We start from the raw sequence: 72,089 nt of genomic DNA on the forward strand, positions 1-72,089 counted from the left end.
CTTCCTCCTTCTTTTGCTTCTTCTGCTTCTTCTTCTGCTTCTGCTTCTTCTTTTGCTTCTGCTTCTTCTTTTGCTTCTACTTCTTCTTCTTCTCCTTCTTCTTCTTCTTCTCCTTCTTCTTCTTTTTCTTCTTTTTTTTCTTCTTTTTCTTCTTTCTCTTCTTCTTCTTCTCCTTCTTCTTCTTCTTCTTCTTCTTCTTCTTCTTCTTCTTCTTCTTCTTCTTCTTCTTCTTCTTTTTTGGAGGAGGAGGAGGAGGAGGAGGAAAGAAAAGATATGGACTATTTCATTGACAAAAAGAAATGATAAGGACGTTTTAATAGATGTGAGAAAAGATAGGGACTATTTCGTTGACAAAAAGAAACGATAAGGATGTTTTAATAGATTTTTAAAAATATAGCGAGGGACGATTTCGTTGACGGAAAGAAACGATGAAGAGGGACTATTTCGTTGACGGGAAGAAACGATAAGGACGTTTTAATAGATATGAGAAAAGATAGGGACTATTTCATTGACGGAAAGAAACGATAAGGACGTTTTAATAGATATGGAAAAAGATAAAAATGTTTTAATAGATTTTTGAAAATGTAAGGACTAACTTGTTAATAATAACAATATCTAAGGACTAAATAAAGGGTTTTATTTGAGGGTAAAATTCGATTTTAAAAATTTTCTCTCTCCTCCTTTATCTAATTTTAACGGAAAAGAGGACGGAATGACTATTTCATTGACGGAGAGAAAACATAAGGACATTTTAATAGGTTTCTAAAAATACAGAGACTGACTTGTTAATAATGAGAATATTAAGGGACTAAATTATAAATCTCCCTTAATCTAAACATCAAATTTTTGGTGGAAAATAGGTTAATTAAGTGGGAACCCTCTCCAAATATCTAGGTTAAAACTAACGGTGATGGAGTTATTAAAGGGAATGATAATTGAATTTATGATGGAAGAATTTTAAGAAATGAGCTTGATGCTTTGTTGGGAGATTTTTTTATAAATTTAAAAACTAATACAATTACCAAAATGCAAAGTTAAGAGTGATATTGAAAGGTTAAAACTTGTTCAGTCTTTAGGTTTGAGGAAAATCAAATTTAAATATGATAATATTGTTGATGAGAACATCATGTTGAACACCGAAGCTTCACAAACTCAAATGAGCTATCACAAGATCTAGAGATAAAGCATTACAAATAATGGTGATGGAGCATCCAACAATAGGTGATGTGGCATGTCGGGCAGGAGGTGATGTGGTAGCCAAGGTGGAGGGGACTTGGATACATCTTTGGTAGCCTTGGAGGTCCTCACCAACCATTTAGTGTGCACCTATTGTCCGAGAGACAAAAGCTTAAAGATGAATGCTATGGATCACTTTTTATGGCAGATTTAGAAAAGACATTCATTCCATATTTGGCCAATCCACTTTTCAGAGATTGACACTTTACCTGTTGGAATTGACTATTTCTTTTTAGAGTTAGTTATTCAAACTTTTTTGGTATGTAACCTTTAAGTATCCAATCAAAGCATGAACCAATAGTTTAAAATGCCTTAGTAGAATCCCTTATAATCACTTCTTCTCTCTAGTAGTTTTAGATTTTCAGAACAGAAAAGTTGAGATAAAAACTCCATTGAAGGAGGTCTTATAAAGCTTAAACCATTTTACTCATTGTGAGGTTATCTTTTTTGCTAAGTTCCACCTAGAACTTGGATTTATTACAAGTTTGTTACTTGTAATATCTTAGACTTATACTTGAAAAACTACAACACAGATTGCTTTTGTGTTTCAAGTTCCATTAACTCTATTGAATCTTTGTTTTCAGACTCATAATGTTAATGAAAATATTTTCATTTTCAAGTGTTATTCTTATTTTTATTGTTGAGTTATTGTGAATATTATTCAATTGTGTTTGAGCTTGATTGATGGACAGTCTTCCCATAACCGAATAATTTGAGTTTTACTTCAAGTTGGTTTCGGTTAAGGCTCCTTTGAATTTCCTTTTTATGGCTATCCATCATATGCTTTGCCACGAAATATATATATGAATATACCGGTTGAGTAGCAACTTACCCAAGGGACATTCATTAATTTGCAATCCCTTGAAATGGACTAGATGTATGGCTCTTTCGTAATTAATTAGGGATTGGTTATCCCATATCTATTTGCCCTAATTTCCTTTGAAACTTCCCTTGTCATTCAAAAAATTAAAAATAACAACATATAAATATGTTATCAACTTTGTCAAGTCAAAAATTATTGTAAATAAATTTATCCACGTAGTTTTCTGTGTAATTTCCAATATGTTTGATAAAACTCAGCAAGATACTTTGAATAATGAGTTTTCATGCCATAATGATTAAATTCATTTTCCATGTTGTTTCTATTATGTTCACTTTTATTTTTATTTTTAATCATCTCATTTTTTGCTAAATTATAATAATTTATGAAATTAATTCAAATTATTTCATAAAACCCTTTTGAATGTATTGTTGTTGCAGTATTTTTCTTTAGCAGGAAAAAATTAGATAATATTTTCTTTAACATATCTCATCATTATTTTTACATAATTATTATTTTTTATAATTATTATTTCTTCTAAACTCTTGCAGAGTTCAAGTGGTTTTTTTATCATTAGATATTCAACTTTACACAGATAATAAGAAAATAAAAATCATGTGATTTAAATGAATATGAACATAAACGATCTATAAAAAGATATTTTTCTCATATTCTCAAGCGTCAGAAATTGAACAAGGAATACAATTAGAAAATAATAGAAAATAATCATCATGTTCAAAGTAAGTTTATAGATAATATGGAATATAAGAAATTATATTTTTATTTACTAAATTTTTAAATGATTAATGAAGAAAATAAAAAGTTTTAAATAAAAATAACATATAAAATAAATATCTATGTTCTATCAAAAGAAAGCTAACTATAAAAACAAATATATTATATTTCTAGTAAAAATTATAAAAAAATATGATAAAAGATTATAATAAAATAAAATATTTCAAAACAAAAATAAATATAAAAGAAAGAAAAATATTTTTTCAAGGGTTAATTATCACTTCATAAAAGAATGTATCAATAACCATTAATTTTTTTTGTTAATTAATATCAAAATATAGATAAAAATATAATTATATATATAAATACATGGGAGTTATGAAATTAAATTGTATAATAATTAAGAATTGTAGACACCCATATAATTATATTATTCGTAATAGATTTCTATTTTAAAAATATATTTATAAAATTTAAATTGGATATAGGAATGAAAGAATAAATAAAATAAAAATGTGTGGAAATTAATTAAATGTATTTTTTAAAATATTGTGATTAAAGTAATAAAGAGATTAAATAATAATTTTCAAAATAAAAATTAAATGAAAAAACACACTTTTGGTGGTTGGAGTTTCCCACTAATGCAATTTAACCCACAAACTCCGGAGACTTTAACGACTTGTGTTGTAACGTATAGTTTGAGAATGAGACCGAGAGTTTGGGCCATGTTTGGATTGAAAAAGAAAAAAAGAAAAAATCTAAATTTAAAAGAAAATTAAATTGAAGAAAAATCGAAAATAAAAGAAAATAATAATAAAAATTGCCATTCATTTTCCTCTAATTTAGAGAGAAAGTGGGTAAAAAATAGATAAAATTATAATAAAAATTTTTATAATGAAAATGTTTAATTATAAGTAAAAGGCAAAATAATTCTCTCATTTTTAAATTACTTTTCTTTTTTATATTTCCCTCACTATTATCCAAATGAAAAAGAAACAAAAAAAATTTCTATCCTTTTCTCTTTTTTTCTCTCTTTTATTTTGCTTCTCCATTAAGAAGGTTTCCAAACAACGTCTAACGAGTTGGGGAAGTGGAACTCATGTAATGATCTAACGAGTTTCCACTTACTGGCGGTAACAAACGAACGCATTGCAAGGCTTTCCATTTGAAAATATTTTATTGACGCCGACGTGGCCGGAGACCAATGGATAATGAAATTACCGCACGTAGCTGGAACCTTCAATTCAAAACAGTACGGATATCAATGGGACCCACTCTGAAACCCCGCACTTAAATTCCTCTGCTGCAAATTGGGACCCCCTCTTCCGACTCACTTTCTTTTCCCGTTTTACACACTCTCACATTCTCAGTCTCCTCGCGCGTGTGCTTAACACACTCAAAACAAGTTAAAGAAGAAGGGCGTGAGCTGTGTAATAAGGGACCCACCACCCATGTGCCCTCCTTCCTGTCTCCACCAGCTCCTGCCGCTCAATTATTAGCTTTCTGTTTCCCTTCTCTCCCTCTCTTCTCTTCCCTTCTCCTCTCTGTGTCTAACCCCAACCCAAAACCCTTGTTTTCTACCTTCCTTCTCTGTTTGTAGTTGCTTCTCTCTGCTTCGACGTCGTTTTTTTTTTGGGTTAATTTTGTAGTTCTCTCTTGGGGATGTCGAATTCTGACACTGGAGCAAACAACGGTGGCGGCGTCACCAACGGCGCTTTAATTGACCCTCAGAGGCAGCAGCCGTCGGGGACCAATGGAGCTTTGGTTGTGAAAAAGCCGCCTTCTAAGGACCGTCACAGTAAGGTCGATGGACGTGGGCGGAGAATCCGCATGCCGATCATCTGTGCCGCACGTGTCTTTCAGTTGACTCGTGAGCTCGGTCATAAATCCGACGGCCAGACAATCGAGTGGCTCCTTCGTCAAGCAGAGCCTTCAATTATTGCGGCTACTGGGACGGGAACTACTCCGGCTAGCTTCTCTACTGTTTCTGTGTCGGTAAGGGCGGGAGGAAACTCCAATTCGCTATCGTCGATTTCCTCGTCTACGAATTCATCAGTAATGGACCACAAACCACTGTTGGGGCCCACACCATTTATTCTAGGAAAACGGGTGAGGTCGGAGGATGACAACAATGGAGGTAAGGACGACGGTGGGGTTTCAGTTGGCCCCACGGTTGGGTCTTTGGTGGGGTCAGCTGGTGCTGGTGCTGCGCCTGGGGGCTTCTGGGCGGTGCCTGCAAGACCTGATTTCTGGGGGTTCGCTGCTGCAGCACCGCCGGATATGGTTGTGCAGCAGGCCGCGGTGGCAGCGCAGCAGCCCTCACTCTTCGTTCAGCAGCATGCAGCAGCAGCGGCGGCGGCGGCGGCTATGGGAGAGGCATCCGCAGCAAGAGTGGGAAATTACCTACCTGGACATCTCAATTTATTGGCTTCTTTGTCTGGTGGGCCGGGAAGTTCAGGGCGAAGAGAAGAAGATCCTCGTTGAAATTGAGCATGAGAATGTGATGAAGACGGTGGTTTCTGTGGCGGTTGTGTTGTATGGTATATATATTAATAGCATGAGTATGTGAATTTGTTGCATTTTGTTTGTGTGTGAAGAGGAATGGTGAGCATGTTACTGAAATTAGGGTTAACGTCTTTAGGGTTTCTCTTTGTTTTTGGGGAAAATTCAAGTATGATTGAATGTATGGATTCAATTAGTGAGTAGTTCCGTTTGAAAATTAATTAGGTTTTCCTTTTCTAGGGGTTGAAATTGCTTAGCTTCTTTTCTTTTTTTTTTTTTCCTTTTTGGGAGGGAAAGAGGGAGAAAAAATTGATTGAATTTTCTTATTATGGGAAGGAGTTATGGAGTTGGGTTGAGAAGTTACAGTGCTCAAAAGCAAAGAATTTGGTTGGTGAAGCAATTACTTACTGGGGAAAACTTACAAGGTATCTTTCCCATGTTGTGGAATGCTTGAAAATTCAGGGTTTGAAGCATCATTTGAGTGCAAGGACTTGGCATATGATTCTTCCGGGTTGTTGGTCTTGTTGATGATTATAAACGAAACAAACAAAAAACTGGCTAATTTGCTGTGCTGCAATCTGGGTTCTTGTAATCTGATGATGAAGATGATTATTTGATGATTCATTCCATTTGTGATTCTCCACTGTGGCTACAGATTGTTTTCTCCTTCTCTCCCAATTTCAGAGTTTGTGTTGGTGTGTGCTGATCTCAAAGGAGACTGGTGTGTGGGATAAAGCTCTGGAGCCTCTCTGTAAGACCTCTGTTTTGAAATTTTTCTTTTTTTCTTTTTTTACTGGAATTCTTAGCAATTTCTGTTGGAACTTTTACCCGTATTATTCTTAGTCATTTCTTAGATTAATTAGCGTGGAAAAAGAAATAATGTGTGTTCAATGTACCTACATAACTGGATTGTTTCTTGGTTTTTTTTTGGGTTGCTTGCTGTGTGAATAAGAAACCCATTTGTTTGCTCAGTCTCTCTTCTCTTCCCTTTGTGCTTGCCATGGCTTTTTTTGCTTAATGTATATACGTCAACTTGTTCTGCTATTGATAATCTCACTTGGGTATTTATTGATTCTATCTACTTTTGTGCTTGGCTTGCCTTTGTGGAATTCCCTCAAGCTGTTTGATTGAGAGATGATGTAATCAAAGATAATATGTTACCTACATTTCCTTGACTGCGACTTGGGAAACAAATTGGCTATTGGATTCAATGCAGGACAGGTTCTTTCCTCAATGAAACCCAACACTTGGTAGTAGTTGAAAAAAAAAAAGAAAAATTGATTAAGTGCCAATTTTTTTTAGTAGGGAGTGAGGGAGTGGAACTCAGATTGGTTTCCAAGTGAGTTATACAAAGATGGATATTTAATTTCAAAAGGACCAATTATATATAAATTAACAGCATTTGAAACTCAAAAGGATGTTACAATCCCCACCAGTTTGATTGAACTGTTGGGATATAGCCAATTTAGACTTCCAACTAGAGAGCACTGTTTGAAAATTACCTTTCCAACAAAAAATATATTTTAGATGGATTAATTTTCACTTTATATTTTTTTATTTTAGTAAAAAATTATGTAATAATTTTAATTTTTTAAAATAATAATTTTTTAATTTAAAACAAATTAAATACTTAATTAAAAAATAAATGAATTTAATTTAATTTTTCAAAAATTCTTTGATTCCAAATTCCAAATGAAGACTTGGTACCAACAAATAATTGCAGGTTTTCAATTATTTTTTTATTTTCTTTCTTTTCATATATTTTTTATTATAATTATTAAATTTTTTTTTTTACCTTAAGGGGTGTTAATTTTTTTGTTTATGGTATTCATCTCTATTAAAAAGAAATAAAATAAATATCAAAGATTAAGTAAATGGTAATAATTCATAATCTTTAGAAATATTTAGTAAATAGTATTAGTTCTAGTTATATTTTATAAAATATTATTATTGATTTTAATATAATTAATTATTATAAGTCACTATTATGAAAAGTAACTTAAAAATAATTAAATAAATTGGATACTTTGCAAATTCTTTGCTTTTCATTTTTTTTAGAAAGGGAAAAATAAGGTTTTTTATTAATTATAATAATCTGTAAATTCGTCATATCTTATGATTAAAATTTTAATGATATTTAAATTGAAGTAGAAGGAATTATTAAAAAAAGAGAATTTGGGCTCTTAAAATCAAAGGTCTTTAGGTGAAAAAAAAAGATTTAAATTTTGCTAAAAGTATAGTTGAAAAAAAAAATCTGTTTTCTTATTGCTAAAAAAATGCTATTTAATTATTTAGATTTTGTATAATTAAAAATATATTTTAATAAGAAAGTGAAAGATTAGTTATTGACTGTTGAGAACAATTGTGGAACAATGATGAATATGCGTACCACCATCATTTCTTAATTCCAAGGAATGAAGATGGTAGTGAGCGAGTGTGAGTCTGCTTCTACTTGAGCTTTCTGTCAAATCAGCACTGTGGATGGGGTGGCCAAACTATTCAAACACGAACCGTGTTGAGCGTTATTTCCTGGAAAACAGATGAGACCGAGATTTGATAATCTTGGTACACGTGTGTAATCTTATAAAAAAGCAAGGATTAATTAGCGACAAGACCAAATTAATTAGGAGAAAAATGACTATCTCAATCTCTTCCGTATTCTGGATTTACTTGCTAATACACAGAGTTTGGCTAAATCTGAAATAATTTAAAATTTGAGGTAGGGGCTTTCTAATCGTAATCCAATTACTAAAAACAATACAGAACTATTTAGATTCCGTCAGGAATTTCAATCAATATTGTTTGGTTAAGACGAAATAAAAGAAAAAATAGGTTAAAAAATAAAAAATATTATTGAAATTTCTTAAAAATTAGAAAGTGTGTTCCTAATAGCCAAGAGAGACTATTTATAATAGAAATAAAATCCTAATATGCAAAAATAATCATAATCTTAATAGGAGTCTAAAATCTTAATAGCCAAGAGAGGCTATTTACGATAGAAATATAATCATAATATGCAAAATTATAAAAATACCCAAAATATCTAAAAATAATAATTAAAATATAAAAATTAGTCCCGGTCCAAATCTGCCGTAAAATCCAAAGCTAGTTACCCGTATCAAATACATTATTGACTTTTTAATTCAGTTGCAATAAATATGTATATATACAATAAATATGTATATATAGACTTTTTTTCTATGATTAAATCTCTGTTTATTTATCAGAAAATAATTTATATTTAAAAAATTTATATATAAAAATTTTAATAAAAGAGGAAGTTATTTTTTTTATAGATAAATATTATGAATGTTCCTAACTCTATAAAATATAAAAAGATATATTTTTTAAAAAAATATTTTCTATAAAATAAATGGAGTTGAAATTATATTTTTATTTTTTTATAAATAAATGTTTTAACATTCATTGTTGCAGAACAAAATTTACCCAAACTGTATATACATAAATCCAGGTCATAAATTTACAGTGGAGTTCATATGCCAATTACAAAATCCATGTATTCACTCGCTTTATTCTAATAAAAAAATCTCTTGCAGGAGAGCTGCAACTTAAATAGGAAAAAAAAGGAGAGAGAAATCATGGAGCAACTTAGCACTTTTACTTAGGGCTGTAAATGACTAAAATTAGTAGTAAGTTATTCGAATTTAAATCGATAAAAATTCGATCAAATTCAATTTTTAAAATTATTTATTAAATGAGTTAAATTTGAATTTAGTAATATTCGGCTCATTAAAATTCGCGAGCTGATTCGTTAAGAGATCGCGAGTTGACTCGTCAAGCAAGTTTGTTAAGATACTCGTGAACGAACTCGTGAATAAACTCATTAAACATTTTACGAGTAGCTCATTAAAAACCTCATAAACTAAACTAATTTATAAGGTTTATAAATAAATTTAATAATACTCACGTTTATTAACTCATTAAATATAAATATTATAAAAATATATATTTATAAAATATATAATATAATTTATTTTAAATTTATAATAAAAAAATAAGTTAATATTATCGCTATATGTAGGAATAAATTTAATATATTAAATAAAAATACATTCTTAATATAAAATAATAAATACTACTTATAAATGTTAAGTAATATTATAAATACTTTTTCATATGAAAAATTATAAATGTTCTATTTTTAATATTTATTTATATTATTTATATTTCTCCTTTAATTTTTAAACTTTTAAATAAATAAATAAAATTAAACTATGTAACCGTATATATTGTTCATCTGTGTATTTATATTTTCTGATTGTATAATTTTGGAGAAAACCCGCCTCCAGATGAGTCTCCATGCAAATAAAAAAAATAAGTTAATATTATCGCTATATAAGGAAATAAATTTAATATATCAAATAAAAATACATTCTTAATATAAAATAATAAATACTACTAATAAATGTTAAGTAATATTATAAATATTTTTAATATGAAAATTTATAAACATTTTATTTTTAATATTTATTTATATTATTTATATTTCTCCATTAATTTTTAAATTTTTAAAGGAATAAATAAAAGTAAACTATGTAACCATATATATTGTTGATCTATATATTAATATCTTTTGGTTGTGTAATTTTGGAGAAAATCCGCCTCCAAACAAGTCTCGGTGCAAAGTCACTATTGTTAAACACAGCATAACATATATCCACTGTGCCTGTGATCGTGGGATATAGCCACATTATCACCGGATTATAAGAAACATGTCATATTCATCTCTATCTCTTACTGTGTAAAGGTAGAAGAATTATAGAGATCAAGGTACGTTATTCTTAAATACTAAAGCATTAATAATTTATTATACTTTCTCTACTCGTCTAAGATACTAAATTGAATGTCAAAGTGGTTGTCGTGGGTACCCACCACCACCTCATATCTATTTCCCTTGCGGATTCTGGCCAATCACAGCACAGTTCCATTCCGGTCACATCATTCATTTAATCTAAGCAACATTATTTGGTTCCATTGTCGGGATATGCTTGATAATGGTAACTTTATACTAAAACTTATCTTGGGCGAGTCTTCTGGCAATGGCTCGAGGGTTAAGGCATCCGGGTATTCTCTTCATGCTAGTTTACATTTTCTACGTGTCTGATCCTTGCCCCATGTCCGTACTCAGTAGCGACAGCTTATGCCTTACATTGGGTGGATGCTATATAATATTAGAGGTCCCGTGCTAGTCTTTGTTTCTTTAGATTCGAATGAGATATCTTTTATCGAGGTCTGGAGCATGTGGCCCCTTAAGATTGGTTTCTTGCTACTCTATGTCATTTTGCCTACCTAGCCTTTCGATGATAACTACAATGTTTATCATGTCGCATTTAAAGTTTGCCGTCAAAACCGTCCTATAAAAGCCCTTTATCTTCCTCGACCCTTACTTTTGTTTTCTTCTGCAACTTTTTTAGAGAAACTTGCTCCACAAATCCCTTCCCATTTTCATTTCTTATAGTCTTACTTTTCTCATGGTAACTTCATTTTCCTTCTTTCAACATGGACAAGAACATCTCTTCTTTCTCTAACGGGGTCTCTGTCTACAGCTCCTCCTCTGATGGCCTCATTCAAGTGTCAGCCCTTATTGTACCATTGAAGGAGGCCCTAGAGAATGAGGGCGGTCTTCTCTGTGATATCCCATCTACCTTCTCGAAGTGCGATGTAGATTGTTTGCACGATACTTAGCACATTCCTTAGGAGTCTTTTTGAATTTTTGCTCCCTCGCCCTGCGTTCACGCTAATGACTCAATCCCTGCTGGGGACACGTAAACACAATCATTTCTTTCAACACCTAAGGAATTGACATATTACCCAGGCAGTGAGGAACGCTATTTTGTCCTGGCACAGATTTATCTGTCGGCCAATTAAACTTGCGATCCTCACTCGCCCATCTTTCCTGAAAGCACACTCCTGTCTCGGATCAAGGTACTTCTCTTTTCATCTTCTTTATTTTTTAAACTGTCTTTCTTACTTACTTTTTCCTCTTGTTCGCAGATATGGCTGGGTCATGTAGGTTTGCCGAGGAGGTACGTGTTGCTCGTAAGAGTAAGGCTGTTGCTGTTGGGGTTGCTAATCCCCCTGCTAAGTGTGCTCGCCTTTCAAAAGCAATGATTGTGCTTCCTTCTCTCCCTACCCAACCCGCAACTGAGGAGACGACACCCTTTCCGTTCGAATCTTCAGCCTCAAGTGCTTCTGCTTTTGCCCCAACTCCTGTGCTCCCCGCTAATGTCCTTTCCCCTTCTGTTCCTACTCCTACGAGCATGGGGGTTGAGTCTTTTTGGCCTGCAGGATTTAGCACTTAGCCTTGGCACTAAACCGAGCGCCTTCGCTACTTGATGATCCCTCCCTAGGCCTCCTGCTAATCAAAAGCGCCCTAAAGTCCGTGGATCGCCATCACTTGAATGAAGTTGAGATGGACAAGTTGTTCATTAATGCCATCCATTTTGCACTTGAGGGCGCCCTTTGCACTTATGTAGCCCAGGAGCGATTTAAAGCCTTGAGGCGAGAGTTTAGGGTAAACGAGATAGACAGGGGGCTCTTGGCGTGGACAAGCTTCATGCTAATCTTAACGAGGCCCTTGCTTCTAATATGGACCTTGGGAATAGGGCAAAGTCCGCTGAGGATCAAGTAGTCTTGTTATAGCGCCAAGTTTTGGAACTGCAAGCTCGAGCTAAAAGGGCCCAAGCTGTCTCTACTAGAGTTGTTGAGCTTGAGGGGGAGCTTAAGAAGATAGTGGCTCAGAGTGGGGAGATATTTATTCAAAGCCAAGATTCAGTGAAGAAGGAGTTGATGAAGCATTTTTTTTATGAGGATTTCTCCTAGATAGACGATATTCTCCCCAAAGAGGAAGATGAGAGTGAGGGGGAGTGTGCTGAAGATACTCACGTTGATCTAGTTTCTCCTATTAATGTCATAGATGCAGAAAATATTAATGCAATGGAGACTTGGGCAAATGAGTCTGAAGACCCTGTTCCTTTGTAACTTTTATGATTTTAATGAAAACATTTTGCCCTTATTTTCGTTAAGTGTATGTTTTACAAATAATGTTATTTAAGAATTTTGTTTTAAGAGGTTAACACCTTTCTATGAACCGATTTTGATAAAAAATAAACCGAATTGAACTGGTCTGATTCGATTTGATTCAGTTCAGTTTGAACTTTTAATAAATTTTTTATTTTTTACACTTTATTTTTAGTATTTTAAATTTTAATTAGAATATTTTAACTTTCATATGATATAATTTCTGTATATTATTGAAAATAATATACTATTATCACTAATTGATTCGATTTGATTTTTTCTGATTAAAATCAAACTAAATCAAAATAACTGAAATTTTTAAAATTAAAAACTAAATCGAACTAAAATGAATAAAATATCAAACTAAAATATTAAATTAATTCAATTCAATTGATTTTTTTAATTTAAATTGAATACGGCCCACCTCTATTCCTTTTCATAAATTATTAATGATTTTTATCATTTAATATTTTAGCGATAATAATATCTATCAGAATGCAGTTATTGATGTTGTACTTTATTAGCAACAAATAAAAACATATGTTACTAAATATAGTATTATATTTCAATATAAAATTTTAATTATAGTTATTTATTTTTATAAAATTTTATTTTAAATTATAATAAAATTTAATTAAATATAAGTTAAATGTTAAAATAATTTTTCAATCAATTTTAATTTAAATATAAAAAATATAATTAACAAATCAAATTAAATATTTCAAATAAAATAAAATTATAATTATCAAAATTATGTAAAGACATTTTTAGCAATTCTAATACTCTTCATCCTCTCTCTAATTTTATATAAACTATAAATTATAAAAAAAATGTGGCATAAATTGAAAATGAAGCTACTAAATTAGTAATTAATTATAAGCTATTAAACAGAATATTGCAATGGATGACATATCTTGTACCTAATAAAAGATATTTATTAAAAATTATAATCTGCTAAAATATTTAGTAAATTTTGAAATTAAAAAGAATATTTTTAAAAATTAAAAGTTTAATTATAAAAGAAAAGAATATTGATGATCTAAATAAAATTGAATCTCATAAAATTAGAGATATATTATAAACATTTGAATTGAAAAAAAAAAGTACAATTATGATTTACGAGAAGAGATTAAAAACATTAAAAAACACATAAGTGAGTTATAAGGTACTTCAATCACAAAAATCTTCTAATTTTAGTTTAAATTAAAAAAAAAAAACTCTCCCACCCATTTTCAATGAGCTTGCTGGCTAATTGCTTACTGGGATAAGCATTTGGTTGGTTCGATTCAAAATTAAATCGAATTAAATAAATTAAAAACTAAAATTTTTAGTATTTATAAAATTAGTGAAAATAAAGTAAGAATAATAAATAGATAAAAAAATAAAAATTAATTTTTTGTTTTGTAATTTTTTTGTATATTTTATTTTTTTATATATATTAAAAAATATAATTTTTTATTAATTTTTAATTATATTCATTTTAAATATATTAAATTTTATTAAATATTAAAAAATATTTTTGAAGATTTTTTAAAAATAAAATAAAATAAAATAAAATAAAATTATAATAATAAATTTATATGTTATTATAGTTTAAAAAAAAGGATAATAATTTTAAGATAATTAAAAAAATGAATAAAAATTATAAAATGAAGAGATTACTAAGAATTAGTTTGGGGAAATGAATGATTTATGTTATTATAACAATAGTAAACATATTTACCTTCACACCTACCGCCAGTGGCGGAGCCAGAAACTTCTTTTTAGTAGGGCACCGGCTGCGCCGTTGCGGCACCACTGGCTGCGCCGCTGCGGCACCACTGGCTGCGCCGCTGCGGCACCACTGGCTGCGCCGCTGCGGCACCACTGGCTGCGCCGCTGCGGCACCACTGGCTGCGCCGCTGCGGCACCACTGGCTGCGCCGCTGCGGCACCACTGGCTGCGCCGCTGCGGCACCACTGGCTGCGCCGCTGCGGCACCTTCATTCCCCTTCAAAGTATTTTTCGATCACCGGTACGGCACGTGTCCCTTGCCGTACCTTCCCTCCGTGTCTGCCCTTCATTCCCCTTCAAAGTATTTTTCAGTCACCGGTACGGCACGTGCCCCTTGCCGTACCTTCCCTCCGCGTCTGCCTACCACTTTAGTTGATTACTATTCCCACACAATTTTATGAAGAAACTTTTAACACATTACTTATTGCTCATGGTTCAAAATAATAATAATAATAATAATAATAATAATAATAATAATAATAATAATAATAATAATAATAAATATCGTGAGATGCACAAATATGAAGCCTTAAATTGGATTTATTGGAATTTTGATTGTAAAAAAATAAATTAAAATAATAAAATGTTTAAAAATAAAAATTTGGAGGCTTTTTTTTACTATCTAGCTTTTTAGTTTAGTGAAACAAATATTTTAATCTCTTTAATTTTAAAATATATTAAATAATTTTTGTTCTGTTAGATTGTTAATTATTTAATTAATTATAAAGATTAAATTATTATTTATTTTAAAATTATAAAAATTAAATCGTTTAACTTGTAAATTTAAATTTAGTAGGTTAAATTTTATTTTTTTGATTTTATTTAAGAAAATTATTATTTTTTTATAAAATTAAATAATTGTTTTTTAAAGTTATAGAAATTAAATAATTATATTTTTAAATTATAAATATTAATTAAAAAATAAAGATATTTCGTCCGTGTCTAAATAGTTACATTTATATAAAAATAAAATAAAATAAGAACAAAAATATAGGTAGAAAGCGAAAGAGTTGTTGGCGTTTGGAAGTTAATGAAGAGAATATCAAGAGCATCATCATCTCTTTGTCTGGGTCTTCACTCGCTTACTCATAAAGGCCCTGCTCTTCGTGCTCTCATTTCCTTGGTGGCGGTTGCTGCTAGGGTTTCCCCGGGTCAGCCGCTAAACGCTTACTTCTCATCATCTTATTCGTCTTCATCGCTTAGAATTCCAGTCATGCCGGGTTTAGATCCAACGGAGCTCGAGTGGCCGGCGAAGAAAGTCAGAGACACTTTCATTAAGTTCTTTGAGGATAAAAATCACGTTCGCTGGAAATCAAGTCCTGTTGTTCCTCTCAATGACCCCACTCTCCTCTTTGTTAATGCTGGTAGAATTTCGATTTTGCCTGCCTTCCTTTTTTTTAATTTCTAATTTATGGTTCATTTAATTAGATTTTAACCTTCTATTGTTCTTCTCTGATTATGTTTCTTCTCAATTCTTTTAAACTATATATCTACTGGTATAGTGGTGTTAGATTACCTAAGAAGAAAGGAATGATACTGAATATGTGTGTATATCTATCGGGTGTTGATTTTTTACAGGCATGAATCAATACAAGCCTATTTTTTTGGGGACTGCTGACCCCAACACCGCCTTGAGTAAGCTAACACGGGCATGCAACACCCAGAAGTGCATTCGTGCAGGTGGGAAGCATAATGATCTTGATGATGTGGGGAAGGACACTTACCACCATACTTTCTTTGAGATGTTGGGAAATTGGTCCTTTGGTGATTATTTCAAGAAAGAGGCGATTGAGTGGGCCTGGGAGCTTTTAACTAAGGTATTTTGGATGCCTAACTTAAGAGTTTATGTTCGTTCACTGATTTTCTTTTTTCATTTGGGTTATGTAAATTGACTTGAAACTGCATTTTGGCAAATTTATTTTTGTTAGACTTGGTAATTGTAAAATTTTCGCAAATTATTTACAGATGCTGTTATATTCTACTCTCTAACATTCTTCCTTCTCCATTTTTTTCCACTTTTAATTATTGACTTACAGGTGTATAAGTTGCCTGCTGATCGGTTATATGCTACCTATTTTGGTGGTGATGAGAAAGCTGGTCTTGCTCCTGATACTGAAGCAAGAGATATATGGCTCCAATTTCTTCCACCTGGACGTGTGCTACCATTTGGTTGTAAAGTAAGCATTTCTTCGTCCATTTTTCCGATGCTCGTCTTCAGAAGGATACTGCCATATTTTTCCATTTTCTTATATTTATTGCAATATCTAATTAAAAGATTTTCTCTTGAAATATTAATTTATTGGACATGGTAAATTGTTAGATGCAACTAAATCTTTTCTTCTTATTGGATATATGTGCTGTTCTTAATATTTTTGTTTCTTCGTCATCTCTCTTGCCAACACCCAGTATATGGAGGTGGTGCCTCTTAAGGCATTGATGTATGTTAATATGCTCAGTTTAGTTGTGGGATTTATGTTTCTAGAAAAAAGTAAGCAAAGCTGTCAGGGGTGTTAAATTGCTGATAGTTGCGTAATATGCAATATAGTGGTGACATCAATTTATGCTGACATATTTTTGGTAACCATATTTTAGTGCATGCTTGAATCTCATATTTTCTGAACTTTGCTATTAACAGTATCTGCTTAACATGATTTTATTATTCATGTTTTGTTCATTTTTCTGTGCTGGTGGTGCAGATTTGACTTTTTCCAATCATTTCAGATATTTATTCAGAATTTTTATGTAATTGATGAATTTCTTTTTGTCCTCTGAATAGGATAATTTTTGGGAAATGGGTGATACTGGTCCATGTGGCCCTTGTACCGAAATACATTATGATAGAGTTGGTAATCGCGACGCAGAATTATTGGTTAATAATGATGATCCTACGTGCATTGAGATATGGAACCTTGTCTTTATTCAGGTATGGAAATTCAATTGCATTTTATGGCTGCTTATTAATTGGTAGTGCTGCATGTTTTAGTAAACATGGAATGTGCAATGCTTTTGAACGTGTCATGTCTTGCATTTCCTAACATTGCTTAATAATCTAAAATAATAGAGTTCTCTATTTCTGATGTTTAAATGGTCATTCAGTTCAATAGGGAAAGTGATGGTTCCTTGAAATCTCTTCCTGCCAAGCATGTTGACACAGGACTAGGTTTTGAGAGATTGACTTCTGTACTTCAGAGCAAGATGAGCAATTATGATACTGATGTGTTCATGCCCATCTTTGATGCTATCCAGCAGGTAAGTTTTTCAATTTTTATTTGCCCTTATTTTCTAGATCGGTTTTATGGGAGCCTTTTTTTTTTGGGGGGTGGTGGTGGTGGTGGCAAGAGAGCGATAGCGAATCTTGAAGATACATATTTCTCTGGATTTTTCTGGAAGTTTTATTCTTGTTATGGTGCATTTCCTTTTGTGGCTTGGGGGTGTGCGTGTGTGGCTGGCAAGTAGGGGTGTAATTGAGTTGAGTGAAGCTAACATAGCGTACTATTTGAGCTTGACTTCAACTCTGCTTGAAAAGAGGGGGTGGGGGCAGGTGGCAAGAGAGCATTATTGAATCTTGAAGATCCCATTTCTGTGGGTTTTTCTGGAAGTTTTATTATTAGGGTGCATTTCTTTTTGTGGATTGGGGGTGTGTGGAGTGTGTGTGGCTGGCGAGTAGGGGTATAATTGAGTCGGGTGAAGCTAACATGCGTATTATTTGAACTTGACTTGAACTCTGCTTGATGGAATATTTGAAATACTTGATTTCAACTCATTCATCATTAAATTCTTATATGGACTCGTTTACTAGCTCGAATAGAGTTTAGTGCAAATGTGATATATAAATTATTATTTAAATAATATATGTGATATAGAATATTCCTGAAATTATGAACATTTAAGTACTCAGTAAGGATCATGAGCACTCACATCAAGAATTATAATCATTAACCAAGTCCAATCAGTCAAGTTTGAGATCCACTTGTTTCACATGTCAATTTGAATATTCTTGAGCAATTTTGATTAACTTATGAGTAGCTTGACTCATTTAGACCCCTTGATGGGGGATAATAAAGTCTTTATCCAAATATTTTCCTATTAATTGTCCTTTTGGAGTGCTTTCTTGCCTACCTCAGGAAAAAAAAAGTTGTTGGTGATGCTTATATGTGCTTTGAAATTACATGTAGGCAACAGGGGCACGACCTTACTCTGGAAAGGTTGGTCTTGATGATGTAGACAAGGTTGATATGGCCTACAGGGTTGTTGCTGATCACATTAGGACACTCTCAGTTGCCATTGCTGATGGTGCTTGTCCAGGTAGACTAGTTGAGAATTGGGGCCAACATCATATTGTTTAATGGAGGTTGGCAGTTTTGTATTCTTATGGTTTGAGTAAAGTATATAGCTTGTTTTATGTTTGTTGAATTGTTGCTATGTAGGCAATGAGGGTCGTGAGTACGTTCTCCGACGGATTTTACGCCGAGCTGTTCGGTATGGAAGTGAGGTCTTGAATGCTCAAGCAGGATTTTTTAGTGGGTAGGGATGGAAAATACAATGTCATTGTTGTGTTTCATTACTGTTTTCAGGGCCATACCTGGTGCCATTTTGTCAATATTATCTTGTGCCTCTCTCCCCCTCCCCCACATAGAAAAAGAAAAAGAGAAAGAAAAATATGACATGGATTTATGAAATCTTCAAGTTAAACATTAAATTTATCCCAACTGGTTTGATGATTTGTGCTGTAGGCTAGTGAATGTCTTTGTGAAAGTGATGGGTGATGTTTTCCCAGAGCTAAAACAAAATGAGAAACATATTAGAGAAATAATTGCAGAAGAGGAAGCAAGTTTTGGAAAGACTTTGCTTAAGGTAAGCACCAAGTTTGTATTTCCCATGCGTCATGTCCCTTTTTTGTTTTTCAATTCAGAAATAAGTGACCATGGACCATCTTGGTTACATTGCTTACAGTTTGGCTTTTTCTCTATCTCTATCATTGATAGTATCTCTGTATATCCTATTCTGTAAGTTATAAATCAATATGGCTAATACCTAGTTGGGTTTGTTTTATTTCATATTGGGACAATCATAAAATACTCCCATGAGATTGGTCTAGCTCACACTTTTGATCCTTCCTTTTTAGACCAATCACTTTGGTCCTTAGCTTTTATAAACCAAAACAAATGTGTCCTTTCACCAAAATGATGTTATTTTTTCCCCATTTATTATCCTATAAATTATGAGCAATGGGACTGTTGACTTGTACTGATCAAGAACTAAAGTGCTTTCTTGATTTCAACATAGGAAGGACCAATGGGTGGATCAGTCCTGATCTTAGGGTTTATTACTATTATTTTTATTGTTTTGTAGAATTACTGAAATTTATGCGTGAAAAGTTGTAAAATGAATGTGTGATGTAAATGTATATAGTAGTCATGAAGTTATCGGTAGAAACTTGTAAATACATATTCTTGTTTTTGTTGTTGTCATCTTCCAAGATGCTCCCACATCACATAATTGTGTATATCACAACCTCCAGGAACAATAGGTTTGCTTTTGAACCTAGGTTTCTAAGAACCATTTAAATTTGTTGTTATGAGATATTTCAATGGTTACTACTGTATTTACATGATTCTTTCTTGACCCTCCCTTTTAAGAATAATTAAATAAATAAATATTTATCTTTCATTTTTTTCCCTGAAAAACTCACTTCTTTGGTTGCTTGTGTTGGCATCATTTACATATTTCTACAAATGGGTGTAAAAAATTTCAGAGTTTCTTAGAGCCATGTTCTTGATCTTATACTAAACCTATAGCCATTTGCAATGACACACCAATTGGCATTTTGGAAGATTGACCAATCCTACTTGTTTTCAGGGAATTGAGAAATTTAAGAAGGCTGCGCAGGAGGTTCAGGGGAAGGTATTGAGTGGACAGGCAAGTACACCTCACAATGTTCTGTACTTCTTCACCACCTAGATCGCTAATAAAAAATATTCCTTCTATAGCTTGATACATCGGATGAAAGGAGAGAATTTCTCTTGATTTTACTTCGGTTACATCTATTGTTTTTAAAATCGCAAGTAAATTCATGATTTTTGCAATTTTATGAGTTATAATCATCTAAACAAGTCAGAACATATGGAACATCAAAATAAATTAAATTGAGATAGAATCACGTTTCAAATAGTGATTAAATAAAAGAATAATTTCTATAAGTTTACAAGTTTATGGTTCTGCAATTTTGTATATTTGAAATCTCAAAAAAATACTCTCTTTTAATTTATCAAAATCACTGTCATTTTTTAACATTATTTCTGTATTTTATAAGTTTCTAAATCTAGCAATAACTGTTATTAGGAAACTACAAATATAATGCATATACATTGCAACTTTTTTGTATTAGTTTCAGAAAATTTTGTTATGTCATTGTCGTAAATATGACATATGAGCTAATTTCTATATTTTCTTCATCAAAATATATAATATTCTTTATAGTTAATATATCTCTATTATTTGTATTTACAACTTTCTGAATTGGAAGTATGCTTTCAAACATGAGTGTGCATATATATCAAATTACTGAATAAATTTAATTATTCTCATATTGATAACTTGGTGCATAAAATCTTACAATTAAAATTAAAATAATTGGATACTTAACAATGAATTAAAAAGCTTATTTATAACATTTATGAGGATGTAGATATTTTTGAAGATAATTTTATGTAGTTCCTAAAATCTTGCAATTCTACAAATCAAGTTTATAATCCTATCATCGGCGGTAGGTTTAAAAAGCTAGTTTAACAAACTTGCCTATATCTGAACATGTTCATCTTTTGGATGCAGGATGCATTTGTCTTGTGGGACACATATGGCTTCCCATTAGATTTGACACAGGTACTTAGGGTGCCTTGTTGTTCCATTATATATGTTTCTTATGTTTCAGTGCATCCTAATGATTAGTTTCCCACCAGTTGATGGCAGAAGAAAGAGGACTTCGAGTTGATGTTGAGGGTTTCAATAATGCCATGGATGAGGCAAGGGAAAGATCAAGGAATGCCCAAAATAAGGTATCTGGAGTTTGCTTTGTCTCTTCTACTTTTGTAAATTTGATATTAATATAAGTTGATAGTGTTAAGAAACTGATTGTAGACATTTGGTGCGACATCTTTCTTTGCTAATATTCTTGGCAGCAAGCTGGTGGTGATATTGTCATGGATGCTGATGCCACATCTGCATTGCATAAGAAGGGTATTTCTATAACAGAGGATTCCTCTAAATTTACATGGTTCCAGGTTAGAGATGCAATACATATAGTGCCTTTTGTTCCTTTATGTTTTTTTGGTTTTAAATTTCAATGTTACTTATGTGAGGAATTTCAGAGTTTACTAGATGCTTCGTAATAGAAGGCAACTCATGCTCTTTTCTCTTGAGCCTTTTACAATTTGATTCGGTTATTAAAGCGTGCAAGATACTTCCCATCCAACTTTTGGATTTGTCACCAACAAAGTACCTTAAATACATTTCAATTGTGCAATTCACTACTTCCTTCTGTCCATCTGATTGTGGGTGATATGTCGTGGAGAAGGCTAATTTAGTGCCACATAATCAAAATAGTTCTCTCCAAAAATGATCAGTGATTGTGAAAACCACATCCCTATAGTTAACAATGGATTCTGGTAATCATTGTATACGAAGTATAGTATAGAAAAAAAAAAGGTGCAATACTCACAATTGTATTTAGATGAGATATTTATCAAATGCGATACTTGGAGAATCTGTCGACTACCACTATCAAAATTGTTTTCCCGCCTGCTTTAGGAAGCTCTTTTGATGAGGTCCATTGAAATAGCAGCTCATATTTGACGAATTTCCCTTGAGTAAGGTCATCTAGAGTCACAAAGCTAGGTATCACCTCTTCTCTCTCATTGCTCTCTCCCTGAATCAAAATCTGCTAAAATGGTCAACAAACACAAATGCTCTAATCATCTCAACCTCTATCCCTTAAGATACTTGTTAATCTATATGTTGCTCTGATTATCCTTCTAACTTTTTCTGCTTTTGCAATTTGTTTTTCAGGATCATGAAAGTGTAATAAAAGCCATCTATAATGGTTCGGAGTTCTTGGAAACTTCTAACAATGGCAATGAAGTTGGTATAGTTTTGGAATCCACTAGTTTCTATGCTGAGCAAGGTGGTCAGGTATTGTGTCATTATAATTGGTTTGCATACTCTCATTGAGATGTGTCAAATCATAATTGATGGGCATATATGGGTTTCCGGATGTGTATATTGGAAATAGTACTTGAATTTTATAGGCATAGAGTAATATGTTAACTACTTGCCAGTATGATGCTGTAGACTGTAGTACACAATTTTTTTGCTTTAAACCCAGTTAGACTTCTTTCTAGTTTTGTAGCATTTGTGTGATTGTATCCTCTGATTCTTAGTCTTTTGGTTGTAGATTTTTGATACTGGATCACTTGAAGGAACTTTTGGGTCATTCCAAGTTTCCAATGTCCAAATTTTTGGAGGATTTATTCTTCATATTGGTTCTCTTACTGGAGAAGGCAAATTCTTTGTGGATGATAAAGTTATCTGTAAGGTATATCTTGCAACTTGCATGCTGTCTCAGTATGTAGTTCTATGATTTCTTAATGCTTACCATTTATACTCTCCTAATGACTTGTGCAGGTGGATTATGAAAGGCGTAAACTCATTGCCCCAAACCATACATGTACACACATGTTGAATTTTGCTCTCAGGGTATGCTCCATTGCAATTCACATATGTATATTCTTAATTTGTATTTCATGGCTGAAGACCATGCATTTTTGAGTTGTTTTTTGTTTGCATTCAGGAAGTGCTTGGAAATCATGTTGATCAGAAGGGATCAATTGTTCTTCCTGAAAAATTAAGATTTGATTTTTCTCATTGTAACTTCTATTCCTGAGGTGTTATATGTGCTCAATATGCTTTATGTATTCATGGGGTAGTTTTATACTTGCCTATGAAATTTGTGTAGGCAAGCCGGTGGATCCTGACCATTTGAGAAAGATTGAATCTATTGTGAACGAGCAAATCAAAGCAGAATTAGAAGTATCCGCAAAGGAAGCAACTCTTTCTGAAGCCAAGCGGATCAATGGTTTACGAGCTGTTTTTGGAGAGGTAACCTGGCACTTCAGTTGCCTTTTTTGAAATGAATTTTATTTATGTGAAGTTCGTCATCGTCTTGTCTGCTTGGATTAGGTCTATCCGGACCCAGTTAGAGTTGTGGCTATTGGTCGAAAAGTTGAGGAACTCCTAGCTGATCCAGACAATAAGGAGTGGCTGTCAATCTCAGCAGAATTGTGTGGAGGTTATTTTCTTCTCTCACATTTTAGTTCCTGCATGCTTTTAAGTTTTCCACTGACATTGCCCATAAATTCTTCACAAAATCAAAACTTTTAGGGACGCATATTTCAAATACAAGGGAAGCAAAGGCATTTGCCTTGTTATCAGAGGAGGGGATTGCAAAAGGAATTCGAAGAATAACTGCTGTGACAACTGATGGTGCTTTTAAGGCATTGGAGCTAGCATCTTCACTTGAGCAGGAAGTTGATGAGGCATCCAAGATGGATGGAAGCTTGCTGGAAAAGGTAAGTTTTTATTATTTATTTGGTCAGTAGATGTGGCTTTGTTGTCATGTTTGGCTTCCACTATGTTAAGAGAAAATAGAGAGAAGTAGAAGAGATAGAGTAAGAGAATAGAAGAGAAATGGCTGCAAAGGATTATCTGGATCTTTGATACTCTGACTCTTCATTTTGCCATCCTGCACCCATGTCAATGTGTTGCAGCATGGAACACAACATGGACTGTTTGCCGACACATATTCATACAGTCGGATACTCGAGTTACAGAGATCTGTAAGATGAATATCACAATTAATAGAACACTCTTTTCTCCCAAGATGGAGAGCATGGATAACAAAACATTGTTTTTCTTCTTAAATAGAAAATAATTATTTAGTTGTATTTTAGATGATGTATTTGATTATATTTAATGATCTATTTATGCAATATTTATCATTACATGATTTTTCATTTTTTTTTTCTATTCTATTTATATAATATAATGTACCCAAACACTCGTTAAATTACATGAATAGAACCCTCCATTTTCTCCTCGTTAAATGTTGCAATCTCTCTCGTTGATATCCTCAGCGTCTCACATCCTTCTTCACTTTTGTCCATTTCTTAATGTCATTACCTTGAAAATCTACAGCATTCTTGCTAATAAGCTCTTCACTAGTAAAAATGACAAAATTTAGAGTAAAAGAGAACCAAATTACTTGAAGGGTCAAGCTCGTCAGAGATCATTTCCTAATCCAATTCTGTTTAAGATTGTACCCATTTTGGCCTCCCCCTCTTGGATTGTGTAATCCCAATTTACCACTATTACTCCAAGGACCAAGAAGTCTCAGGTCTATGTAACTTGAGTGGTGCAGCTTGAAGTAATTTTTTGGATTCTTCTATTTTTTGATCGAGCAATGCTACATGTCTTTTAAATTCCCCCTTGATAACATCAGGCAATGCATATCTGATAGAAGCAGCGGTAATAGAGCAAAAATGTTGTTGGGCCACAGTACCCAAGCAGAATGTTTCTAGAAGTGGATAGGTGGAAGGAAATCAGAGAGGGAATAATTCTGTTTGAGAGAATCAAGTAGATACCACTGCCAGGGACACGCGAGCACAGGGACAGGTATATAGAATGATTCCTTGTAAGGGATATGTTTTTGATTTGGGAGAATTGTTTTACGGCAATAGGTAGGCTAGCTTGAGCTAGATAATTTTCTATTTCTTTTTCTTTCTTGTGGTTCTTATTTGAGAATACTGAGTATTGGGAGGAGTTGGTTTCCTTTCAGTAAAGCATTCAGTATTCTTTCCTTCTGTTTTTTGTAATCTATGTTTTGAGTCTCTGGTTAAGGATCTTGTCACGGGTCAATGAACTGCCGAATCTTCAGATGTAGCAGTCTTTCTCTTATTTTTGTTTCTTCTTCGCTTTGCTGAACCTATGATTGCTGTGATAGAGCTCGTTGGAGGGAACCCCATTACCTCAAGACTCGTTAAAGAGAGAGCCTCTAATATCGATTTGTATTTCAGAATATGCATCCTTTGTTCATAAATTTCATCTCTATAAATAGAGATTACAAGTAAATCAGAAGTCCTACTTAAAATAAAATAGTAAAATCCCTATCATAATAAAATAGCACTATGATAGCATATTCTTAGTCTAATAAAACTCATCCTTATCTGAAACTAGTCTTTTCTGGAATGGATGATTAAGTGTTTGAGTCGCGATCTACTTGCAGCTGTTGATTATAAGTCTTGCCGATAAAAGCTTCTATAACACTCTTTGTGTGTTTCCTACTCACTCTATCAATATTCCAATTTGAGAATCTTTTGTTCCAAATTTTGCACTTTCATTACTTGATTATTGTAATCATCCAAAACAGGAAAAGATAGATGTGAAAGATTTGGTTCCAGAGAAAGATTCGGTTCTGATTTCTGAAAAGAATAATAAGAAGTAATGGACAGAAAATTTTGCGGGAAAATCAAGAAAGGAAAAAGAATTTTAAGAAAAGCTGCACCAAAAATTTGAAAATAAGGAATTTTCAAGAAAGAAAGAGAGGGAAATAGAGAGAGAGAGTGTGTGTGTGAAGGAAACAAGAAGAAGAGCAGAAGGAATCTAGAATTATCAGCTATAAACCCTAGAAATAGGGCCAAAGCTGGGAAAGGAAGAGAAGTAGAAGACAAATAGAACATTGTTGTGAAAGGCACGCCTCAGGCGCAAGGAGCACCAGGCTCCAAGGGCAGCATCTGAAAGCCCCCCAGGTGGGCGCCGTTGCGAAGTTGCACCAGGTGCAAGGCCCTATCTAGGCTCGCCTTTGTGTTCCAAGCGCATCAAACCCCAATTTCACACTTCCAGCAAATGTGAAAGAGAAAGAAAAAGGAGAAGACAAGGAAGCAGAAGAAACAGAAGAAGAAAAATAACTTACCTTGTCTTCTCTAGCTGCCTCCAGAAGATCTATAGGTAAGTTGTTATTTTTCTTTTTCTTCTTCTTGTCCTCCTCCTTCACCACTATTGCTGACATAAAGAAAATCTAAGGCCAAGCTCTTTCTTTTTTCTTCTTCTTCGGTCTATTGCTGACTGTCATGTTGTCCATTTTTCTTTTGGTTGGTACTTGGCTGCTGACACAGCTGTATATCCCTTTTTTGTTATTTTCTTTTTAATATTAAAACTGAAAAATAATTTATTTTTATTTAATGAGTTTAGAACTTTTAGGTATTTTAATTTTTTTATTTAAAATTTTCTTATTATTATCATTAAATTATCAATTGAAATTTGAAATTGTAAAATGTATTCTATAAATATGAGGGTAAATTAAATTTATATGATTAACATTGAATTAATTATCATATTGTTTAAAATTATTTTAAAAAACCATTAAATAAAAATAATTTGTAATAGAATTTTATCATATCACCAAACTTATGGAATTATAAAAGTAGGTAAATTTAAATAATCATCTAATATTATTTGAATTTTTATAAATTATTCATATTTATGTAGATTTTAATTATTTATTTTTTTGTGACTTGCGTCATTCAGGCGAGCGCCTAGGCTCCAGCGCTCCTTGGTGCCTTAGTGCATCTTGTGCGTCTTGGGCCTTTAATAACTATGGATAAAGAAGAAATTGAGAAAGAACATAGAAGAGAATATTATAGAAGAAAAACCTGAAACAGCTTCCTCACAGAATTTGGAGAATTAGCAGCCCTGATGGAAAAGGAGTCAAGCAATGCCCCTCCTTTACCTTGCTTTGATACCAATTTGTCAATATCAACTTTGAAACAGCCTCTCTACTGAATGGAAGGAGAGTTACAGAAGAATAAATAGATGTTGGAGTAGACAGGGAGTATTAGAAGAGAGAAACAGAAGAGCAATAGCTGAGAAAGATCATCTGAATTGATATTGTTTTTGGATGCTTCTCATACAGCTATTACTCTTTTCTTTTTTCTTTTTTTTTTATTTGTTTTTATTTTGTAAATTAATAGAGATCTGGCTATAGTAACTATTTTTAACTTTCTTGCTACCTAATCTTGACTCCTTTAACAACCTGTAACTAATGTTTAACTAATCTCCAAACCAACTCTTTACTTTTTCTCCGAAACTATTCCTCTGCCTTCTCTTATGTGACTGCACATTGGGAAGGAGATTATATGTGACAGCACATTGGGAGGATCTCCTTCTCTCCTCCTTCCCCATTTTTAAAGTTTCTCTAGTGTACATGCTGATAACTTGAAACTATTTATGTGGACAATTGCTGCCTTTGTTTAGTGGCATGTTGGTTCAGGTCCTTAATTCTAAAGAAATGATGATAATGATTTTGGTAGGAGGAGGATGTATTCTTGAAAAAGGTTAGACAAAAAGATCCATTAGGGAGATTCTTGGCTTTGAAAAAATTCTTGATATTTTGCTTCAAATTTGGAGATTGCTTTGGTTTTTAGCTACTTTGTCTTTTGAAGGTCTTTTGCTTGTCAGATCATATAATATAATTTATCAAGTAGTTCTAATTTTGGAGTACCAGAAGTATTGAAACCGAATATGATATTTATATTTCCATTCAACAGAAAGTAGCCTCTTTAAAAAGTCGTGTGGACTCGGCACCTATTCCAGCAGCCAAGAAAGCTGACATTAGGTCTAAGATATCTGTTCTTCAGGTATTGCTACCGGGCTAATCATGAAACTACTTCAGGCTCATTTTTCATCGTCTGTGTATTACTATTTATTCTCTTGTTTTCAACAGTACTTTTTTATCTGATTCCTTGATTATGTACCAAAAACCACTTCTATCAGAATCAAGTAAGAAAAGCACAAAAGAAGATTGCTGAAGAAAATATGCAGAAGGCTGTCAAGGTTGCAACAGAGATGGCTGAAGTTGCTGCTTCAGAAGGGAAGCAATTCTGCATTTCTCGTGTTGATGTAGGTCTAGATGCAGCTGCTGTCCGTGAGGCAGTTTTGAAAGCCTCAGAGAAGGTGGCAATTAACTTCTTATGAATATTATAATTTTGCATTTTGAATTAGTATATAATCATGCAAAAGTTGTCTCAATTGCCTGTTGTTGGGTGGCCAGGGGCTTTCAATTATGGTTTTCAGTATGGATGAAACTACAAACAAGGTTGTGGTGTGTGCGGGAGTACCAGAAAAGTCGGACAAGAGCAAAAAGCTGGAGGTGTCTGAGTGGTTAACTACTGCATTGCAGCCGCTGAATGGGAGGTGTGGTAAAGGGAAAGGGGGTCTTGCCACAGGCCAGGTTAGTTGATGATTAAAAGGTCTTTCAATATGTATGTTGTTTGCACACCCTGTTTGGATCTACAATTTTGTAAAAACTTCAAATTAGATTGATTTCTTCCTTGTCGATTTTTGTGTTGGGTATGAAATAATTCAATCCTTTTTTTTTTTTTCTTTTTTAACTCGAAAGGAAAAACTATTTGATTTTTTTTTTATTCTTATTCTTATTATTTCCTTTTCTTCTTCTAACAAGTAAATTCTTTAATAATATTATGATGGTTTTGGTTCAGGGAACGGATGGAGTACATGTTAACAAGGCTATGGATTTGGCAGCCACGTTTGCGCGGTTGAAGTTGACGTGATGCGAAAATTTACATCCTTTGCTGTAATGGCATAATATGATGATATTGGTTTATCTCAACGCAGGTTGAATAGCTGCAGCTGCAAGCAATTAGGTCCGAGTTGCTATGACTAGGGGAGAGCATAAATCGGTCTGAACTGAAAAACCGAACCAAACCGATCAATTTCGGTTTAATGGTTCGGTTAATCAGAAGGTTCGGTTTGGTTAGTATTTTTCAATTTATTCGGTTTTCGGTTCGGTTCGATTTAAATGAAAAATCGAAAAACCGATTTTATACATTGAAATATTGATTTTATATATATTTTTAAATTTTATATGGATTTTTATGGATTTTTTAAGTATTATTATTATGTGTTCAAACAATGAATTGATTTTTATCGGTTCGGTTATATTTTTATAATTGATTTTTTCGGTTTTTAATATTTTTATAATTCGATTTTTAATTTTTTTGGTTCGGTTCAGTTCGAAACCGAACTAACGAATTGTACAGCCCTAGCTATGACAAGTGGGGTGTAGGAGTTCATTTCTCTCCTGTTCAAAGTTCATAATCCAATTTACACGAGCTGCCTGAAGAAAAGACTGATATTGTTCAGAACAAAGAAGCCTCGAGGTTAAGGGTGACTTCATAGCAAGGAGAGAGTATTAATATCGCCAAGTTCTTAATTGTAACAAGGTTTTAAGCATCTTTAATTTGACATATATGTAGGGGTGAGCACTGTTCGGTTCGAACTGAAATAACCGATCGAATCGATTTAATTTAATAATTTGGTTTAATTTCAAAATAAAATCGATTCGGTTCGATTTTAATTTTTAAAAATTTCGGGTTGATCGGTTCGGTTTTGGAGATAAAATAATTTGGTCGAACTGAACCGACCGAATTAGCTTTAAACGTTGCGTTTTATGATAAGATTATTATATCACTTTGGCAATCGGTACTTTTCAAGTTTCCACCTACCTCCCTCTCTCTCAAACCTCAGTCTCAGACGAACCTCAGTCTCAGACGGCCGCGAGTCCTTCAGTTTTCGTCCCTTCTCCATTCTCGTCCTTCAGTTCAGTCTCGCAGCTACGACCATCCATCCACCCAGTTGCCAGTCTGCAACCACCCACCCACCCACTCGTCAAAGCAGGCCAGAGTCTCTTCTCTCCATTCTTCGCGTCTTCAGTCCCACAGCCACGGCAACCCACCCATCTAGTCGCCAGTCCCGCAACCACCCACTCGCCAAAGCCAGCCAAAGTCTCTTCTCTCCATCCTTCGCGTCTTCAGTCCCACAGCCACCCACCCACCCAGTCGCCAATCACGCAGCCAGCCACCCACCCACCCACTCGCTAAAGCCAGAGTCATTTCTCTCCATTTTTCGTGTCTCTCTCATTGCTATCGCTTGCGGCTCGCGTCTCTCTCTCACGGCTGTCGCTCCCGGCTTGAATCTCTCCCTGATGGCTGTCGCTCGCATCTCTCCCTTACACAATCGTGGTAAATTACTTACTGTTATATTTTGATACTGTTTGAATTATTTTATAATTTAACTATTATATTTGATTAAGTATATTAGGTTAGAAGTTGTTGATTAATTTGGATTTTATGATTAATTGATTGGATTAGATTCAAATAAATTCTTATTAGGCACAAATTATAGTATAATTCAATGAAATTAGAGAAAATGTCAAAAATCGATTTCGAACCGAACCGAACAGTTTTTTTATCTTATTTGGTTCGGTTCGATTTACAATTTGAAAAAATTTGGTTAAATTGGTTTTAGCTGGTTCGATTTGATATCGAACCGACCGATGCACACCCCTGCATATATGTAGGGAGGGAGTATAGACATTTTCAAAGATATAGGGAGGAGGGAATATAGGGATTTTTTAATATTATTTAGGATTGAATTTAATTTTTGAAGTGGAAAATGATTTTATTATTTAGATTAATTTAAAAATTAAAAAAATAAACTTTAGATATACGTAATACTAAAAATGTAAATTTGTAAGACAAGGTGATTAAAATAATATATTTAAATATTAAATAATCCTAAAATGATATGTAAATAATTTTTATAATATAAAATTATTTTTTGGTACAAATTAGTTTCGAAGAGTTTAAATGAGATTGCCTTAATTCCAGTACCACTGATTATTGGATAACTAGTTTGTACAACCTGATATAAAATATTTTATATGTAATTTATTGTCGGAAGATAATTATAGAAAAGAATTAACATTTTATATTTTTAATTTTAGAGTAAGAAATTTAAATATTTTAAATATTAATTAAATACAAAATTATTGTATTAAAATAAATTAAAATTTTTAATATATTTTTTTAATTTTAACATTTGAATAACTCTGGTTTATAAAAAATTTTTAAAATGAGTCAATAGAAAAGAAAGAGATAGAACCGTGAGAAGGATATCATGCCATGTGGAGGTTTTATTTTTATAGGAAGCGAAGAGAGTAAAATTATTATAATTATTAATTTAATAAATTATAATAATTTAAATTTAATAATTTGGTTATTTAAAATTTATACCCTTAATTTAAAATAGTATAGATATTATTTTATTTTTTTTATATTTTAATTATTTATGTTTATTTATTTTTTTATAAATTATTTAAATTAAATAAAATTTTATTTAATAATATTTTATGCAATTAATTTTATTAATTCTTTAATTATTTATACTCTATCACAATTAATATTTTTATAATAATTTTAATTGATTATATAAATTTATTCTATATAATTATTTATATTGAAAGAATACAAATATATAAAATTTGTTAATTATATTAGATATAATTTCAAAAAATTATCAAATCAATAAAATAATATTATTATGAGATAGTATAAATTTTTATAAATTTTTTATATGGACTATATAGATATATATATCACAGTAATTTATTTTTATTATTTAAACATCCAATTTTTATAAATATATTTTAACATTATATTTATTATTAAAATAATAATTTTTTAATAATAAAACTTTTATTATAATATCAATAATATTTTATATTAAAAATAATAAAAAAATCAAAAAGTTAATAGCAATAATATAATAAATTGTATTTGTTATATTAAAAAATGGAAAATAAAAAAGTCACACATTAATAGTATGATACAAATAATAAATTATATTTAATATATATATTAATTATTATTTTATATAAATAAAAAATTAAAAATATATAAAAACTTATAAATTTATACCATATAATATAATTATATAGGGTTAATTATGCACAATCTCTTATATACTTATTATTATTCACGTATATAGTATAATTAATTTTAATTATAATTTTTAAAAAAATTAAAGAGTCATATATAAATTGTAATAATAAAAATAATAAATTTTATTTATTATAAATATATTAATTAATAATATTATTAAATATAAAAATATAGATTGAAAATAAAAATAAAACATACTAAATGTGTAACTTAATACAAATATATAATATATAAGTTTAAGAATGTTACTTAACATGAACTCACAGGTTTAATTTGATGATAAATGAATCTAAATAAATCTGAGAAATCTCATATTCTACTCCTTCAATTCTCGATGTTTTTTAAAAAATGCCACTTAACATAATTACATCAATTTAAATATGTTACTTATCAATAATGCCACTTGACATAATTACATCAACCTAAATATATTATTTATTAATTTTTTTTATGTCTATATATATTGATTTATTTTTATTATTAAACATTTTTTAGTTATTTAATTTTTATAAATATATTTTTAATATTATTTTTATTATAATATTAATAATATATTATATTAAAAAATAATAAAAAATTAAAAGATAATTAACAATTAATATAATAAATTGTATTTATTATATCAAAAAGTTAAGAAATAAAAAAGTCATACATTAATAATAATGTATTAATGATAAAATTATTAAATTGTATTTAATATATATATTAATTATTATTTTATATAAAAATTATAAATTTACACCATATAATTATAGAGTTAATTGTGCATTCGACAATCTCCCATATATTTATTATTATTCATATAATAAATTGTAGTTAGGAAATAAAAAAGTCATACATTAATAATAATTTATTAATGATAAAAGTATTAAATTGTATTTAACATATATATATTAATTATTATTTATATAAAATAAAATTAAAAATATATAAAAAATTATAAATTTATACCCTATCATATAATTATATAAGGTTAATTGTCCACTCGACAATCTTCCGTATATTTATTATTATTTATATAAGAGATGGAAAAATATAACATCAATTAATTAATAATATTAATTATAATTTTTTTATAATTTTTTTATTTATTAAAAATAAAAAATAGTTGTAAGAAACTACTGATAGTAATAATAGGAAACTAAAAAGTCATATGTTGCTAATAATAGTGATAAAAAATTATATATAAATTATAATATAAAAATAATAAATTTATTATTAAATATAAAAACATAATTTAAAAAAAAAATAAAACATATTAAGTGTGCCACGAAATACTTTCTGAAAAATGTTATTGTCACTCCTTGAGGGAGGCATTCCATCGTTCATTGTTTTTAAACACCACTTGTGAGAATATCTTATTAATTGGTTATTGATAAAATTTTCTCAGATTATAGAGATTATAGATATACCAGGAATAGAAAATGATTTGATCATTTAACTTGGTTAGCTTGTATGACCCCGGGCGAATAATCGTAGAGATCCTGGGTGATCCTTTCCAATTATCGTCCAACATTTCAGACCTGGCGTTACCACCCATTACATCTGTTCTTTTAAGGATTAGATCCCCTATATTGAAGGCGTGTAGCCGAACCTTACTGTTGAATATTCTAGTCATCTTATTTCTATAGATCGCTATTTTGATTGCAGCCTTTTCTTGCAGGAATTCTACTTGATCCAAATTGAAAAACATCTCTTCAGAGTTTCTTGATATCTCAGGGTACTGTATCTTGAAGCTACCTATTCGGATTTCCACAGGAATGACTGCCTCAGCCCCGTACACAAGAGAAAAGGGTGTTTCTTCTGTAACTGCCTTGGGGGTGATAGGCCGAGCTGAACCTTAAGTCAATTTCCCATTTCTTGCAGAAATCTTTGAATTTGGAGCTTGCAAACTAGGTTCCATTATCGATGATTACTACTTTTGGTATTCCGAATCGAGTGAATATGTTTTTGCTCATGAAAGAGATCGCTTGTTGGGTGGTGATGGACTGTACTGTCTTAGCCTCTGCCTACTTGCTGAAATGATCTACCGTCACGATTACAAACTTTCTTGACCCAGTTGTCTTAGGAAACGGGCCAAGGATGTCTATTCCCCACTAAAAGAAAGCCAGGGACTTTCAATGGCCGCTTGCATCTCTCCCGGGGTCCTTGGGATATTTGCATGTACTTGGCATCTTTGACACCTTTGGACAAGTTGTCTCGTGTCTTCCATTATCATTGGCCAGTAATATCCTTGTCTAAATACTTTTCGACTGATTGTTCGAGCTTTTTCGTGACTTCTGCAATCACCTTCGTGGATATCCCTTAAGATTTCCTGACCTTCTTCCTTAGTAACATACCACAGCTATGAGTGTGTTGAGGATCTCCTGTATAACCAACCATCAATTAGTGTGTATTTACAAAACTTTCTTATTACCTATTTGGCTGAAAGATTATCTTGTGTCAATAATTTGTACATTAGCGTCATCCATGATTCTCCTTCTTCTATAGGAAAAACTCTTCCACTTCTATTGCTGGAATTGGAATGGTTGGGTCAAGTGTTGTTCACCCACTGCCGCTATCTTAACTAGAAGATTCGCCTCTTCGTTGTTGCCTTTGGCCACCTGGCAAAGGTTGCAACTGCCTTACCTATCTTTAATTCTACTCGTTAAGGATTGAACCTTCTCCTCATATCTGATAGAATTCGATTCTCGGACTCTGAATTGTCCCTAGCATTGATTAACAACCAATTGTGAGTCACTAAAAATAATAGATTTTTGTATACCTAATTTCTTGATGATTCTTAAGGCTGTTGTTTCATCCTCGTATTTAGCTATATTATTGGTGGCATTAAAGGCGAGTTTGGCAGCATATCAGAGCTTTATCCCTGTCTGAGATTGTAATAGGATCCCAATTCTTGAACCTCTAGCTCCGCAAGCTTCATCTGCCTAGACCTTCCATTTCTCTGTGTTCTCCTCCAAGGACCCTAAAGGTTCTAACGATGGAGTCATCTCTGTAATAAAATCGACTAACGCTTGAGCTTTCATGGTCTTCCTTAGAATATACCTGATATCATAGGCCGGTAGTATTACCGCCCAGGTGGATAACCGCCTAGACAACTCCGACTTATATAGAACCTTTCGCAAAGGATAATCTGTTCTGACTTCAATGGTATATGTCTCAAAGTATGGTTGTAGCTTTGTAGCTAACATTAGAACTGCGAACGCCAACTTTTTGAGAGGGGATAGTTCAGCTCTACCCCCTTCAACACCTGACTGGCATAATATACCAAGCTTTTCTCCCCATTATTTTCGCGAACAAGCACCGAGCACACTGTTTTCTTTGTCACAGATAAGTATAGAAATAGAACTTTGCCTTCAACGGGCAGGCTTAACAATGGAGGGGACAATAAGAAGGTTTTTAGACTTTCAAATGCCTCTGCACACTCTTTTCCCCATTTAAACTTGCCTTTGCCTTTCAGAGCTTTGAAGAACGGGAGGCACCTTCTGGCCGAGTATGATATGAATTGACCTAGGGCAGTGACTCGCCCATTTAGCCTTTGCACCTCATTAATGATTTTGAGTGCTTCTATGTTTTGGATGGCGTTGATCTTTTCAAGGTTTGCCTCTATACCTTTTCGAGATTATATATCCCATGAACTTTACAACTTTTTACTCCGAAAGTATAGTTTTCAGGGTTCAACTTCATACCTGCCTTGTCCAGGACGTCAAAAACTTTTCGAATATCTCCTGGATGGTCTTCCAAGGATCAACTCTTTACTACCATGTCATCCACATACACCTCAATTGTTGATCCCACTATTTTCTTGAAGATTCCTGACACCAACCTTTAGTATGTCACCCTTGTGTTTTTCAATCTGAAAGGCATTACTTTGTGGCAATAAACTCCTTAATCTGTTATGAATGTGGTCTTCCACATCCTTAGTATCCATCATGATTTGGTGATATCCTGAAATAGTGTTAAGGAAGGAGACCATTGTATGCCCTGAGGTCGAGTCCACTAATCTGTCAATAGATGGTAATGGGTAATGATCTTTCGGACATACTTTATTTAGGTCAGTAAAGTCTATGCACATCCTCTAATTTTCATTAGCTTTCTTTACGATGACCGCATTGGCCAACCATGTGGGATACTGGACCTCCTTTATCAACCCTAGATTTAGAAGCTTACCAACCTCTTCTTTGATCACTTGTTGCCTCTCTGGTGCGAACTTTCTTTTCTTCTATTGGATTGGTTTGACAGTCTTATCAATGGATAACTTATGGATGATGAGAGCCAGGTCTACACTTGTTACATCTTTTGGAGACCAAGCGAAAGTAGTTACTCGGCTCTTTAGCAACTCTATTAAACAAACTTTCATTTCTCCAGTTAATACAGTGTCAAATCGCACCTTTTGCTCCTTCCCTATTTGGATCTCCTCAACCAAATCCACGGGTTCTAGCTTTATGTGAGATTCCAGTTTCTCCAGCAAGTCGATGGGTATAGTTGCTTTTTTGAGACTTGTTGCAGGGTATTCGTAATCTTCTTTAGCTGATTTCGGACTGCCTCAGACCACTGCTATTCCCTCGGGAGCTGAAAACTTAAGACACATAGCACCCATATTAATAACGATACTGTGGCAGTTCAGGACCAGACAACCGAGTGTCACGTTATATGCAAATGGGATGTCTACCACCGCCAAACTCTGCATACAACTCTCGCCTATGCCTTTCATTCTCGAGTACCAGGGGAAGGTTGATGGTACCCAGTACTACCACGGTCTTGTCTCCTAACCCTACTAAAGGGTAGGAGACTCTGACAAGACTATTTTTATTTAAGCCCAACTTATTAAAAACATTTAAGATAAGAAGGTTAACAGAACTACCTGTATTAACCAGTACCCTTCTTACCTCATATCGGTTTAGAAAAATCTTAATGATCAACAGGTCGTTTCTGAAGAATCGAATCGCCTTGTCCGCAGGGTCCAACCTTACCTCTTGCCTGGTTTATGGCTTTTGATGAACAGATAGGACGTTTTTTGCTACCCGCTTATTTTTCCCTTTACCCTTATCAGGTCCTCCAGTGATGACATGCACAATTTCGGCCAATTCCAAAAAAGGAAAGAAAAGCTCCTTCTTTATAGAGAAGTAAGAACACGAATCTGATGTAAACCCAAATGATCAGAGATAACCCAATGGGTTTTCTGGCAATGGAACCAAATGATGTCGTTGAGATCAGATCAATGACGTGGTCAGAATGGAGTTTTGTCATAGATTGGCTAGAACCTGCAAGAGAGGAAGTGTGAAGCGGTGGTGAGTGTCTACGTCAGCCACTCCGATGCTCAAGTCCGTATTATGAAGAATAAGGAGAAAGTAATGGACTATTTAGAGTTTAAGTAGTATTAAAAATAACGTACCTTTATTTCTGTGATTGCTCCCCTTTTATGCTGCAAGAAGATGGAGATAAATATAGCATTTTCCTAATAATCCAACGATGATGTGGTCGGCTACTCGATAAGGGATATCGCTAGCCAATAAATTAGTAATCCCGCGATTTCAAGCGAGATGAGAGTGTGTCTGATAACAGTAACTCTGTATCAAGACTCGGCCTATCGGAAGAAGGGTGAGTCATGACGGTATTCCAGATGTTAAAGTGTTCAAGTCTCCCTTTGCTTGGGTAGAATCTTGTTTCTCACTTGTTAGATCTCTGCCACGTGACTCCTATCTTGTAGTGACAACTCATAACTTATTTTGAGCGAATATTATATAATATCATTTACATTAAAAAATATATTTGCAAATGATATCATATAGAACATATTTTAATTAATAAAAAAAATATAAAAATAATTATGATTTAATTATAATAGTTTATTCACTGTTTATAAGAATTTAACTTTTAAATATATATTTATTTTATATTCCTTTTATTCTATAACTTTTTAATTTAATTTTCACTTAGATATTTTTTTATTAATTTTTTAATTATATTCATTTTAAAAACCTTACATTTTATTAATTATTAATAAATATTTTAAATATATATTTAGAAAAAAATAATTATAAATTATTTTGAAAATAAGATAGAATTAAATATAATTTATAATAATAAATTTATATATTACTGTAATAAAGGAAAGTGAAAATAATTTAAAAAAATTGATAAAAATCATGAAATAAAAAGAGTATCTTTATGGGCTTGAGTTACTTATTTAAATTAAATTTCTTGAATTAAGTTTCTGCCTCCATAATTCCCAATGAATGCAATAAGTTAAAAATTTTCAAATTGATACTGAATTCTATTCAGATAAATTTAAATAATATAATTAGATTGGGAATGAAATTTACAATAAGTTATATTTTTTTAACTGAAAATTAAAGACCGAAGAAATAGAATCTGAGATCTCTCAAATTTACTCAGATGCATTTATTATCACATTAAATTTATTAGTGCTATCAACACTCGTTTATATATATACATAAAATATTAAATAAATATAAAATATATATTTTAATGATGATATTTATATTTGTATGTATTTTCGTTATAACTATTAAAATTTAAAATAAAAAGTATAAATAAAAAAATATTTTTATATTGGCTAATAGATATTAGCTAAAATGTTAAATTATCCATAGCATAATAAAAATACTAAATTTCATCTTTTATTTAAATTTATCTTCAAATTATCATTAGCACAATCAATTTTAAGAATTTTCAAGAGCGAATTATATAATATTTAATATTTTTAGTCTTATTTAGAATCATATGAAATTTTATAATAGATAGAAAAAAAATAAATTTGAATTGAAAAAATGAACTTTGATATTATTTTTATTCTTATCGTATGGTTTAGGCACAATTTTAGCTTTTTGACATTAGATTAAATATTTTGCTAATAGAAATACTCAAATTTAAAATAAGTTTAAATAATTTAGAATAAATTTTAATTGTTTTTAAAATGGGTTTTTTTGTATTGAAAGTAAATCTTTATTTACTTTATTAAAAATATTTTTTTAAAAAATATTTTCTATAATTTTTGGCATTTAAGATATTAAAAAAATAATTAATATACATTTTTTCATAATTAAAAAAATAAATTATTTTAAATAAAATGATTTTAAAAAGAAAAAAAATCATTTTCTCTACTTTAATAATTTTATTAATCTTTATGTATAAATTATTAATATATTTTTATTTTTAAAATAAAAAATTAAAAAATAGAAAATAATTTTAAAAAAAAATATTTTTCATAAAAAATAAATTCAAATTATTTTTGGAAAACAAAATCAACCCTAATTATTGAATCTAGTTCAAAGTTTTACCGGCACGGATCCATCGGATCCGATTAATAAGATCGAACCCGTCTCTTATGTATTTGGGATTGAGAAGGATCATCAGCAGATAACTGAACAGGCTTGAACTAATGAAAGGGATGACGCTATTCGTTGCTTTGGTTGTTATAATCCTCTTCATATCGTCGTCGGCCGTCAATTGCGAATCGGACGGCGACGGACAATGGCAGACACTAACGAAGCAGAACTTTTCTTCTCAGATCAGGCTCCATCCACACGTCCTCGTCTTAGTCTCCGTTCCCTGTAATCTTTCATCTATATTTATCTGTTTAATTAGCAAAAATTATCTGCCAGTTCAAGTAATTTCAAGTTTGAAAAACAGGGTCTGGGGAATCTCGATCCCTGATGAAGGAAATAAGCCGTTTGGTTAGCGATCGGCTAGAGGAGTTTGAGTCTCTGAAGTTGATGTATATGCAGAGGAACAAAGAGAAGTTGCTAGCGGATGCTATTGGAGCTACAGAAGGAATAATTACGATATTGTACTACCATCACTCTTCATCTTATAAGTATCAAGGCAAACTGATTGCTGGAAATATACTCTCTTCTATTGTTCCTTACATGTCAGTTTCACCTCATGAAATTCCCCTCAAAGCTCTGAAGACTCAAGAGGAACTGAAAATGTTCCTGGATTCCACGGATAAGGCTTTGATACTCCTTGAATTCTGTGGATGGACCCCTGAGTTGATGGCTAGGAAGAAGAGGAACGCAACTGGTAGTGGTGGTTTTTTTTCAAGAATTGTGATTTATTATTTGAATTTGTCAATTTTTCAATATAAAATAAGTGAAAAGCAACAACATGAGCTATTTTGTGGCTTTTTTTTTTCTTTTCCAGGGGATTTTGCTGTAGCGGGCTTCAATGGAGATGCTGCTAGGATTCCCGTTCCTGGTGGAAAGGAGAACCAGAAGGTGGCTGGTAGTTTCTAACTGCACGCTGTAATTACACTGATTTTGCAAGTAAAGTGGCTAGTCAAACGTCTCAAAAATTACATTTTTATATTTCCAATGACAGGGGATAGAAATTGCAAGTTTGAAATGTAGCGCCCAAGATGGGTTTGGTGGAATTCCTTGGCTAGGTGAATTTAGCTCAGTAAATGGCAGTTCTCCTTTCCACGACACTGACAATGTAAAGCCCACTGTTGGATTGTCTTCTTGTACCTTTGAAGAGTTTCAGCAATTTGATTCTTTCTTATCAGGATTCATCAATGTTGCAAGAGAATTTTTTCTGCCTTCTGAAAGGTACAGATTTGGTCTGGTTTCAGAAATATCGTTGCTTTCATCTCTTGGTGTTGGGGATTCTGGTTCATGGTCCACAATGCTTTATGTTAATGGATGTCCAAGCTGTTCAAAGGTTCTAAAAGAGGGGGATGACCTTAAGAATGTTCTACTGATGGGTGAATCAATGGTCACGGAGGTAGATATATGTCTTTTTCTTTACTGCCATAGTACCAGTTTCTGTTCATTCAAGTAATTTATTGGTTTTGTTTGATGTAACTGATGATGCCATCAAATTCTTGTGTGGTTGTAAGTCTTGATAGTTCATTATGAAAGAGTTGGTTTGGCTTAAAATGCTTCATCATGTAGTTATAAGTTTTTTTTGGGATATTTGGTATTGGAATATTGTTGGGAGAAAGAAAAATTCCATGAAAAAACTGTAGTTCTCTTATTGGAGCTAGAAAATTTACCCATCTCACTATTTGCCTTTTTTTTCTTGTTTAAGAAACCAACATATTTGTTTCTTTTTGGAAACAATTTCTATGATATATTAATTGGGCTAGTGACGAAAAAGGTTACAAAAAATTATCAACTTTGGCTAAAATTTATTGTTGTGGCACTTCTTTTGAGATGCATTATTATGGACTTCACTTCATGCTAGTACAATTGTAATGGAGCTATGGAGGCCTGAAATTTTACCTTGAAATATAGGAATGCATTTGATTGATATTCTATAATTGCTACATCTAACCAAGGCTCCCACACAATTGTAAGAGCTTTTTTCCCCTTCCTCCCCTCCCCTCTCCAATATGATAATACCTTTCGTCTCATAATATCTGTAGTTTAAGGTTTAGTTGCCCAAACCAATAAAACTAATTAATAGCCTTAATTCTAGAAAAGTTTATAGAGTTTGTCTAAAATATCCTTTAGATGGTCATACTAAAAAAAATTTTGAAGAATTTTAGAGTATTTTTGTATTTTTCTCTTGATCTTTACAAGGATTTACATGTCTATTTATACTCATAGGATTACAACTAAAAAGGAAGCAAATTATCAAATAATTACAAAGATAACTAAGGATCCTAATTTGTGCTTACAATCAGTAATCAATCAAATCATATCACTGGACAACAAATAAGTCAACACTTCCTCTTAAGTTGGTGTATCGATGTCGCACATGATTAACTTGCAAATCAGATTATAATAGGACCTACTGTCGATCCTTTTAGTAAACTCATCCGCAAGCTGTTCGGTAGAAATCACATTAAGTAAGTTTAAGACACCGTCTGTTAATTTTTCTTTAATGAATGCTGATCAATCTCAATGTGCTTTGTTTGGTCATATTGAACTGGATTTTATGCTATATTAATGGTAGCTTTATTGTCATAATACAAAGTTATCTTATTTCTCTTAGGTAACCTCAGCTCCTCTAATAACTTCTGCAACCATAAAAGTTTACACACGTCTTGAGCCATTACCTTGTATTCTGCTTCAACACTTGCTCGAGCAACAATATTTTATTTTTTACTTCTTCAAGTGACAAGGCTTTAAATAATAGCATAACGACTGTTATTTATAGGTTTACAAGTAGGCTGTGGCTGTTAAGGTCTTTAAATAATGGTGAAAAATTTTTGTTGCTGTAATGGTTGTTATAGCCGTTATGCAATGGTCACAGCCATTAGCGGCCATGATATAACGGCCGTAATGGCTGTTACTTTTCTTTATTTCATATCAGGTCATCACAGCAGCTGGAATTCAGGAATCTTTCAGAGTAGTACAACACTTGTTCTTTTACAAGCCTTTGTCACATGAAAATTGAGTTATTGAAGGGGATTTTTTTCCTGATTTCTCTACTTCTCTTTACTACTTTGTCTTTGCCACCAACAGCAAGCAGTCCAATACTCTCTCTAGCTCCTCCAGCACATAGAGTTCTATACTTCTTCTAGCTTATTTCCAGCCTCCATTTGAAGCCAAAAACAGTCCTATTTCTCTCAAATTTTTTGACAGCAGCCTATATACTTAAATTTCTGCTTAAGAACTTGCTAGATGCTCAATCTGGCGGTAATTGAGGTAAGTTACTATATATAATGTTTAAAATTTATGGTTTTTATATTTATTTTATATATTTGTACTTAATTAGAGTTGTATTACTTAATTTTGATTATATCTTTAAATATATTTTAATTTCATGAACTTCACAAATTTTTCAAAAAAATTTGCTTTGCGACAAACCGTTGCCGTTATGTTATGACTGTTATAAGCTTATTTTCGTTACCCACGACCGCGAATGCGGCTGCAACTGCGATTTGAAACCATTATACGAAGCCTTTTTTAATCTGCACATCTTTTCTTATGTCTTCTCATCAACAAACTCAGGAGGGATCTTCATGAACATTTCTTCCTCTAAGTGCCCATGGAGAAGACTTTAATTGAGTTCATTTTTGCAATTGAGGCAAATGTCTATTGATAATCCACTCTATAGGTCTGGGTGAAACCTTTAGCAACTAATCTGACCTTAAACCATTCAATTGTGCCATCAGTTTTGTGTCTCACAGTGAATACCCACTTACAACCAAATAGTTTCTTTCTAGGTGGGAGAGAGACAAGCTCCCATGTCTCATTCATGGTCAATGCTTTCATCTCTTTAATCATTACTCCTTTACATTTGGGATTTTTGAGAGTTTCCTTTCAATCCTATGAAATAGACACAGAGGAAATAAACAAGGCAAGGCTAGGCTTTATAGGAGGAAGACAAGGAATCATAAGAAATAAAGTTAGAAATAGGGTGTTTGGTACATGATCTGACACCTTTTGTTTGTGCAATGGGTTTATCTAAATCATTGGAGCATTAAAGAGTTGAGGATAACTCACCAAAAGAAGGGGAAGATTCTTGACTCGAAGTAGACTGTATAATGGATTCTTCTGCCTTGTCTCTCCTTGAATATCTCCTGAAATTTGGCTTATTCAAACGTCCAATTCTTTCCCCCTATCAGACGTCTCCCCCTGTTTACTAGAACTCTCCTTTTGAACCAGATCATTTAGAATTATAGAATTAGGGATCACCTTTTCTTTCTCAATCTTCTCCCCCTGAAGAGGTGAGTGGGTGGTACTGAAGTAGGGTTTAGTTTTTTTGAAGGTATCATCCATCCTGACAAAGTACTTCTTAGATGGAGGGTGATAACACATGTATCCTTTTGTGTCGTATCATTTTGTGTTGGAAAATTTCCAATAAATACACATATAAGGGCCTTTGGATCCAACTTTTCGATCATCTTAGTATGGACAAAGCAAACACACCCAAATACTTTTAGTGGAATAATGTAATTTTGAGTATTTTTGTATTTCACTCTTAATCTTTACAATTGGTCTACATGACTATTTATACACAGAGAATCATATCTAAATAGGAAGTAAATAATCAAATAATAATTACAGAGATAATTAAAGATCCTAATCATATCAAATCAAATCTCTAGAATCAGCTAGGATTAGTTAAATAAGTCAACACTCCCCCTCAAGTTGGTGCAAAGATGTCACACATGCCCAACTTGCAAATCAGATTATGGTAGATCTTGTTGTTAAGCCCTTTAGTAAACACATCCGCAAGTTGCCCCGTAGAAGTCACATGAACTAGGTTCAAGACACCGTCTGTTAATTTTTCTTTAATGAAGTGCCGATCAATTTCAATGTGCTTGGTTCGGTCATGTTGGACTGGATTTTGTGCTATACTTATAGCAGCTTTATTGTCACAATACAAAGTTATCTTGTCTCTCTCGGACAATCTCAACTCTTCCAATAACTTTTGTAACCATAAGAGTTCACATACTCCTTGGGCCATTGCTCTGTATTCTGCTTCCGCACTTGACCGAGCAACAACACTTTGTTTTTTGCTCTTCCAGGTGACAAGGTTCCCCCCACAACTGTGCAGTAGCCAGAGGTGGATCTCCTGTCATCGAGAGATCCTGCCCAATCTGCATCTGTAAAAGTTTCAATTCGGAGATGACCATGTTTGGAGTAAAGAAGCCCTTTCCCTGGCGCAGACTTTAGGCATCTCAAGATGCGAAGTACAGCTTGCATATGAGTCTCGCGAGGGTCATACATGAATTGGCTGACTAAGCTAACAGCATAGGCTATGTCCGGTCGAGTGTGTGAGAGATAAATCAACCTTCCTATCAATCTCTGATATCTTCCAATATCCACGGACTCACCAGTTCCTGCTTTCAGCTTGTGATTACTTTCAATGGGAGATTCTGCTGGTTTACACCCCATCATACCAGTTTCTTCCAAAAGATCCAGAATGTACTTTCTTTGGGAGATGAAAATTCCTTTTTTTGATCTTGCCACCTCGATACCTAGAAAATATTGCAGTTTTCCCAGATCTTTGATTTCAAATTCCTGGGCCAACAACCTCTTTAGTTGAGCTATTTCCTCTTTGTCATCACCTGTCACCACTATATCATCAACATACACAATAAGAAGGGTGATCTTACCCTTATGATGTTTGATAAACAGTGTAATCAGCATTGCTTTGTTGGTAACCAAAGGACATCATGGCTCTGCTAAACCTGTCAAACCAAGCTCTGGGAGATTGTTTTAGCCCATACAAAGCCTTTTTTAACCTGCAGACCTTTCCTTGTGTCTTCTCATCAGCGAACCCAGGAGGAATTTCCATGAACACTTCTTCCTCTAAATCTCCATGGAGGAAAGCATTCTTCACATCAAACTGTTGCAAGTCCCAGTCCAAGTTGGCTGCGCAAGATAACAAAACTCTGATTGAGTTCATTTTTGCGACTGGGGCAAATGTCTCTTGGTAATCCACTCCATAGGTTTGGGTGAATCCTTTAGCAACCAATCTGGCCTTAAACCGTTCAATTGTGCCATCAGCTTTGTGTTTCACTGTGAACACCCATTTACAGCCAACGAGTTTCTTCTCAGGTGGGAGAGTGACAAGCTCCCAAGTCTCATTTTTAGCCAATGCTTTCATCTCTTCAATCATTGCTTTCTTCCATTTAGGATCTGCAAGAGCTTTCTTCCAATGCTCTATAGGAAGGAGATAAAGATTCATAAGAAACAAAGTTAGAAATAGGGTGTTTAGTACAAGATCTGACCCCTTTTCTTTGTGCAATAGGTTTATCTAAGTCATTGAAACATTCAAGAGTTGTGGGTAACTCACCAGAAGAAAGAGTTGTGGGGAACTCACCAGGAGAAGATTCTTGACTCTGAGTAGACTGCATAATGGCTTCTTCTGCCTTATCTCTTCTTGAATACCTTCTCAAATCTTGCTTGTCCAAACGACCAGTTCTCTCTCCCTGATTGGACATCTCCCCCTGTCTACTAGAACTCAAACTTTCTGGTTGAACCATATCATTCAGAATCACAGAATTCGGGATCACCTCTTCTTGCTCATTATTCTCCCCCTGAAGAGGTGAGTGGGTGGTACTGAAGTAGGGTTCAGTTTCTCGGAAGGTAACATCCATACTGACGAAGTATTTCCTAGAGGGAGGATGATAACACTTGTATTCCTTCTGTGTTGGAGAATACCCAACAAACACACATTTAAGGGCCTTGGAATCCAATTTTCCTGCCGTCCTAGTATGGACAAAGCAAACACACCCAAATACTTTTGGTGGAACAACGTATGAATTCTTTCCTTGTAGAGCCGTCAAAGGACTCATAAAGTCAAGGGTCTTGAGAGGCATTCTATTGATAAGATAAGCAGATGTAAGAATTGCATCTCCCCAATATGTTTTGGGTAGATTCATGGTGAACATCAGAGATCGAGCTACCTCCAATAGATGTCTATTTTTCCTCTCAGCAACGCCATTTTGAGCACTAGTATAAGGACAACTAGTCTGGTGTATTATCCCATTACTCTCCAAATAAGCAGAAAAGCTACTATCCATGTATTCTCTTCCATTGTCAGTTCTCAAAATTTTCACCTTAGTATCAAATTGAGTACAAACCATCTTATGAAAGGATTGAAAACAAGAAAAGACATCACTTTTAGCTTTAATCAAATAGACCCAAGTCATTCGAGTGCAACAATCAATAAAGGTGACAAACCATCGATTACCAGATAAGGAGACCATTTGAGTAGGCCCCCAAACATCAGAATGAATAGTTGCAAAAGGAATTTGACTTTTATTATGACTCAAAGGATAGGATGTTCTAGTGTGTTTAGCATACTCACAAGCATCACAACATAAAGAGCCAAACTGGGTTTTAGCAAACAAATCAGGATAAAGTTTTTCTAAAACAAAAAATGATGGATGCCCTAACCGCCGGTGCCACTGTATTATTTCCTGATTGACATCCTTATTTTCTCCAAAACAGGCTTGAGATATCGAAGAAGCCGGATCACCCTCCAACATGTATAAGCCATCATGCAGCCTACCATTGCCAATCATCTTCCCTGTGCGAAGATCCTGAATAACACAATGATCAGGAAAGAATTCAATTTTACAGTTAAGAGCATTGGTGATAGCACTGACAGATAAAAGGTTGACAGGAAAGTGGGGAACATGAAGGACAAATGATAATTTAATGTTGGATGTGCAAATAACAGAACCTGTTCCGGATATGGAAGTAAAAGAGCCATCAGCAATTCTGACACTATCTTTGGTTAGAGAAGGAGAATAATTGAGAAAGCCTTTATAAGAGCCTGTCATATGTCTATTCGCACCAGAATCGATAATCCATGGAACATTATTAAAAGAGGAAGCATTACCTGACTTTACAAAGTTAGATGTAGCACCAGAGGATGAAGAGGTGTCAATATGAGACAAGAGGCGCTTGAGACTCTGAAGTTCATTAGGGGAAAGGAACTCAGTTGTTGTTGTCTCCTTAAAGGGCTCCTCCACAGTTTCTCCACAGTTTCTGCTAACTTAGCTTGATTTCTAGAGGTACCTCGTTTTCCTCCACGACCTCTAGTGGGACGACCATGTAACTTCCAATAAGTCTCTTTGGTATGCCTTGGTTTCCCACAATAGTCACAGTGTAAGTGATCTTTCTCAGAAGTAGGAGGCTGTGGTGTGCTGAAACTGGTAGTCAACCCAGCCTTTTCAACTGGTGCAGTATGGAGCATAGCATGTCGACGACTTTCCTCTTGTTGAACATGGGCATGGGCCTCTTCTAAAGAAGGAAAAGGATTTCTTCCCAACACTTGGACCCGAATTGGATCATATTCGTTATTCAACCCTGCAAGAAAATCATAGACCCGCTCCTTTTCAATCATTTTTCGAAATTTGACTGCATCTCCAGTGCAATCTGCCTGGAAGTCTTGATAGTAATCAAGCTCCTGCCATAAGCCACATAACTCAGAATAAAATTGAGAGATAGTCATTTCTCCTTGCTTAGTACCATGAATCTTATTCCGAATATCATAAATTTGGGCATCATTCCCAATCTTGGAATAAGTTAAGGACAAAGCTTTCCATATCTTTGCAGCAGTATCAATTAACAAATAGGACTTAGAGATATGAGGTTGCATAGAGTTCAGTAACCATGTCATAACAAGACAATTATCCGAGTCCCATTGAGGGAAATCTGGATCACTCTCATCAGGTTGCTTTTTATTACCAGTGACATAACCCTGCAGTCCTCTAGCCTTGATAAACAACAAACAAGACCTTGACCAAGCAAGATAATTGGTTCCATCAAGTTTTATAGGACTAATTTGCAAGGAAGGATTATCAGAGTTAGGAATCGAGACCCTTTTACCTTCTGCCATAGTAAATATTTATGAACAGTGAAAGAATAGGAGGTACCCAAGGTTGTACACGCAAGAAAGCCCAATTGATTCACCAAAAAACCGGGTAACAGCACGGGAGAGCCGGAAAGATGGTCGGAATCGTCGCCGGAGTGATCTGAGCGGCGAAACAGTGACAGACGATGGATCATGCGCCGGGAAGTGACGGGTCACGCGTCGGGAAGGGGTGGCGCGTGAGCCTCACGCGCAGGCTTTTCCGATGTCGGAGTTGGTCGATCGGCCGGCGGCAGTCCGGTGGTTCTCCTGGTGCCGGCGGTGAGAGAAAAAGAGGCTCCTAGATGGGTTAGTACCAAAATTGGTAGATCTAGGGTTTTGAAACCCTAAAAATGAAAAATTGAATTTGGACCCAAAAAATCAGGAAAAAGCTCTGATACCATTAAGAATTTTGAGTATTTTTGTATTTCACTCTTAATCTTTACAATTGGTCTACATGATTATTTATACACAGAGAATCATATCTAAATAGGAAGTAAATAATCAAATAATAATTACAGAGATAATTAAAAATCCTAATCATATCAAATCAAATCTCTAGAATCAGTTAGGATTAGTTAAATAAGTCAACAGTTTCTTTCTAGGTGGGAGAGAGACAAGCTCCCATGTCTCATTCATGGTCAATGCTTTCATCTCTTTAATCATTACTCCTTTACATTTGGGATTTTTGAGAGTTTCCTTTCAATCCTATGAAATAGACACACAGAGGAAATAAACAAGGCAAGGCTAGGCTTTATAGGAGGAAGACAAGGAATCATAAGAAATAAAGTTAGAAATAGGGTGTTTGGTACATGATCTGACACCTTTTGTTTGTGCAATGGGTTTATCTAAATCATTGGAGCATTAAAGAGTTGAGCATTAAAGAGTTGAGGATAACTCACCAAAAGAAGGGAAAGATTCTTGACTCTAAGTAGACTGTATAATGGATTCTTCTGCCTTGTCTCTTCTTGAATATCTCCTGAAATTTGGCTTATTCAAACGTCCAATTCTTTCCCCCTATCAGACGTCTCCCCCTGTTTACTAGAACTCTCCCTTTGAACCAGATCATTTAGAATTATAGAATTAGGGATCACCTTTTCTTTCTCAATCTTCTCCCCCTGAAGAGGTGAGTGGGTGGTACTGAAGTAGGGTTTAGTTTCTTTGAAGGTATCATCCATCCTGACAAAGTACTTCTTAGATGGAGGGTGATAACACATGTATCCTTTTGTGTCGTATCATTTTGTGTTGGAAAATTTCCAATAAATACACATATAAGGGCCTTTAGATCCAACTTTTCGATCATCTTAGTATGGACAAAGCAAACACACCCAAATACTTTTAGTGGAATAATGTATGAATTTTTTCCTTGTTGAACCTTCAAAGGACTCATAAAGTCGAGGACTTTGAGGGGCATTCGATTGATAAGATAAGCGGATATAAGGACTGCATCTCCCCAATATGCTTTGGGTAAGTTCATGGTGGACAAAAGAGATCGAGCTATCTCTAGTAAATGTTGGTTTTTCCTTTCAGTAACTTTATTTTGTGCACTAGTATAGGGACAACTTGTCTGGTGTATGACTATCTGCATATTCTCTTCCATTATCAGTTCTCAAAATTTTTATCTTGGCATCAAATTGAGTACAAAATACTTTGTGAAAAGATTGAAAACAAGAAAATGTATCACTTTTAGCTTTAATCAAATATACTCAAGTCATCTGAGTGCAACAATAAATAAAGACAAACCATCGATTACTAGATAAGGAGACAGTTTGAGTAGGCCCCTAAACATCAAAATGAATAGTCATAAAAGGAATTTGACTTTTTTTATGACTCAAAGGATAGGAGTTTCTAGCATGCTTAACATACTTATAAGCATCACAAAATAACTAACTAGACTGAGTTCTAGCAAATAAATTGAGATAAAGTTTTTCTAATACAAACAAAGATGGATGCCTTAACTGTCTGTGCCACTGTATTATCTTCTGATTGACATCTTTATTCTATCCAAAACTAAGCTTGAGATATTGTAGAACTTGGATCACCTTCCAATATGTATACAATGATCAAGAAAGAATTCAAGTTTACAGTTAAAAGCATTGGTGATAGCATTGACAGATGAAACGTTAACAGGAAAATAGGGAACATGAATGACAAATGATAATTTAATATTGGGTGCACAAATAACAGAATCTGTTTCGAATATAGGAGTAAAAGAGCCATCGGTAATTCTGATATTCTCTTTGGATAGAGAAGGAAAATAATTGAGAAAGCTTTAGAAGAGAGTCTATCATGTGTCTATTTGCATCAAAATCAATAATCAATGGAAGAGTATGAAGAAGCATTACCTGACTTTACAAAGTTAGATGTGGTTCCAGAGGAGGATGAGGTGTCAATAGGAGACAGGAGAGACTTTGAATTTCATTAGTTGAAAGGAACTCAACAACAGTTGTCTCCTTAGAGGGCTCCTCCATAATTTCTGATAAATTAGCTTGAGTTCTGCAAGTATTTCATTCCTTCCCACGGCTTTTAGCGGGACAACCATATGACTTCCAACAAGTCTTCTTAGTATGTCTTGGTTTTCCATAATAGTCTCAATGCAAGAGATCTTTCTCAGAATTAGGAGGCTGCAGGGTGCTCAGACTAGTAGCCAACTTGGGCTTTTCAATTAGTGCAGTATAGAGCATAACATGTTGGTGACTTTTCTCTTGTTGAACATGGGCATGTACCTCTTCTAGTGAAGGAAAATGGTATTTACCCAAAACCTAGATCCGAATTGGATCATATTTATTATTCAAGCCTGCAAGAAAATCATAAATCCAGTCTTTTTCAATTATTTTTCAAAATTTGACTGTATTCCTAGTACAGTTTGCCTGAAAATGCTGACAGTAGTCAAGCTCCTGCCATAAGCCACATGGCTCAGAATACAATGGGGAGACAATTCATTTCTCTCTGGCCCTACATAGTGCCAGGAATCTTATTCCGAATATCATAAATTTAAGCATCATTCCTAATCTTAGAATAAGTCGAGGACAATACCTTCCTTATTTTTGTAGCAGCATCAAGTAACAAATAGGACTTAGAGATATGGGGTTGTATAGAGGCAAGTAACTGTGTCATAACAAGACAATTATTTAAGTCCCATTGAGTTCCATTGAGGGAAATCTGGATCACTCTCATCCAGTTGCTTCTTATTACTAGTGATATAGCCCTGCAGTACTCTAGTCTTGATAAACAACAAATAAAATATCGAACAAGAAAGATAATCATTTTCATTAAGTTTTATGGGATTAATTTGCAAAGGAGGGTTATGAGAATTAGGAATCGAGATCTTTTTACCTTCTATCATGATGAAAAGAATGAACTGTGAAAGAATAGGAGTTATCCAAAGTTGTGCACACAAGAGAGCCTAACCAAATCACCAAGGGACTAGGTAGAGGCAAGAGGTGGCCAGAACTAGATCAGAGACAACGTTGGAGTTGATTGGGCCGAGAGGCAGCATCGGACAGAGCCTCATGCGTCGGGAAGGAGAGGTGCGTGAGCCTCACGCACGTGAAATTCCGGCGTTGGAGCAGGACGGCCAAGCGGTGAATCTGCTGGTGGCGGCACTAAGATGAAAAGAGACTCCTAAGTAGGGCAGTGTCAAAACAGTAGATCTAGGGTTTGGAAACTCTAAAAGGAAAAAATTAAATTGAAACTCTAAAATCAGGAAAAAAATTCAATACCATATTAAATTTTGGAGGATTTTAGAGTATTATTGTATTTCTCTCTTGATCTTTATGAGGATTTACATGCCTATTTATACATAGAGGATTACAACTAAAAAGAAAGCAAATAATTACAAAAATAATTAAAGATCTTAGTTTGTGTTTAAAATCAGTAATCAATCAAATCATATAACTAGAAATTAGCAAATAAGTGAACACATACTCTTTTCACATATTAGTATTAAATGACTTAAAGACTAGTAAGGATATATATGGAAAATAAAAATTAATGTCACTTTGAAATTCTTAAAGTGACAGATACTTTGGAAAAAAAATCTCTAAAACGATAGTTATCGTGGGATAGATGTAGAGTTATTAATGTATAATGCTCCTGTCATATTCTATAAGAGAATCTTATATTGTTATTCATAATTGTATATAAGACATGAAACATATTCTTTAATAATGTAAATAAGTTGGTTAGAGTAAAATGAAAAGTAGACTACACTAATACAAATATTCCATGTGAAATACAATTTGTTGTTGCGTGTAATGCACATATAAAGGGCTAGAAGTAAAAGTTAGGAATTTATATAGCTTTGGATGTGATTTAGAACCATGATTCTATGCGCCTGTATGTTTGGGTACTCTGTTTGTGATGTGTTTCTTAAACTCGGTGATAAAGGTTGTAGAATAGTTTACATTTTTTTAATTGCATAGTAGTATTTTCACCGTGGAGGCTCATTGTTGCAGTTGGTGTATTTATTCTCCTATTTCCTTTCTGTCCATGATTTTATTTTCTTTACCAAACCATTTTTGTCTGTTTCATTGATTTTTGTCTATTTATTTCACTTCCTGTAGCTGGAAGGTAATGGACAAGATCTTGATCCTGCTGTACCTGCAAGTAAACCATCACTACTTCTGTTTGTAGACAGATTCTCCAACTCAGCAGAAACTAAAAGGCGTAGTAAGGAAGCTCTTGACACATTCCGAACATTAGCACTAGAATATCAAATTTCAGATCAGATAGACCAGCAAAATAGTGACAAGCCTGAAAGATCCTCTGCGCAGCTTATATCTGGGCATCCTAGGTTAAAGCTATCACCTATGGCACAGAAGATTAAATTAAAGGAGAAGATGTCAGTCACGATTCTAAATGAGGGTAAATATACCATACGAGGCAGCTCCTTGCATGAAATCTTGACATACCTGCTTCAGCAAAATAAAGAAGCAAAACTTAGTTCAATTGCCAAGGATGTGGGTTTCCAACTTTTATCTGATGATTTTGATATTAAAACTGATAAATTACCATCAGAACCACAGGTGGAATCATCTGAAGTTTCAGCAGAACCACAGGTGGAATCATCTGAAGTTTCAGCAGAACCACAGGTGGAATCATCTGAAGTTTCAGCTATAGTATCTGAGGAAGACCTTGCCAAAAGTAGTGCTAATCTAGATGAGGATTCTGCTTCAAATCATGACCAAAGCTACCAGCCTACTGATATTGAATGCCCTTCTCCAAATGATGAGGAGGATATAAGTAGACATTTAATATCTACAAAACCTGACCAACCTGTGTCAGGTGATGGGCTAGCTATTTCAGTTGTAAGTGCAGAAGAAAAAGTTTCTATACAAGTAGACCAGTTGAAGGAAGAACAGCATCAATTTCAAAGTTTTAAGGGTTCTTTCTTCTTCTCTGATGGAAACTACCGGTTGCTAAGAGCTTTGACTGGTGAGACAAAGGTTCCGTCCTTAGTAATAATAGATCCAATTTCACAGCAGCATTATGTCCCTGAGCAGAAGAATTTTGGCTATGCTTCACTGGAGGATTCTATTCATAGGTTCCTTAACGGAATTCTTACCCCATACCAACAGTCTGAGTCTGAACCTGAAAACCCTAGAGAAGGAACTCGTCCACCTTTTGTTAATGTGGATTTCCATGAGGCAGATTCTATCCCTCGAGTTACAGTTCGAACTTTCACTGAGCAGGTTTTTGGTTTTAATCAATCTGATGATGATAATGCTTGGAAAGAGGATGTGCTGGTCCTGTTTAGCAATAGTTGGTGTGGATTTTGTCAGAGAATGGAGTTGGTTGTTCGTGAAGTTTATCGGGCCATAAAGGGACACATGAACATGTTGAAGACAGGATCTTGGAACGGTGAAAGTGAAACAGTGGTTAATGGTAAGTCTTATTCTAGACTGCACAAGGTTATGTATTACTTCAAAGCACCGTTGTTAGAATCTTACAATACTCGATTTGAATCTTATGATTCAAATCCATTTTCTAAAAAATCAATTCGAATCTATAGGGCAAATCTTAAATATACTTGAATCATACAATTCTTGATTCGAATCATACGATTCTTGATTCGATTCTACATCCTGACGATTCAAATCTACATGATACAATAAAAAAAATTGATAGTGAATAAGGTGAATCAATATAAAGTGATCAAATTTTCACCCGATCTAATTGTCTATTTGTAAAGAATTTGTTAGATATTGTATTTTCAAAATTTAAGATCTTATTTATTTTTGCTTTAAAAAAATGTATATAAAACCTTTCCTTAGCTATTTTTCTTCCACCAATCATTTTTTTCCCTCTTCGTCTTCTGTTTTTTTTCTTTTTGGTTAATTTACTTATCTAATTATAGTTGTCAAAGTTATGACAATTTATATTTATAATCTAATATGCTATCTTTTTCTTTACTATTTAATTTTTTGAAATGAGAGTTTCAGTATATGTATAATGATGACTCTTGTCTACAATTCCAAAGTTCATAATTTACAATGTAAAACTACATAACATAATACATACGTATTATTCTATTATGAAGAATATTTCTAATTAGATAAATAGTAAATCTATATTTATCAAAATGTCATTATAATATTTTTTTTGCTTATTTTTGGAACATATATTTTTAATTAATTTTTCAAAGTATCAGCGAATCTTATAATTTGATTATCGATTCATGAAATGAAGATTTCAATTCTCGACTCGAATCTCCATTTGACAACTATGCTTCAAAGAACTCGCTTTCCAAAGAGTTCATCTTTAGTTCCTTAATCTAGGAAGCTGAAACTAGTTCGTTCTTTAGAGGATTGGAAGCTGCAATATGTAGAACAAGCTATAGCATATTGTTTGTGCACAAATAAAACACCCCTGGGTTAGGACTGAAAGCAGGAGTTTTGAGTTCTTCCTTAGTCATTGGAAAATTTAAGGGCCTTTTTTCTTGTGGAAAGCATGTTGCAGCTTTCTATTTTATTTTTTTGTGAGAAATTTCATCTTCATCTTATGTTCAACTTGGAAAGCATTTTTATTCATGAGTACAAGGAAATCATTTTTCAATTTTTGAAAATATTTTCATTTCATAATTATTGTAGCACTTCACAAATTTAGAAACCTCTTGTAATGCCTCTTTGACCTCCAACTTGGTTTTGGAGGTTGACAGGTACAAATGATTGACCTCCTTTATCCTTCTACCCTTCAGTCAAATAAAGTTAAGAAGCTTATTTCTATTTTTATTTCATACTATTCAGCCTTTACCCCTATATATTTCTAATCAACTTCCTTCCAAGTTGTTAGTAGTTCATTTTTTTATGAATTGGAACAAGTTTTGACAGATTGTTATAATGTGGCAGATAGCTTGAAGAATAATAATATGAAGTTTCCAAAAATCTTCTTAATGGAATGCACATTGAATGATTGCAGTTTGATTCTAAAATCAGCAAATCAGGTATGCCTCTTACAGAATTTGCATCAAAACTTTTAGCAATAGAATATTTTTGAATTTGATTATATTACATATTGTTGTCTTATTGGATTAAACCATTCAAGGAGTTTATCAAAAGTTGAAGCTGTGGACTGGACTCTCTTGAGAGCAAGGGTTTTAAGCTAAATAGCAGTAAGACAGAAAAAGTACAATACCAGTTTGGCTCCCATTGAAGAAAAGGAGGTGACGTTAGCTTGGATGGAGTTTTTGTACCTAAATGCAATCAATTTAATTATTTAGGTTCAATCACGTAAAAGAATGAAGCTTTATATGATAATATAACTCCTATAACTAGACAGGATGGATTAAATGGAGGAGTACAATGGTGTGTTATGCGATCTAAGATCTCTAATAAAGTGAGTTAAATTCTATAGGACTATGGTTAGACAAGTAAGTTATATGAAATTGAATGGCATCTATAGTACAATGTACTTACAAGATGAGTGTGATGGAGAATATGAATGATAAAAGGGATATCAAGTAATAAAGTGATTGATAAAGTTGGGGATGTATTAGAGACTCCATGTAGGACATATTGCAGATAGAATGAGAGGATCCATGAAGATTGTTTGGTTATGTTAGCATAGAGCATAACTAACATAGTAAGAAATTGTGGTGAATTAGTAAGGGAAGGAGTAAGAAGGCGATAAAAGGACCGAAAATGACATGAAGAGAAGTGACATCAAAGGATTTATAAGTTTTGGATAATGATGCCAGCTAGGTGTCGAATAGAGCCAAATGATGAAAAGTGATCTAGATAGTCGACTCTAATTAGTTTGGGTTCAAGGCTCAGTTTATGTGATTGTTGTTATCGTTGTTGTTGTTGTTGTTGTTGTTATATAGCTTCTTTAAGTTATGAGCCTTTTTAGCAGGTTTCATCTTTTATTTACTTTACTTCTTCCAAATATGTTAGAATTTTTCACATTGGTTGATTTGATGGAATTACTCTTGTAGCTCTTAGTGTTAAAGATTGTTCTGTAATTGATTCTCTTTCCGTGATTAGAAAATTTAAGTGCCATGATTGTGGCACTAGAGTGATGCACTTCTATTTTGCATTTTCCAATAATCCCTAGATCTCTACATTTATGCCAATGGATTACATACGTTACCTTGAGGATTTTTTTTTTCTGAACACTTATCGATTCGTAGGGCTAATTTCAATTGTCCATGAACTTAGCATAAGTGCGTATTAGTCTCCATTGTGATTGATTTGATGACCCATATTGGCATATTTTAAAATAATTTAAATTTATAGCCAAATATATATTTATGCTTATGTATAATTTGAGTTAATCTCTTGAGCACTTGGATTAAAATAGTAACTTATTGAGTATACGAACATATAAAAATCATAACAAATTGATGATTTATCCCCAAAAAAAAAAAAAGAATGGTCCCAATTATAACTTCATGCTGACTGTACTCTAAATTTGATGATTGTGCTTTAAATTTTCATGAAATGATAAATTATTTTTTAAAAGTTGTTGACTTCTCAAAAGAGAATGGGAAGAAGGGGGAAGAGGGTAACTTGTTATTTTTTGAAAATTAGAGCAAATTAGCAGAATTTAGAGTATGTTAGCAATAAGTGAAATCATTTATAACTTTTTTTGATATGTCATTGATGACATATTCTGATTTTATAAATTCAGGTGGTTAGCATGTTAGGATTCTAGTTTAGGTGTTAAATATGTTAATGCTAGATGGTATAGGGTGTAAATATATAATTAGCCTAAATTTATTGTTTTTCTCCATCTCTTTATTGTCTTTTCTTCTCTCCCTCTCATCTTACTTACCTTCCTCAAGCACAAGTGATAATTTGTCTGAAACCAAAGGTTTTCCACGTGTTCCAAAATAACTATACGCTCACTTCCCTTCTGTTTCTCGTATCTAACCCCACTAATTAAGATACCCTTTGTTCGTTATGTCTATCTTCACATAAAAAATACCCCAAATCTCAACCCCTTTCTATCTATAATAATAATTCCTAGCTCCTCTTTCTTTAAACCTCATTCACTTTATTTCTACATTCCTTGTCTCTCTCCTTATCCATAAAGCAATGCACACCTTTCAAAGAATTGAGCCCTATCTCAAATTTCTAAACCGAGAGCATTAACCCGACTTATAGACTCATAATGTAGCCACACTAAGTCAACTCATGTAGCATTGTTGTAGCCATTATGTTAAGTTTCGTGCATATATTTTTTCAAGTCTGGCCAATTGTCCATCTTAGCACTTTTGTGTAAGTCAGCCATAGTTTTGTGATTGTATGAAGGCCTTTCTTAGACTTTTACATTTTCGATTATCCTTGTTTAATCTTTTGATTAATTTTCCTTATTATTACCATCTTCATTTATAATATTGAAAATTACATTTTATAAAACCTTTACTTGTCTACATGAACCCCAATTTGTTAACTTCCTCCTACATTACTAAATTGTAATGTTTATTTTTATTTTATGTCCATTTAGCTTCAAACCCCTAACTCTAGGGGCTTTTCTACAATTAACTTCAAATCCTTGAACTCTAGGATGCTACTCCACAGCATAATTTGTTAATTCGGGTTTTCTTCCATCAGAATTATACCATCAAAAAAGATATGTACAAGGGATGTCTCCTTAGACATAATCTGTTAATTCATTAAGCAAACAACATCTATTGATAAGTATCTTCGTGACTTGTGTTTCAATGAACTTGTAAAAACCTGGTGCTATAGTTATTAAAGGCATGTTTGAAAGCGCAAGGTGACCTAGGCTCTAGAAGTAGCACTTCAAAGCTTTGCAGGCAGGCAGCCTTGGAAAGTGAGCCCAAGAGAATGAGATGCTCCTAGGCAAATGACACCTTTGCTAGACTAATTGCCTTCCAGCTTTAATTCATGTCATTTATGTTATGAATCCTAGTAAGAAGAAGAAGAGATAGAAAGGGATATCTAGTTGCACCGTCACATTATATGGCTGTATGTGGCTCTTGGTGTAGTAATAGTGTAATAATTGGGCTTAATGCTTTGGGCCTAAACTAATTTAGATTTGTTTTTGAAAATCTTTTGGCCCTAAATCTAATCTAGAGATTTATTAGTGCTCTTTCACACACACGCACATATAATAAATTATATTTTGCTTTAAATAAAAATAAACTTCTTTATATTAAATACATAGTTATTCTTAATAAATTTACAAAATTCAATTGAATCAATTTAAATAAAATATGTATTAAAAATTAAAAAGTAATGCAATAAAAATTTAAATTATCATTTTTGCATTATATTTGATTAAAAACAAAATTAGTATTTTAACGGTAATTTTATTCATATATGTAATTTAATTGACAATGATAGTGATTGAATAAAATGAAAACAAGTGATGAAATAAATAATATATTACATATATTTTAATATTTAAAAAGAGGATGCCTCAGTGTATATAGCAATCCCACATTTTGGCCTTTAGGGAAGGTTGATGTGCACAACCATCTGCGAACTTTGCAGAGAGGCTGTTTCTGTGACTTGAACCCATTACTTTAGGTTACAACTGGAGCAACTGTACTGTTATATGAAAGCCATATGGTGGTGGCTTTATATTAATCCTTTTATTGTACTTTTAAGTTGTGTATTTTTATGGATTTTTTGTTTTTGCACCTTGGCTTGCTTAGGCGTGTGCACCTAGGCTCTAGGATCTTTGGCACCTTGGATGGCCTTGAGCTTTTTGACAACTGTGGCTGGTGTATATTTTTCATAAACTTGGAGTTCCTTATAGTATTTGGTATCTTAATTTTCCCCTTCATATTCTTGTAAGCTATAATTTATATTTTAGTTGTTTGAATTTTTTTTTTACTTTTGGATATATAATAAATATAAGCTGATACTCTCTCACTCTGATTGTCAGTTGCCAATCATACTTTTTATGTGGTTAATTACACTCAGATAACAGGGCAGTATTCTTCCATTGAAGTTAACCTTTGAAGTTTACTTACCTCTTCTTTGGTATATTTGGATATGCAGAGGGAAGTTTATCCTGCTCTATTATTATTTCCAGCAGAAAGGAAGACCTCTGTATCTTATGAAGGAGACATGGCAGTAGCTGATGTTATTAAGTTTATGGCTGTTCATGGAAGTAGCTCTCAACATCTTACCAATGAGAAGGGTAATTAATTAATTTTATTTATTTGTATAGAAGCATCTTTTGACATCATGTATGGCTCCAACTGGTATGGACAGTCGGAAAATTTGCTAACTTGTTGCCAGTGGCTGACTGGCCATTCTAATTAGGTATCTACTAAATCCTTCACGTTTGTATGGCATGTGTCATGCACAGAAATCATTGATAACTTTTTAAAATAAACTAATTGTAAATACATGTATAATGAGGAATTCTTATAAATTCTAATAGCTTTGGAGTTTGGACTTGGCAGCTACATCGTGAAATTGTGAACTACACATTTGAAAAAATATTAATAGGAAAGGGGGAAAAAAATGCATACATAAATTGACATAAAATGTTGTATGGATATATGCATTAAGATTAATGAAGGAGTCTTTTTGTCTTTTTACATAAATAAACTTTTGGCCCCTTTATATTGCTTTACATGATATCTAATAGAGGAAGAACAATCTTGAAAGTGATTTGATTGATTGTCTTTTTTCATTGTTGGTCTTGCGAAATTTGTACAAAGCAACATTTAAGCTATTTTGTATGGAAAGAGGTTTAACCCTTCTTTTGAAGGTGTGGATAACCTTGGCTAATGCAACAGTAAATGGGAAGAAGCCACCTTTTAAGAAAAATGACTTTTTCCTTTCAAAAGAGGAAGTCATTTTTTAGATTTTGAGAATCTTATTAATACCACTAAATTTCTATTTATAAATTTGTTAATATCTTGTATTTTAACATGAAAATCAAATAATGGAAAAATAAGTTTTTTTTTTTTTGAAAAATATTTTCCATAGAAGACATTTTCGGCAAAATAATTTATGTAGAAATACTTATTTCTGCATACAAGTTATTTTTTGCAAACAAATGGAGTTTTAGTGATTGAACTGAAATTAGCAGTAAATTCAAGGATTGTGGTTTAAATTAATGCTTTCAATTGCTTGGTGAATTCATTACAGTGTGAAGCTTAGCTGCTTGCATTAGTACTTGTGAGGCACACCCTGATTCAAGTACCTAAATTTCAATTTTACCTAACCTGTTTGCAAATTGTCGTGTTCAAGGAACTTCCTCTCATTTTGTGTTCACTTTTGAGTTTTTACTTGGCACATTCATGAAAGTATTAAGCTTGTTATTTTATTCCCCTTTGTTTTTCTCACTTTTTAGGGATTCTATGGACTCTAGCCGAAAAAAGTAGCAAGTCTCATTCTAAAGATGTATTACCATCCACAGTTCGCAAGGACGCTCCTGTTGGAAAGGGCAAATACCATGAAGTCCTATTAAAGAACCGGACACCAAGGAGATCCGTAGACTTCAGCGATATCAAGTCACACGCATCCAAAGACTTTCATGAAACAATTCCTAACGTGCTGGTTGGCTCAACCCTTGTTGCTACTGAAAAACTCGCAATGCCACCATTTGATAAATCAATGGTTCTCATTGTGAAGGCAAATAAAAATACAGGATTTCAAGGTCTGATTTATAATAAACTTATCAAATGGGAGTCTCTGGATGATCTGGAGAAAGGGTTTGAGCTACTAAAAGAAGCTCCTCTTTCTTTTGGCGGTCCACTTATAAGACGAGGAGCGCCTTTTGTTGCTCTAACAAGAAGACTAATCAAAGATCAATTACCCGAAGTCGCATCAGGTATCTACTTCCTTGATCAAAAAGCCACACTCCATGAGATTGAAGAGCTGAAGTCTGGAAATCAATCCATAGCTGACTACTGGTTTTTCTATGGGTATGCAAGTTGGGGCTGGGATCAGTTGTATGAAGAGATTGCTGGAGGAGCTTGGTATATAAGTATGGACAACATGGGACAGTTAGAATGGCCTGGAAGTCATGTTTGAGGCATGCTTTATTATACTGACGTGTAGTAGAGATTTGAAGTTTCTAGAACAGGGAACTATTTTTTATGGTATAGAGTATAGAGAAGAGTTTAAGGTATAGAGAAGAGGTTAAGGATACATTCCGCAGGTTATGTTTCTAGTTAATTGAATTTCTTGGAAAAGAAAAATTGTTGATTTTTTTCTCTTTATTTTGCTTACAACTCTTTAGGTTTTAATATGACTAAAAATACAAAATTTACTTTTGAATTATACAGTAAGTGTCATATATATTAAAACTTTCTATCTAAATTTACTTTAAAACTATCATTAAAAGGGTAAATAAGTCTATTAATAATAATTTTTGGATAAATTTAAACTGTTAAGAGTAAATTTAAATTTTTTTCTATTTTATTTTCGTTCTACTTTAGGGCTTCATCTTGATAGTATAATGACCATTGTCTGTTTTGGTAGTGTCATTGAACAAACTGACACTTGGGCGGGAGCATTCGGTCTGAATAAATTCCTAAGCATTCGGTCAGTTCGGTTTAAATTCAAATTCGAACTGAATAAACTGAAAACTGAAATTTTAGTATTTATGAAAATCGAATGGAATCGATTTAAATTAGAAATTAAATTAAATTAAATTGGTTTCGGTTTAATTGGTTTTGATTTTTAATATTTTTTTTTATTTTTTACACTTTATTTTTAGTATTTTAAAATTTAATTAAAATATTTTAATTTTAATATGATTTAATTTCTCTGAAAAAATATATTATTATCACTAATCGGTTCGGTTTGATTTTTTTATTTTTTTTTATCAAAACTGAACTGAATCGAAATAATTAAAATTTCTGAAATTAAAAATCGAATCAAACCAGATCGGATCGAAATGAATAAAAAATCAAACTTAATTTTTAAATTAATTCGGTTCGATTGATTTTTTCGATTTGAATTGAATACTGCTACCTTACTCACACCACTTTCAGTAAAATCATGAATTAAATCATGAATTTTTAATGTCAACGTACCATAATTAAAGTATATATCTTTATTTTCAATAAAGGGATAAATTTTCAAAAATTGAAAACTTTAGTTAACCTAAATATAACTAAAGAGTTTGTTTTTTCTTTTTTAATAATTAATATATTTTCATCATATTTAGATGAGGAGAGTAATGTACATCTCATAACACAGTAAAACATATTGTGTTTAATCACTTAGTGAACCGCAATTTGAGAGTTCATAACTCAGAAAACAATTTAGTATTGAGTAAAAGGAGGAGATTTATGTTTGGCAAAAGGAATTGATTTTATTGCTTATGTCTTCATGTATTTATACATATCATTGGAATATTCTGGTGTTTGCTATAAAGAATTACAACTATTTACAAAGAATAAAAATAGAAATTACAGTTATTAATATACAATAAATACTTATTTTGCTGCTTGTGTACGTGGATCTTGATAATCCACGTGTCTTGAGCTATTATTGGTCAAGAGAGGAAAAAGGTGTCGTTTCTTTTATTGTTTTGCTTTGTCTCTTTTAATTGGAACATGTCGTCTCCCCCTTTGCATTCCGTTTTGATAAGTATACATCTCCTGCAAGATGAACACAAGTCTAGCGATTGGATGTTCATCTTGAGTAACAAAGTGTTTAATTGAGGGGCATTGATGAGTTTGGTAAAAAGATTTGCGATCTATGATCTGGAAAGGACATGGATAGTCTAGATGAAGCCTTGTTGAAGTTGCTTGTGGACAACGTGGCAAGTTTTATCCAAGTGCTTAGTCCATTTGTGGAAAACGGGATTGAAAGTTATATGTTGTGCAGCCCTGATATTGTAATGAAGAAGAACAGGTAGCTTTATCTACATTTGAAACTCTTTTAAGATGTAGCTAACCCATTTCAATTTACATACAATAGAAGTTATGCTTAACTATTCGACTTATGTCGTGGATTTGCTGACGGTATTTTGTTTCTTCATTTTTCAGGATATGAGTTGTAACGACCCCAAAATGGACCGTCACCGGCGCTAGGACTCAGGTCGGCTTAAGGCCGCCAGAACCCGTAGTAAGCCTGCTATACTCTCTGTGTACCTGGAAAACTCATACATGATCATACATTTTCTGTGATAACATAAAAACTCTTTTCTCTGTACTCTTTTCTCTGTACCAAGGCTTAACCTGTGCATGCACTATCTCTGTACTCTGTACTCTGTACCCCTGGGTAGAGATTGCTCTAGATGGGTTAACGCATACCTGTTAAGCCTGGTTTTTCACATACTCTGTAAAACATATAAATATACAGATCATGTACCAAACAACAGATTTACATCACAAACTACTAAGTCAAGCACATCTGTAACTGAAAACATAACTATTACATCTCTTGAACATTACATGTCCACTCTACACTATTACACATCTCTTTACTCTTTCTGTATCCTGCTGGACTGTCCCTGTACACTGTATACTGACCCTGCAAAACTGGGGTTAAAGGAGTGGGATGAGCTCTATAGCCCAGTGAGTAGAACAGTAAAACATCTCAGTAAAACATGATCTCATGGAATGCGTCATAACACAGACAAGCCACATCAAGAGTAAACCTGTCACCACATAGTCCCAGTAACTCTGTGCCAGGGCGTAGAATCGAACACCTGGTCTTCCTGTCATATATGTATATGTGTATATAACACCTCTGTACTTACCATTGCCAGGGCGTAGTCAAAGGCTCCTGGTCTTTGCTATACCTGACAGGGCGTAGTCAAAGGCTCCTGGACTTTGCTATACCTGCCAGGGCGTAGTCAAAGGCTCCTGGTCTTCCTGTCTGTGACTATGGGATCATTCAGCATTTACCCACATCAACAAATCACTATGCAATGCAACATATTCGTGGTTACTAATGCACTCAAGCATCTCTACCCAAACCTTCATAAAACTTCTGTACAACAGTAAAACATGTTCAAGATCTTCACTTACCTCCTGTAAACACGAAGATGAACGATCTGAACAAAGAAAATAGCTCACCTCTTCTTCACACTCACTAAACTCAAAACCTTAACTTTTTGCTTCAACCTTTCAAAACCTTTGACAACCAACAAAACAACACACTTGCAGGAGCTGTACAATATAGGAGACGTGGCCAAGCTTCTGGACAGGGTGTGGAGCCAACACCTGTCCAAAATGCTGACTAAGGAATGCTCAATTGTTGGCTAGCCAACTCAGCTTCGGCTGCCGAATCGCATGCAAAACCATGCAACATTCGGGGGCCGAACCTGAACTGCGGAAGCCGAACATTGGGCACTTTCGGCGGCCGAACTTACCTTCGGCGGCCGAACTTGGCAAAAGTCTCCTTAGCCTTTTCTCTTCCAACCTCATACCAACTCAAACCAATTCAACTCAAAACCTGAAAATACATCATAACACTGTAGGAAAACATATATCCTACCCTTCTATAGAATTCCGACACCCCGGATTCCACCGGACGACAGGAATTCCGGTGCTGGATTCTAGCCGGGTATTACATTCTCCCCCCTTTAAAAACATTCGTCCTCGAATGATCCGAAAACAAATAACACAGGAAACGGAGAAAACGAACCTCAAAACAAATATGGATACTGCTGGAGCATAGACTCCCGCGAACTGTCAGGAAAAGCCCACCCTGCAAACTCATTGGCGAACTCTCCCCATGACATGCTATCCATTCTAGGCTCCACATAAGTCTTAAACCATTCTCTCGCTTTCTTGCATTTTAATGTGAAACCTGCCATCTCAATGGCTCTCCTATCATCTGCTCCCAATTCACTAGTTATCATCCTAATTGCTCTGAGGTAATCAAATGGATCATCTCCCGTGTTGTATTTAGGAGCATCCAATTTCAAGTACTCCGTCATTTGTACTTTACCTCCAGATGAGCTAGGTTGATGTCTGTCAACAGGGGCTATTGGTTCTAGTGGTGGTACTGGTTCATTTGGCTCTGGGTGTGCTGCACTTGGATGGGTAGGGGACGATGGATACATAGGATATGGTGGATAGTAAGAGGGATAAGGCATATAAGGCATATACGAAGGATATGGAACAAAACTAGAGTACTCCGACATACCTCCCATCGGATACTCTGGGTAGCCAAAACCTGAGGTCTGAGCACCTCCCTGCGACTCTCCCATACCTTCCTCAAAACTGCCTATACCCATGCTATCATCTCTAGACTGATCAATCTCCTTAGCTTCCCTCCTTTCCTCTGATCTTCCTCCTCTCACTGTTCCTCTTCTACTCTCGTCGACAGACCTTCTAGGGTCTATTGACATACCTTCCCTGCTAGATCTCTGCGACCTTGCCCTTGGCAATGCAGGAGGACGAGCAGCTGGTCTCTCACTATCTGGGGGGACTCCAGTCAATTGAGCTGATCGACGAGTTCCTCTCATCTTTACGCTCTGGAAACACAACATATAACATAACACTTTAGCACATAAACAGCACATAGCAATAAGGCACATGCATAACTCATGGCATAACACAGATAGGACTCAAGACCCTATCCTAGTGGACATGATTTCCATTGTGCTTGACCACTGCTACTTGTTATGAGCCCGACACTGTCTCTATAGGTCCGATCATGTGAATCTAGGGCTCTGATACCAATCTGTAATGACCCCAAAATGGACCGTCACCGGCGCTAGGACTCAGGTCGGCTTAAGGCCGCCAGAACCCGTAGCAAGCCTGCTATACTCTCTGTGTACCTGGAAAACTCATACATGATCATACATTTTCTGTGAAAACATAAAAACTCTTTTCTCTGTACCAAGGCTTAACCTGTGCATGCACTATCTCTGTACTCTGTACTCTGTACTCTGTACCCCTGGGTAGAGATTGCTCTAGATGGGTTAACGCATACCTGTTAAGCCTGGTTTTTCACATTCTCTGTAAAACATATAAATATACAGATCATGTACCGAACAACAGATTTACATCACAAACTACTAAGTCAAGCACATCTGTAACTGAAAACATAACTATTACATCTCTTGAACATTACATGTCCACTCTACACTATTACACATCTCTTTACTCTTTCTGTATCCTGCTGGACTGTCCATGTACACTGTATACTGACCCTGCAAAACTGGGGTTAAGGGAGTGGGATGAGCTCTATAGCCCAGTGAGTAGAACAGTAAAACATCTCAGTAAAACATGATCTCATGGAATGCGTCATAACACAGACAAGCCACATCAAGAGTAAACCTGTCACCACATAGTCCCAGTAACTCTGTGCTAGGGCGTAGAATCGAGCACCTGGTCTTCCTGTCATATATGTATATGTGTATATAACACCTCTGTACTTACCATTGCCAGGGCATAGTTAAAGGCTCCTAGTCTTTGCTATACCTGCCAGGGCGTAGTCAAAGGCTCCTGGTCTTCCTGTCTGTGACTATGGGATCATTCAGCATTTACCCACATCAACAAATCACTATGCAATGCAACATATTCGTGGTTACTAATGCACTCAACCTATGGCATAATCATGATGCATGAGATATGCTAAAACATTCCATTGTGCAAGTAAAAGAATTAAGTTTCGTTCCACTCACCTCTGGCTAACTGGACTGACTCTGCAGGCTCTGAACACGCTGGAGCAGTACTCACTGCTGCTCTCTCTGGTTCCTCTGATCTGTATACAGATGGACTCAAATGAGGGACCAAACAAGCTTCTGAATAACGCTATTAAACTCCCCAAACATCCCCTTAAACTCACTCAACTAACCATGCCAAGCATGCAAAAGAAAGCTGGACAGAACACTTTCGGCGGCAGGTTCAGCGGCCGAAAGTCCTCTCCAGAGACGAAACTCAAGCACCTTCGGCGGCCGAATCTCAAGCTTCGGCGGCCGAACCCTTTCGGGGGCAAGTTTCGGGGGCCAAAAGGCACTCCAGAGACGAAAGTCTCTAACCTTCGGCGGTCGAATCCCCCAAACAGAGCCGAACATGCAAAACTCGCGGGGGCAAGCTGTGGCAGCCTAAGCCACCATGCAAGAGGTTCGGCGGCCGAAGGAACCTTCGGCTGCCGAACCTGAGTTTATCCAGAACTCAGCCCCGACGGCAAACAAGCTCCTCCATCCTTTCAATCTCTCACACATGCACACTTCAACTCCTCAACACACATATACTCATGTATATGTACAAAGGGGTCCAAAACTTCCTAAAAACCCCAACAAACACATCAAACATAACACATAATCATGCTTACAAGCTAAACCATCAAAAACACCCTTTGTCACCTAAGCATGCATGCATCTCTACCCAAACCTTCATAAAACTTCTGTACAACAGTAAAACATGTTCAAGATCTTCACTTACCTCCTGTAAACACAAAGATGAACGATCTGAACAAAGAAAATAGCTCACCTCTTCTTCACACTCACTAAACTCAAAACCTTAACTTTTTGCTTCAACCTTTCAAAACCTTTGACAACCAACAAAACAACACACTTGCAGGAGCTGTACAATATAGGAGACGTGGCCAAGCTTCTGGACAGGGTGTGGAGCCAACACCTGTCCAAAATGCTGACTAAGGAATGCTCAATTTTTTGCTAGCCAACTCAGCTTCGGCTGCCGAATCGCATGCAAAACCATGCAACATTCGGGGGCCGAACCTGAACTGCGGAAGCCGAACATTGGGCACTTTCGGCGGCCGAACTTACCTTCGGCGGCCGAACTTGGCAAAAGTCTCCTTAGCCTTTTCTCTTCCAACCTCATACTAACTCAAACCAATTCAACTCAAAACCTGAAAATACATCATAACACTGTAGGAAAACATATATCCTACCCTTCTATAGAATTTCGACACCCCGGATTCCACCGGACGACAGGAATTCCGGTGCCGGATTCTAGCCGGGTATTACATGAGTGATGAACCAAATAAGGGATTTACGAACAGAGGGAGCATGCAGCCCAGTCGACATCACAAAAAGCTTATATCTTGAAGTTGTTAGATACTGAAAAATAAAGGCATTATATAAGTGAGTCTTTTAGATACTGTAGAATATGAATTCGCTGCTTTCCATTGTGCATCTCAAGGTTATTGCATGTATTGACTTAATAGTTGTGTTGTATGTGTGATGTCTAGTCTTGTGAGACCTAAATACAGTAGGCAATCCACAAGCCTTCTATATTATCAGTTGTGATTAGTAAGATCCCTTCTTCATGAGAAAGTCTCTATTCTTTTGGAAAAGGAGTAGAGACTGGTTTAGATTCTATAAGGTATGTATATTTGAATATGTCAAGTGTATACTTACATTGATTGAGAATTGTTCCTTCATTAGATCTGGCAACCTCTATACCCGAAAATAATGAACAAAGACCAAGTCTTTGATAATGAATCTTCTATTCAAAAAAGTTTTGATATTGATAATATCTTGTTCATACAGTCCACTAATTAATAGGTCATTCACATAAACTATTAGGACTAGAAAGTGATTGGCTGAATCTTTAGTGAGCAAACAATGATTAAAAAAAATAGATTGTTTGAAGCCATAGGACAAAAAGTTAGCTATAAGTTTCTTATTCCACTCTCTTCTAACTTGCTTAAGGCCATACAGGCTCTTGACAAGCTCATACTTCTCGTTGTTTAGCTCTTTGATGTCCCTCAGATGGTGCCATATAAATATCTTTTTCCAACTTCCTATGTAAATAGGTATTGTTAATGTCTTATTTGATGAATTTGCCATTTGTATGTTGTTGCAATTACAATGAATATCCTCACTGTGATAAGTTTTTCCACAGGAGAAAAAATATGATGAAAATCAATTCCAGGTAATTGATTGAAGCCTTTGGCAACAAGCTTTGCCCTATATCTGTCTACCTTTCCATCAAGTTTGTATTTGACTATGATTACCTACTTTGAGCCAATTAATTTCTTTCCAGCTGGCAGTAGGGTAACGATAGGAATATGGAGTATTCTAGAATATATTATAACAGAAAGGATAAGGTTTGTTGGAGAGAATTGGAAGTAGAAACATGTGACAGGACAACTAGCAAAGAGAGCAGAAATTTGTATAAATAGAGGTAGAGGAGAATGGAAAAGGGATCTGGAAAATATCTCAGTTATTCTCTGGTTAGAGGGGCAAGGTTCTTCTCTGCACGGGAAGCTTTTCTTGAGGGCTCTTAAGAGTCATTTTAATTTCTTTACTTGATTCTTCTATCGTTTATATTTCTGGTTGGGGATTGTAAATCTATGAGGTGCTGCATTACTGAGAGTTGTATTGTTTTCATTATCAATCAGTACAAGCTATCAATACTTATTAGATTCACTCCATTGTTCTTCTATTTTCAATTCATCTTTGTTCCTAACTCTATCAATTGGTTTGACCTGCCACTACCAGCTCCTCGCAATCCACAATAGAAAACAGAATAGAAAAGAGATTAGAAAATCATAGAATCGAGCATTTAATTACTGAACTGTTATTGAAGGAAGCAGTAGCTGGGAATGAAATAACTATTCATCGATATCTTCATCCACATCGGCCTAGTACTGAATATGATGATAGAGATATGTTTCTGCAAGACATACAATCCTTCACTAGCAACATCGAATTTCCTAAACTCCATGGCCAAGATCCGAACGAGTGGATTGTTCATGCCGAGCAATACTTTGAAAAATTTATCATTCATTACGAGATGAAGATCTACAAGGTTCTTTCTACCTTGGAGGGACCTTTTTTTGACTGGTTTCGTGGGCTTCGAAAACAAAATCCATTCCCTTCCTGGGAACGATTTAAATATGAGTTGTTGCAACATTTTGGTGAAGCTAACGACAACCATTCCACTGTAGATTTCATCGCCGATGAATTGAAAGGCTAAAAAACAGAGATTGAGGAAGGGTTTGACACTTCTGCAATGATGGAGTTCAACTTCTTTGAAGATGTTTTTCAGAGTTGTATTTCCTAAACTCCATGGCCAAGATCCGAACGAGTGGATTGTTCATGCCGAGCAATACTTTGAAAAATTTAGCACTCATTACGAGATGAAGATTTACAAGGTTCTTTCTAGCTTGGAGGGACCTTTTCTTGACTGGTTTCGTGGGCTTCGAAAACAGAATCCATTCCCTTCCTGGGAACAATTTAAATATGAGTTGTTGCAACATTTTGGTGAAGCTAACGACAACCGTTCCACTATAGATTTCATCGCTGATGAATTGAAAGGCTAAAAAATAGAGATTGAGGAAGGGTTTGACACTTCTGCAATGATGGAGTTCAACTTCTTTGAAGATGTTTTTTAGAGTTGTTTGATTAGCGGAGCATAAAAGGACCTTCATGAGTGGTTGCAACTGCGTGGCTTTCTGAATACGATGCAATCAAGTTTGCTTCGTTGCTCTCTGTTTGGGAATTTGCTGAGAAAGATGGAGAATGGTGATGGACTTAGGCTGAGAATTGATTTGCTTGAAGTGCGGGCCATTATTTCCCATGGAAATAAATTGTTAGCCAACCCATTTTTCTCCAGTCAATATTTTAAAGGGCCTTCTCCCAAACCTTCAGACCCACTCCACTTACTGTCATCTCTTAGTTCAGTAGCAGCACAGATGCCAAAATCTAGCGATGCTTCATGGGATTGTTGCTTCTTTCTTCATGATAGGAGGATTGGGCTATCATCTATGCATGAAGCTATTGTCTCCATTGTCAGAAGTTTGTTTCACAAGTAGGTGCATGGTGAATCAAGAAGGTCAGGATTTTTTTGGTTTGACATGCATAAAACATTCAACGATTTGGCTGCAATTTATTTCAACTATTCGAAGTGAGTACATTGAGGTATTTTTCTATTATTTGCAAATTGGATTTTTTATGATATTGTGTTCTCAATGGGTCTATGATCTAGCTTATGAAATCTTATTGTTAATTTGGGTTCTCATACCGTTGTGGAACAATTGGGTTTTTTCCCTTTCGAAAATACTAGACCCATAAAATTTTCACTTCAATCAACCATCAATGTTCTCCTTAATATTTTTTGTGTTCAGTGAATATTTTCATAATTTTCTCATTTATAAAGGCCAAGGAGACCTAAAGTTTTTAACTGCGATGCAACCAAAGAGGTGCAGCAATGAAGGATCTCCATCTCAAGTTAGCAAAAATTTATATAAATAGAGGAAGAAGAGAATAGAAAGGGGATCTGGAAAATACCTCAGTTATTCTCTGGTTAGAGGGGCAGGGTTCTTCTCTGCACGGGAAGATTTTTCTAGGGGCTCTTAGGAGTCATTTTAATTTCTTTGTCTAGTTCTTCTATCATTTATATTTCTGGTTGGGGATTGTAAATCTGTGAGGTACTGCATTAATAAGAGTTGTATTGTTTCTATTTTCAAT

The 72,089-nt window shown here is 34.1% G+C and overlaps 3 protein-coding genes and 1 long non-coding RNA gene across 16 annotated transcripts in view; all 4 read left to right on the top strand.

The window, feature by feature from the left end:
• The first annotated feature begins 4,232 nt into the window (after nt 1-4,232).
• LOC110626857 (transcription factor TCP21) lies at nt 4,233-6,264 on the top strand. The gene has a single exon (XM_021772990.2). The coding sequence runs from the start codon at nt 4,454-4,456 to the stop codon at nt 5,273-5,275; it is 822 nt and encodes a 273-aa protein (XP_021628682.1). The 5' UTR covers nt 4,233-4,453; the 3' UTR covers nt 5,276-6,264.
• An 8,847-nt stretch (nt 6,265-15,111) lies between these two features.
• LOC110626285 (alanine--tRNA ligase) lies at nt 15,112-29,121 on the top strand. Of its 7 annotated transcripts, XM_021772105.2 has the most exons (23): nt 15,112-15,470; nt 15,685-15,923; nt 16,143-16,283; nt 16,883-17,029; nt 17,203-17,355; nt 18,282-18,411; nt 18,534-18,630; nt 18,840-18,960; nt 19,966-20,025; nt 20,938-20,988; nt 21,066-21,161; nt 21,285-21,386; nt 22,171-22,293; nt 22,556-22,696; nt 22,786-22,857; nt 22,952-23,027; nt 23,117-23,259; nt 23,341-23,449; nt 23,542-23,729; nt 27,762-27,851; nt 27,988-28,167; nt 28,265-28,444; nt 28,713-29,121. In XM_021772105.2, the coding sequence occupies exons 1-23, from the start codon at nt 15,137-15,139 to the stop codon at nt 28,782-28,784; spliced, it is 3,045 nt and encodes a 1,014-aa protein (XP_021627797.1). In that variant the 5' UTR covers nt 15,112-15,136; the 3' UTR covers nt 28,785-29,121. The 7 variants fall into 7 exon arrangements, 3 of the variants coding, with proteins under 3 accessions (XP_021627797.1, XP_021627799.1, XP_043817668.1); XR_006352516.1 differs by lacking the exons at nt 27,988-28,167; nt 28,265-28,444; nt 28,713-29,121 and adding exons at nt 24,659-24,831; nt 25,586-26,163 and having other exon boundaries at nt 26,743-27,851; XR_002489696.2 differs by lacking the exons at nt 27,988-28,167; nt 28,265-28,444; nt 28,713-29,121 and adding an exon at nt 24,659-24,831.
• Nucleotides 29,122-39,305: 10,184 nt separating this feature from the next.
• Nucleotides 39,306-61,956, top strand: LOC110626241. 6 transcript variants are annotated; one of them, XM_043961473.1, is made up of 9 exons: nt 39,308-39,592; nt 39,672-40,067; nt 40,182-40,255; nt 40,359-40,760; nt 52,868-53,329; nt 53,363-54,188; nt 55,652-55,746; nt 59,777-59,918; nt 61,086-61,956. In XM_043961473.1, the coding sequence occupies exons 1-9, from the start codon at nt 39,421-39,423 to the stop codon at nt 61,766-61,768; spliced, it is 3,252 nt and encodes a 1,083-aa protein (XP_043817408.1). In that variant the 5' UTR covers nt 39,308-39,420; the 3' UTR covers nt 61,769-61,956. The 6 variants fall into 6 exon arrangements, 5 of the variants coding, with proteins under 5 accessions (XP_043817408.1, XP_021627726.1, XP_021627727.1 ...); XR_006352430.1 differs by having other exon boundaries at nt 39,306-39,592; nt 52,868-54,188; nt 59,777-60,043; nt 61,086-61,221; XM_021772034.2 differs by having other exon boundaries at nt 52,868-54,188.
• Nucleotides 61,957-68,637: 6,681 nt separating this feature from the next.
• The window catches only part of LOC122725072, a 3,556-nt gene continuing 104 nt past the window's right edge, over nt 68,638-72,089 (top strand). Inside the window, exons 1-3 of one of the 2 annotated variants that reach the window (XR_006352458.1) lie at nt 68,638-68,756; nt 69,336-69,430; nt 69,520-72,089. The exon at nt 69,520-72,089 is cut by the window's right edge and continues 104 nt beyond it. This is a non-coding gene — a long non-coding RNA (uncharacterized LOC122725072). Of the gene's footprint in view, nt 69,431-69,519 lie in introns of both variants that reach the window. The other variant, XR_006352457.1, reaches the window with a different exon arrangement.

The sequence above is a fragment of the Manihot esculenta genome, chromosome 11 (assembly GCF_001659605.2).
Source record: "Manihot esculenta cultivar AM560-2 chromosome 11, M.esculenta_v8, whole genome shotgun sequence".
Taxonomy (NCBI): Eukaryota; Viridiplantae; Streptophyta; class Magnoliopsida; order Malpighiales; family Euphorbiaceae; genus Manihot; species Manihot esculenta.

Bases quoted from the DNA above. Each gene is read 5' to 3' on its own strand.
- LOC110626857 (XM_021772990.2), top strand. From the start codon at position 4,454: ATGTCGAATTCTGACACTGGAGCAAACAACGGTGGCGGCGTCACCAAC.
- LOC110626285 (XM_021772105.2), top strand. From the start codon at position 15,137: ATGAAGAGAATATCAAGAGCATCATCATCTCTTTGTCTGGGTCTTCAC. The intron at 21,387-22,170 runs GTTAGAGATGCA...TTTGTTTTTCAG, and splicing joins CTAAATTTACATGGTTCCAG to GATCATGAAAGTGTAATAAA. The intron at 23,028-23,116 runs GTAACTTCTATT...AAATTTGTGTAG, and splicing joins AAGATTTGATTTTTCTCATT to GCAAGCCGGTGGATCCTGAC.
- LOC110626241 (XM_021772034.2), top strand. From the start codon at position 39,421: ATGAAAGGGATGACGCTATTCGTTGCTTTGGTTGTTATAATCCTCTTC. The intron at 40,068-40,181 runs GTGGTTTTTTTT...TTTCTTTTCCAG, and splicing joins GAGGAACGCAACTGGTAGTG to GGGATTTTGCTGTAGCGGGC. The intron at 40,761-52,867 runs GTAGATATATGT...CACTTCCTGTAG, and splicing joins GTGAATCAATGGTCACGGAG to CTGGAAGGTAATGGACAAGA.